Source organism: Palaemon carinicauda, unplaced genomic scaffold (assembly GCF_036898095.1).
Source record: "Palaemon carinicauda isolate YSFRI2023 unplaced genomic scaffold, ASM3689809v2 scaffold350, whole genome shotgun sequence".
Lineage (NCBI taxonomy): Eukaryota > Metazoa > Arthropoda > Malacostraca > Decapoda > Palaemonidae > Palaemon > Palaemon carinicauda.
The window spans coordinates 49,403-121,491 of NW_027171184.1; the positions used below are offsets into that span (position 1 = coordinate 49,403).

The following is a 72,089-nucleotide window of genomic DNA, read 5'->3' on the forward strand; positions in this document are numbered from 1 at the left end:
CTTGCAGGCATAGGTAAGAGGGAGTTTTGAGTGGATCCGCAAAAGAATCCCATAGGGTGACGACTTTATGCTTTCAGTGAATCTGAAAGATCCGTACTTTACCTGTGCTTTAGGTCATTATTAATGCTCCCTTCAGTAATGGTTTCATATGCTGTTTTCATGTCTGGGCTTCAATCTGGGTACTGCTCCTCAGGAGTTCGTTCAGATGATATTCTGGGTAGTAATTTACGGACCCCTTTATGGAATACAGTACGTTAAAATGTGGATGTATTCCTCAAGTCGGTAATCCTGGTCTTCATGTGTCAGTAGTGACATAATTAAGGTTAACTTTGCACTTTCGTCATGATATTGTAATTGTGATAATTGAGGCGAAGTTGAATTTCTTACCCAAGCTGAGGTTAAAACACTTGGCAATGCGGGTAAGTTATATTTGATTACACAAAATAATCTTGGCTACTGTTCTGCACTTGAGGAGCTGGTATGGTACCTCAAAAGCAAGTGTCTTTGCACGAGATCTCTTCAGGTACTTTTTGAAGAATCTGCTTCGTCACCAGGGATTGCCATCCCTCATGCTGATGAGAATAGGTGACATGGGTAGATCTTACCTCTTGGCTTAAAAGGAACCCTTGTATGATAGTCCCACTACTTTGCGTCTTGACATGCAATGGTACGCGGATGTGTCACGGGTTGCCGCACACCTTAACAACAGGGTTGTCATATTTGTGGTCGGACGAAGCATCGATTCTGATGTCCTGGGATTAGCAGCCGTTAATAGCGCCACAAGCCTTCCAATAACGTTGAGACATCCAGTTAGTTGCTGACACACCACCACATGTGTAGCTCTACAAGCTGACAAAGCAAATGCATTTCAGGACAGCATTACATGCCAAGGAGTTGTCTGTTGGGAACATTCCTGGCAAGGAGAATGGGCTGGCAGAATCACTTTAGTTGCCAATGATCATAGTGGTCCCTACATCCAGATGTATCGGATAGTCTTCTGGTTGTGGGGCTCTACGGAAATCGACGCTGGTTCACCTTACGGCTAGATAATAAGTGCCCTAGGTTTCCCCTCCTTATCCATGGTCTGTATCAAAGTTGCCTTCCAACATCCAAGGGATAACTTGAATGGTTACACCCAGTCTCCATTCAATCCTGTTCCTTTTGCTAATCTGTTGTGGGGTATTAGACCAATACTCGTTGATTTGAGTGGCTCCCAGATGGTCATGTGGGAATGGTTTCCTGCTCTGCTTTGTCGAGATCCCAAAGGAACTCTCTTGGGCCTCGAGTTGGATCATTTCTACACCAGATCGCAGAGTTTCTGTTCTTCCTGGCTGGGAGAAGCTGCTCTTGGTTGCATAAGTCAAGGCCTCAGATTTGACCTTGGTACTTCTGATGGTAGGGGATAGAACTCTCCTCAGTCTTGCTGTTTTTTAATGCCTTGTCCGAGCCTTTTTAGAGAAGACCTCGTCAAGATTCTGACTAGTAACCGTCTTTGTTGTCTTATAATCTGTGAAAAGGTTAGGAGAGTGACTGGATATCTCTGCCTTAGTCTCCTATTCTAAGAGGTGTAGGAATTCCTTAGTCTAGTACCAAAGCACATGGAAAAACACTTTCACTGATGGGACATAATTCCAGGTTTGAGTCCTCTATCCCATCTCTGTGTAGAGTTGCAAGTGGTGTGGAGAGAAGAGGCTTTTGTTGCTCTTTTTAAGGTTCTGCAGTGGTGTCTGAAGAAGCCCGGAGTGTCTGTAACTTCTTTAGCACGGGCAGAATAGCGAAAGTTGTCTCTAATACTATCACTTTCAGACTTCGGTGTCTACTAGTAAAGCATATACTGTACCTCGACTGCTGAGATATTCTAGGTAGGACTGGAACTCTCGAGATCTCTTCAGGTACTTTTTGAAGAATCTGCTTCGTCACCAGGGATTGCCATCCCTCATGCTGATGAGAATAGGAGACATGGGTAGATCTTACCTCTTGGCTAAAGAGGAACCCTTGTATGAGAGTCCCACTACTTTGCGTCTTGACATGCAATGGTACGCGGATGTGTCACAGGTTGCCGCACACCTTAACAACAGGGTTGTCATATTTGTGGTCGGATGAAGCAACTACTTTGAAGTCCTGGAATTGGCAGCCGTTGTAGTGCTACAAACCTTCCAATAATGTTAAGGAGACATCCAGTTAGTTGCTGACACCACCACCATATGTGTAGCTCTACAAGCTGAGAAAGCAGATGCAGTTCAGGACATTACATGCCAGGGAGTTGTCAGTCGGGAACATTCCTGGCAAGGAGAATGGGCTGGCAGAATCAGTTTAGTTGCCAATGGTCATAGTGGTCCCTACTTCCAGATGTATCAGATAGGCACCTGGTTGTAGGGCTCCACGGAAATCGACATTGGTTCACCTTACGGCTAGATAATAAGTGCCCTAGGTTTCCCCTCCTTATCAACCCCATGATCAGTATCAAAGTTGCCTTCCAACATCCATGGGATAACTAGAATGGTTACACCCAGTCTCCATTCAATCCTGTTCCTTTTGCTAATCTGTTGTGGGGTATTAGACCAGTACTCATTGATTCGAGTGGCTCCCAGATGGTCTCATGGGGATGGTTTCCTGCTCTGCCATGTCGAGATCCCAAACGAACTCTCATGGCCTTCACTCCCAGGGAAGTGGGGAATTTTCTATGATGGATATCACAAAAGATTCTTCTAGAGTTGGATCATTTCTACACCAGATCGCAGAGTTTCAGTTCTTCCTGGCTGGGAGAAGCTCCTCTCGGTTGCATAAGTCAAGGCTACCCTCAGACTTGAGCTTGGTATTTCTGATGGTAGGGGATAGAACTCTCCTCAGTCTTGCTGTTTCTAGTACCTTGTCCGAGCTTTTTGTAGAGAGGACCTCAGTCAAGATTCTGACCCGCAAGACTGTCTTTGTTGCCTTATAATCGGTGAAAAGGTTAGGAGAGTGACTGGATATCTCTGCCTTAGTCTCCTATTCTAAGAGGTGTAGGAATTCCTTAGTCTAGTACCAAAGCTCAGTCAAGATTCTGACCCGCAAGACTCTTTGTTGCCTTATAATTGGTGAAAAGGTTAGGCGAGTGACTGGATATCTCTGCCTTAGTCTCCTATTCTAAGAGGTGTAGGAATTCCTTAGTCTAGTACCAAAGCTCAGTCAAGATTCTGACCCGCAAGACTGTCTTTGTTGCCTTATAATTGGTGAAAAGGTTAGGCGAGTGACTGGATATCTCTGCCTTAGTCTCCTATTCTAAGAGGTGTAGGAATTCCTTAGTCTAGTACCAAAGCTCAGTCAAGATTCTGACCCGCAAGACTGTCTTTGTTGCCTTATAATCGGTGAAAAGGTTAGGCGAGTGACTGGATATCTCTGCCTTAGTCTCCTATTCTAAGAGGTGTAGGAATTCCTTAGTCTAGTACCAAAGCTCAGTCAAGATTCTGACCCGCAAGACTGTCTTTGTTGCCTTATAATCGGTGAAAAGGTTAGGCGAGTGACTGGATATCTCTGCCTTAGTCTCCTATTCTAAGAGGTGTAGGAATTCCTTAGTCTAGTACCAAAGCTCAGTCAAGATTCTGACCCGCAAGACTGTCTTTGTTGCCTTATAATCGGTGAAAAGGTTAGGCGAGTGACTGGATATCTCTGCCTTAGTCTCCTATTCTAAGAGGTGTAGGAATTCCTTAGTCTAGTACCAAAGCTCAGTCAAGATTCTGACCCGCAAGACTGTCTTTGTTGCCTTATAATCGGTGAAAAGGTTAGGCGAGTGACTGGATATCTCTGCCTTAGTCTCTTATTCTAAGAGGTGTAGGAATTCCTTAGTCTAGTACCAAAGCTCAGTCAAGATTCTGACCCGCAAGACTGTCTTTGTTGCCTTATAATCGGTGAAAAGGTTAGGCGAGTGACTGGATATCTCTGCCTTAGTCTCCTATTCTAAGAGGTGTAGGAATTCCTTAGTCTAGTACCAAAGCTCAGACAGTCTTGACTTTGTTGCCTTATAATCGGTGAAAAGGTTAGGCGAGTGACTGGATATCTCTGCCTTAGTCTCCTATTCTAAGAGGTGTAGGAATTCCTTAGTCTAGTACCAAAGCTCAGTCAAGATTCTGACCCGCAAGACTGTCTTTGTTGCCTTATAATCGGTGAAAAGGTTAGGCGAGTGACTGGATATCTCTGCCTTAGTCTCCTATTCTAAGAGGTGTAGGAATTCCTTAGTCTAGTACCAAAGCACATGGAAAAACACTTTCGCTGATGGGATATATTTCCAAGTTTGAGTCCTCTATCCCATCTCTGTGTAGAGCTGGAATTGGTACGGAGAGAAGAGGCTTTTGTGGCCCTTTTTAAGGTTCTGCAGTGGTGTCTGTAACTTCTTTAGCACGGGCAGAATAGAGTAAAGTGTCTCTAATACTATCTCTTTCAGACTTCAGGAGTCTATTAGTAAAGCATATACTGTACCTCGACTGTCGAGAGATTCTAGGTAGGACTGGAACTCTCGAGGTCATGACTTTAGCCCCAACCTTATCTTCCAGGCAACCTTATCTTCCAGGCATCTTGCTGGGCAATTAGGGATAAGGTGTGTATGCTGTAGACCATATTCACGGTCTTAATTCTGCAAGAGTACTCGCAAGCCTCTTGACGCATTTGTTTGTTCTTGTGGTGGCTGCTCAATTAGTGGTATAGCTAGCCCAGTTCCCTTACAAGACTGTAAGCATCTTGTCTAGTAACATATAGATGTATGAAGGCTGAGTGACTGGCACTTTCCATTCTATCTGCTCCTAACTAAAGGTCAAAGTGTTTCTATCTAGATCTGACTTTGTTAATGAGTTCCATTTCTTAGATCGTGAAGAACTTCTATCCTCCCTAGATGAGGATGAGGATTATGGAATATATACTAAGGTCTTCACATGCCTTCTAAGTAATTTGTATTTTTCCTAGCTATACAAACCAGTCGTATAAATTATACTTCCCTCAGCAACCACACCTCTTGGTCATTTCACTCTAAACTATTGGTTTCCTGTTGTCATTTGTAGTTTCAATAGTTTTTAATGCTATTATGACACCAATAACCTTGGTTGCTTTCCTGGTTTTTCCTAGAGTTCCTGCACATTTCAAAGAAGTCTTTGAAAGTAATTGGCCTGCGTATTGTCCTCTGCATTACATTTGATAAGCAAGAAGTAATGTTCTTTATTGTAACTATTTGGACCTGCTTTGCATTTTCAATATTGCAATTTCTTTCAAGATTTTTTCTTGACATGGTTCTTATCAACCGCCAGATGAATTCTACTGGTTGATGAATTGGTCACTCATTCAAAATAAGGGAAATCTTTGTTAAATATCTTTCAAGGTATGGTTACATCTATACCTTTGTTTTATTTTTCTGCACATTGCTGCTTCCTTACTATGTTCCTAAGGCCTGTAGGAAACTGCTTCTCCAAGTACCGCTAATAATGGTTGCTTTTTCTAATTCTGAAGTTTATTAAAGGTTCCTGGACTTGTAGCCTTTTGCTACTGTGTTCTTTGCCACCTTGCAACTGCACTTTTTGTAGTTGTTCTTCCAGCATGGTTTTCAACTTTTGGACCTTCATTCTCTAGTCAAATTGTACTGTTATTGCCACCTTTCTTACAGCTGGGTTTCCAATCTTTGCTATAGTGCAACTGCACTGTTTTCACTACCTTACAGCTGGGATTCCAACCTCCTGATGTATGGTTCAACTGCGCATATTGCTACTGTACTTCCAGCTAGGGTTCCAATCTGGACCTTCGGCCCCCTAGTGTACTTTTTGCCACCTTTCTAACTCAGGTTTTCCAACCTGTGGACCTTTACTCTAGTGCATTTGTTGTACCAGATGGGTTTCCAATCTCTGGACCTTTGCTCTGTTGCACTTTTTACCACCTTCCAGCATTGTGTTTAACCACTGGAATTGCAACAGCCAATTTATACCCCATAGTTTTAACACTACTAAATTTCCTACTAAATGAACACCATTGGAAGAGACTTATTGTGATAAATCTCTCCTTACATCCTAGCCAGGTTTTGTACCACCCGTGACTCTCTCCCTAATGTTGTATTACTGATATCTTTTATGCTTTAGCCTCAGTGACTAACTGAACAGGTATAATCTTATAATGTACTAAAGCTTTTGTGTGTAAAGTAGAAAATGTTACGGCACTAAAGTCCAATTTCAATTTGAGACTGTGCCAGTTCAAGGTATGAATTAATGAAGATCAAAAATAAAAAACACACGTAAATTGATCTTTGATTAAAGGTACTGCCTTTAGTGCAAGTTGCTTGTTGCTAAAATGAGTATAAATAAGTTCAAACCAAATTTGCATAAAATAGTATAGGCTATATTGAACAAGCTAGCTTTGCAACAAACATCTTGCACTAAAGGCATTTTTTTTCAAGGGAGAGGCTTAAATGTATACTTAACATGTAAAATAATAAAGCAAAATGTATAAGAGGATACAATAAAAATCAAAGAAATAAACATGGTAATTTTATTAACATCTCAAATACCTTACATAAGTTAAAATGCAAAAATCAAAGAAATAAACATGGTAATTTTATTAACATCTCAAATACCTTACATAAGTTAAAATGCCTATAAGCACCTCTTGGGTTGCACGGGACAGGGAGTGCAGTGTGGCCACCCACCTGAAGAGGAGGGAAAAGGAAAGAGGAAGAGTTGATGGAGAGGTGTGGGATCCCAGACACTTCTTTTTCATAACCCCCTTCTCTCTCCCTCCCTCCCTACCCCCTTTTCTTATTGACTTGTGTGTATGATTCTTTCCCTCAGTGTCTCCTCTCTCTCTCTCTCTCTCTTTCTCTCACCCAGGTCTCTGTTTCAACCTGTTTTCTCCAGATGTTCAGTTCTTTAATTTTGGTCTGGAATACAAGGCCTTTAATATTACCATGTTAGGTGGTAGAGTTGGCTTGTTGGAATATGATGTTTTAGAGTGACCCTTAAATAGTTCAAGTCAGTAAGTTTAAGTGTCCATCTAAAAGGGCTTAGTCATGTTCCTCATAAAAAATTTGGGTGAAATAAGTTTTGCATTCAAGAATCATAAACTTTCTCAGAGTGAGGTTACTTTGATCCAATTATTTTTGGTATAGAAGTTTTCTAATGAATAAATACCATGATTTAACCTGTGATATTATTTCTGTAGATTATTCAAATGCAAATCTAGAAATGGTGGTCAACAGAAAACACAAGTATATGATTTGGTATATATTTACATGAGAAAATAACAGACTTTACATGGATAAGGAAATATTTCAAATCCTTCATGTTTCCCAAAGGAACAGGAAAGCACTGTCTCCATAAATTAGCAAGATTGTTTTTTTTTTTATAAAAAGAGAAAATGAAAACCCTACCAAGGCCCACCCCATGTCCCACCTAGTAACAAATTATTAAAGCAGTTTTCATTCTTTAAAAAAAGGTGTTACTAGGTCCTTGAATGTTTTCATTTTCTCTTTTTTTTCTTTTTTTTAGCAATTTATTTTCATACACTGATTCACATAGCATAATTATAAACTGCTTATTTTACTGCTTACAGTCTAACCTTCAATATCACTGGTTGAACAATCTTATAATAAACGCAAACTAAACTTCAAATTACATTTTAAAAATTTATTCTAAATTTGCTGTTTGTCTTAAAATAATAAACTCAAACAAAACTTCAAATTACATTTTAAAAATTTATTTTAAATTTGCTACTTTGTCTCAAAATTTCTTTGGTTGCTAAAAAGGCCACATTACATTCAGAAGAGATAAGATACAAAATTTTTTATCTAAAATATCATCCTCGGTCAAATGCAAGTAAAAGTCACTTTAATAAAATGGTATCAAAAGACCTTAAAGCATTTCTCGCATTAGCAGTAATTGCGGATATATTTCTATTCAATTCCCATTAAAAATTGCCCGAAATCCGTAAACACCAAAATGTACAGACAAAGACAGAATATTTCATGGGTCACACGCATCCATCTCTTGAACCACGAGAATCTTCCAAAGAGAACCATAGCCAATATTTGACCGAATCCTATGCGAACCTCTTACACTCGACTTGTAACAAATCCCGAATAGAAGAACCATGGTATCGCCAAGTGCTTATCAGAGCTATGTGAGGAAAACATCATCAGCTGAATACAGTATGAAACACTTGTGTAGGCTTGCCATTATTAATGGGCATTTCAACTCCCTTTCAGTTTTTTAATATGGAATGCTGATGCCCAGGGTATATGAGTCAACTCTGTTCAACAAACCAACTTAAGAAACACACTTCCAAGTATCATGAAGTAAATGAAATCATGACAAATCAATTAAATTGGTTTTGGTTCAGCATGTAAATACAATAATTTTGTAACTATCTATGTTACAAGGAAGAAAAATACAGTACAGCACTGCAAGGTACAAGAAAGCACAGTAATTACATAAGGGTCCAGACACCTACTGTAACTTCTCAAATGTTTGATCACAAAATTGAAGATCTGCTTCCAATAATTCACTACATAAGTAGTTTCATTTGAAAGTACCAAACTGTATATTAATGCCCTTCAGTTAACTCTACTGAAGTTTGGCCAAACAATCTATATTTCATGGTAGTTAAGTCCAAAATAAAGAACTATACAAAAAAACCTGACTACGAAACACGGTCATCGAGTTACCAAAATCCAGAAAATGCCGATACAAGAATATCTATTAAAAGTAAAGAATCACTTCTTGCATATGTTCTGCAAAGAAAGGGCTATTCATCAAACCTGTCCGAGATATGAACTTGCTGTTAGATTAGATATAATCTTTACATTATTACATTGAAGGAAAGTTGATGAAATCACATGCAAGAGTACAATATCTAACATTGAAGAATTTCTTTGGCATCTCAATGCAATAAAATCTGAAACTATCATAAAGAAAAGAGAACCCAGCTGGAATAAAGGTGGCAAAAACATACTGCATATATGCAGTGTAACATGAAAAAGATGCAATCCTCTAAAATAAGTTAATGTAAGTCATCGCGAACATAGATCAGATCTTTAGGGAAATTCCCAAACCATGGAAAGAATTCTTTAACTGCGAAAGCAATCATGAGATTGACTGGCACACGCCTAGTTCGAAGGATTATGCAACATTTCCCAGATCTAAAACCTATAGGGCTACTACGTAAGAAATGATTAGGGTATGACAACCTTAGAGGATTTTTTCAAGTACGTAAGGCATAACGTGGAGCAACCTCATCTTAGAAATCAAAACTCAGAAGCTTTTAAGAGAGACCTTAGAAGACTTGAGAAGCCAGTACAAGAAACAATCAAAGTAAGGTCACAAGTAGTCTATGTACTTGAGTGCCAAGAATACTTAAAATTTCATTTCCAAAAATGATTTTGGATTACAGACTGCATATATGAAATACCAATGAGGTTTTATGAGTCAATCCCACAAGGATACGAGGCTAAGGATGCACGAGGATAATACCTGTACTAGGAAATCAAGAAATGCTACTTTTCCAGTGCTGTAGTTCCCTCCTAATAGATTAGGAAGATGCAATAAGAGGAAATACAAAGAGAAGCAATTCCATACTCAAAACACCACTGCAAATTAAAAACCTTCACATTGCCAACAGTAAACCAAACTACGAAAAAGACCCAACCTCTCATCACTATACCTGGCAAATGTGGTGTACATGAATAAATATTACAAACGGAAAAATTGATTCTATACGACTCAAGTTACCTTAAAGCATGAAATGACCTTCAACTTTCCACTAATAGGACTCCACCAACGTAAAAGAATAAAAGTCCTGCCTATCGGCTTCTCTCTATGCACTTTTATAATAAAACAGTTCAACTACGGAGCATTTGGCATCCTTAATGTTGCAGATGCAAAACAAAGGATCAAATGACCATAAAAAAATTTCTATAGGATGTGGATCACTTCATCAAGACTGGAGATTTGAGTACAGAACTAAGACAGATGTCAACCAACAATATCTGGTTTCTCATTGCCACTATCAATGTACTTTCATTTTTTATGGAATGAAAATAAGAGGCTAATTCATTAGATTAACTTTGATATAAAAATATCTACAAATACACTTCTACCTTCAATATTTCCTTTTCAAGTATCCGTGTGTATGACCAATCAAAAATGGGAAACCAGACTCAATACTTATTTCCAAAGAAACAAGGAAAAAAATAAATATGGCAATTAACTTATTGTCAGAAGTTCATCAAAAAAGGCTATCTGCCACTAGAATTATTTAAGAAAAGCAACGAGAGGCAATTCCTTCACAGAACACTGAGACAAACAGCATTCAAAGATAATGCCCTCAATAATACAATTCAAACGGGATTTCATTTCCTTTTGCTCTTTCTACACATGGCTATCTGATAACCAGACTTTTCTTGCTACAATTTTCATCTCTCAATAAAGAACAAATGATCCGCTTGTCAAAAGAAAGTAGGAAGTTGTCTTGGTAGTCCGGTGGTAAAACTACTAAAACAATATTTAATCAGAAAACCTTTTTAATCAGCTTCAATGAAACAACAGAAGGCAGAGGATCCCCACCAACCTTCAGAATAAAAGTCAATAAATAAGACTAAAAAGACTGATTCCATTTCAAATTAGCATCAATGTAGGCAGAAAACCACCACTGATATACTATTCATGCAGTTTTAACCTTCCTTTAAAGAATGAACATGACATTGGTTTATACTTGCAGCCATCCTGATTGGAAATGGTAATCAAAGTCACCATGGACATAGATGAGAAGTTCTTTAGGGAAATTCCCAAAGAGAAAAGATCTCTTTAACCAAGAAAGCTCTTGTGAGACTGATAGGGACAAGTCTAGTTCAAAGAACTATACAACATTTCCTAAGCCTAAAACCTATAGGCTTAATATGAAAGAGAAAAATATGATGGTATGACAAATCTAGAGGATTTATTTGAGTACATAAGCCATAGGTGAAGCACCAAGCAGTAAGGTAACGGGTAGACCCTGAACTTGAGTACTGTACCAAGCATGGCGTACCAAGCAGTAAGGTCACAGGTAGACCATGAACTCGAGCACTGTACCAAGCATGCAGTACCCAGCAGTAAGGTCACGGGTAGACCATGAACTTGAGTGCTGTACCAAGCATGGAGTACCAAGCAGTAAGGTCACGGGTAGACCCTGAACTTGAGTGCCGTACCAAGCATGGAGTACCAAGCAGTAAGGTCACGGGTAGACCACGAACTTGAGTGCCGTACCAAGCATGGAGTACCAAGCAGTAAGGTCACGGGTAGACCCTGAACTTGAGTGCCGTACCAAGCATGGAGTACCAAGCAGTAAGGTCACGGGTAGACCACGAACTTGAGTGCCGTACCAAGCATGGAGTACCAAGCAGTAAGGTCACGGGTAGACCCTGAACTTGAGTGCCGTACCAAGCATGGAGTACCAAGCAGTAAGGTCACGGGTAGACCACGAACTTGAGTGCCGTACCAAGCATGGAGTACCAAGCAGTAAGGTTACGGGTAGACCACTGTACCATCTTGAATGTAGAACTAGGTGATAAATTTTGCACATTTAGACATGTTTTTAATATTCAAATAAGCCATATATTATCCTCCTCTTAATATCTGGATTCTCTCTATACCTCAGGATCAGAGACCCAAGGGGGAATCGATTCAAAGATAATAGCTTCTGGTTGGCCCGGGAATCGAGCCCGGGTCCGAGAAACTGAGGTGACAGTGACATACCATCTAGCCGTTAATTCTAAGAGCTTTGCCTTCTCAACACTACACAGTATTCTAGAAATTTTATTCCACCTGTGACCAGATTGTAGAATGACCTTCCCAATCGAGCAGTTGAATTAGTGGAACTTCCGAAGTTTGAACTTTCTACAAATGGTTTTCTGTTGGACTCTGTTGGACAGATTGACTTAAGTCTTAAAATTATTACTGAACCATGCTGGAGCATTTAGGCTTGTAGCATCCTGCTTTTCCTACTAAGATTGTAGCTTGGTAGTAATAACAATATGTCAGGAAAAACAATGAAGAGAATTCCACATCGTGTATCTGGGTCTTGAAATAATAAAAGTCACAGGAACATGAGAAAGATTATCCAGGAAGATTTCAAAGAGTCTATTGGCACCCTGAACAAAAAAGTTAAGGATATTGTCCCTTAACTTGTGACAATTTCAAAAATTGAACCCTCCTAGGAATCAGAGAAGCAGTAATGCTATACTGTACTTTAAGGTGAAGTAACAAATAGCATTTGAAGTTTTACCCGTTTTTATCAACTGGGTATGAGAATATTCCTTTCTTTTTTCAAAATTAGGACATTCTACTCTGCAGAGGACTATCCTTCCATATGGAAAATGAGATAATTATATTCTTTGGTATAAAATTAACTACTTTGTATGCATATAAAAAAAGCACACTACTACCGAGCATATTTCTTTAGAAGACAGACTGGACGTGAACTATAAAAATGAAAGCTCCAAGTCTATGTGAGAAGAAACAAACACATGTTCATCTTTGGTTCAAAATGAACTGCTGCGTAAGCATATAAAAAAAGCACGCTTACCACCAAACATATTCTTTGAGACAACAGTCTGAACATGAAACGGTACAAAAAAGGGATTTTGACGAAGGAAAAATCTATTTCTGGGCGAGGAACCTGTGTCGCCCAGTGAAATGCTCCTTAAAGCACCATTTCAAAGGTATAGATACTGCTAAATATACCAGAGAAAAAAGTTGCATGGAATGCTAGAAATATATCCAGCTCGCTCACCCGTAAAGGGTGTCGGTATTAAAACTGGGGCGAGTGATACCACTACCAGAGATCCCTTTCCAATTAGACTTCTCCCTCCTCAAAATCCCCCGTTACTACGAGGTGTCGTTCAAAAGCTTTAATGTACAGTATATGTGAGCTTATGGAATGTGGAAGATAAAACTAGAGACCTTCACTTATTTTCTCTAATTCTGCTTTCTATCCTGAACCATCAAATTTTCAGGATTCAATTTAATAAAGACTTCAAGAAGTCTCTGTTATAAATATTGCAGTTGTCATTTTAATCAATTTTTGTTTATCCCTTTCTCAGAAGATTTTAAAAACAATGTTTTTTTAAATCCATTAGATCATGACTTGAATGATAAGCAGATGACAAATTGAAACCAGTCATAATTTGATCTTCCAGAAAGGAGAGATGACCCTTAAATGGGTAGCATATAATGTTTGCTCTTTCTTTTCCCACAGCACTGGGTACATTAGGCTCTTTGAGGCGTCCATTTGAACCCTCGGTTTTGAACGGCCGTCTGCTCTCTTAATTCTATCTGGTTGCCTTTGTGTAACTTCAACTCTGTTCCAGCACTCACTTATTTCAAAGGACCAAGCCTATAGAATCCTATGAACCAACTAAGTGTTCTGTTCTACTACAATGGAACACTGTAATAACAATCTCAAATCAATAAAAACAATGGAAGAATGGGGGGAGACCTTAATAAAAGTTATAGACGTCCCCATGTAATGAAATGGATTGTACTGGTATGATAAAATTTAGGCAACAGGCCAGGAACTTGGATGGGTGAAGTCACTCAGCGGTATCACGAATAAAGTCAACGAACTACTCTTGTGGATATCTCTTTTAACACAGTACCTAGTGATAAATACCCATCTCTAAGACAAAACTCAAATCAGTGAGCATGAGTTAACAAGAGCCAAGATTTTACAGCAGTAAACACTGCTTTTTACTTTGTCCATTTGAGTGGATGGATGGAGTGAAGGAAGCTCTGGGTGATAGGAGGATTGATGTGAGAGAGGCAAGAGAGCGTGCTAGAAATAGGAATGAATGGCGAGCAATTGTGACGCAGTTCCGGTAGGCCCTGCTGCTTCCTCTGGTGCCTTGGAAGAACGCAGAGGTAACAGCGGTAGGGGATTCAGCGTTATGAAGCTTCATCTGTGGTGGATAACGGGGGAGGGTGGGCTGTGGCACCCTAGCAGTACCAGCCGAACTCGGTTGAGTCCCTTGTCAGGCTGGGAGGAACGTAGAGAGGAGAGGTCCCCTTTTCTGTTTTATTTGTTTGATGTCGGCTACCCCCAAAATTGGGGGAAGTGCCTTGGTATATGTATGTATGTATTATCTCTCTCCACATTTGTTTAAAACATGGGAAAAGTAAAGTAAAGGAACTTTCCCAATACACTAAATTTGTCTCAAAATTTGAGCCAAATGTGTTCTGCATACAAGATATGTATGTTTATTTATCATTTCCATCAGTAGTTTAACTATAATCTTTTGTCTTTATTTTGTCTCAAGACATAAGGGGTGGAAAGATACAGGACTTTGAGCCAGTTTCTTTGAGAATAATAATAACAACTATCTCCCAAAGACATGGGAACAGTACCAAGCGTTCTTCAAATACAACAAATAAACCGGGAATAAGAATGTCAGCACAGCAACTAGATGAGACTGAAGGCCAAACATCCAGAGCTTTGAATGTTCCTGGAACAAAAACAAGAAACAAAGGACACAAGCCTTTTCTGGGATACATGGAACAAATACAGTGATCCTTATGATTCCTCCAAAGGTCCATAATATTCAACCAACAATGTTTCCTTAGATTCCCAGACATCTGAAAACCCACCAGTTCAGCGACATAGCTAAGACAAGAACGAGACGACAACATGACACCCCTATTCAGAATTTCCTACAGGGCCGCCAAAGGTCTAAACGGCAATACTAACTATGGCCCGCAGTGTCCGACGCCCTGTGGACCAAGAGATCTCAACGCACCCGCAATATCGGCGAGTCTGTATGTACAATTGGTGAAAACAGTTGACGAGTATTCCTAATGACAATTTAACAGTTTTCAATTCAATTACTGCAGCTAAAGAATACGATACACTCTTTTAAAACCATTATACAAAAGTGGGTTTTACATTTCATGTGACTCGTTTAAATGATTATTTACAATTCATTTTACATCTCAGTTCAACTGAAAATAAGCGACATTTATATCAACCAAAGAAATGAAAAAACTCTCAATACTAATTACACCAAAGATGCCATTATCCTTTCTTACTTTAAACACTAAGACTTAAAAATATTGTCAACCAGATTACATTGGTTAAATTGTAAGTAGTAATTACAATCTTGCTAACCATTTATATGAGACAGTACATTTCTGTGTTCCTTAATGAGAACAAGAAGTATTTAAAATAAAACCTAGAAAGTGTTAAGCACTGTATGTAAAGTCATATTTTCTCATGCAATACACATCAAATAATGTACATAATCATTTCTAAATTTGCTTAAAGAACAGAAATAGCACACAGGATAAAAATTACATATACATTCATTAGAAAAATTTCAGTACTAAAATAATTGGATCAAAATAGCTGCACACAATGAAAGTAATAAGCAAATGATTTTGACAAATGCAATACTGACTTCAGTAAACAATTTTTTATGAAGAACATCATAGGTCCTTTTACTAAAGAACAAACTTACTGACAACAACATTTAAGAATCACATACAATATTCCATCAAGTCAATTTAACTAACAAGGCAATTAAAGACGTATTTCAGACCAAAATTAAAAAACTGAACATCTGGAGAAAACAGGTTGGAAAGAGACCTGGGTGAGAGAAAGAGTGAGAGAGAGGAGAGACACTGAGGGAAAGAATCATACACATAAGTCAATAAGAAATGGGGGTAGGGAGGGAGAGAGAGAGAAGGGGGTTATGAAAAAGAAGTGTCTGGGATCCCATACCTCTCCATCAACTCTCCCTCTTCTTTCCTTTTCCCTCCTCTTCAGGTGGGTGGCCACACTGCACTCCCTGCCCCGTGCAACCCAAGAGGTGCCAGTTTTTTTTTTTTTTTAATATTTCGGAAAGCTGTTGGGAAAAAATGGTCACAGTTAAGATTCTAAAATCTATCAGAGATTTATGTACTTCAGCTATCACAACATAACTAAAATCCTAAATTTCTTAAGTAATTTGTATTTTTCCTAGCTATACAAACCCAAGTCCTCTAGGTAGGGAGTGTGTTTTCAGCTTAAAGCTGGACGGCCGCTGAATCACTGAACAAGCAGTTAAGCAAAAGGTGGGAGCAAGGGCGAGAGCCCAACCCCTTACCTGTCATAGTGTCTTCAATAATGACCTTTTGGCTCAAAACTGAGAGGAGTGGTTGACGGGATAAGTATAATCTAAAGAACGCATGTTCGTATTGCTAGGAAAAATACAAATTACTTTAAAAATTTGTGATTTGTTCCTACTCAAATACAAAACATCGTCTTTTAGGTAGGGAGACTCACTGCTTGGAGTGTCGGAAGTGGTACGTAAGTGGTACGTTCTTTTTCTTCCCTGGAGATGTTCAAGAACATTTGTACTTGGTCAAAGGCGGGATCCCCTTCCCGCCAAAGGGGTTTGCAGTCAGGAATAATATACCTGGCTTATGATGACCAAGTGCTGGTATATATTCTACCATCCTCATCCTTGTCTATGGAGGATGGATGAGAACTTCCATAGGTTTTAAAGATGGAGCTCAGAAGTGTAGTTCACATCATCAAGCCAGAATAAGCGAGAAACACTTTGACCACTTTGTCCCTAAGATAGAGGCAGAAAGAATGGAGGAGGGGTCAGGCATTCTTCCTCCTTTACAGAGTTAAATTTACATATTACCAGAGAGGAGATGCTTACTGTCTCCTAAGGGATCTGGGCTAGCAACCATTACAAGACCAAGCGCAAATGTGTCAAAAGCTTGAGTACTCCTCTGGAATAAAGGCCATGAAAATGCTCTGGTACATAAACTACAACAACCCAACCTTCACACTAAGCTAACTGCAAGACTCCTCTTGAAGACAAGGGTGGAGCCTAGTCCCGGACTTTGCAAGTTCCGGTCCAACCTGGAACCTAGACTCTCTCAGCAATTCAAGCGTTCCCATTACGGCTAGACTTCCGAAGTCCAAAAGCGATCACATTCTACACACCTCTTTCTTGGTTCAGTCCGTGTCAAGGAAGAGTCTGCCGTCACTCAGGTTCTGAGCAGTCAGGCCTTCTTCAGACAGCACTGCAGAGCCCTCAGGGTGCACAAAAGCCTCTTCTCTCCGTGCCACTCCACACTTCATACAGAGATGGCATGGAGACGGGGTCGTATCCTGGAAGGGTCCAAGTTTGGCCATGATCCTAGCACTATTAAATTAATAGTTTGCAAATAAATAATACCAGTTTGTATGAAAATAAAATCAAGTTATACATTTTCATACTGATCATTTCATAATTCTAACACTTTTACTATAGTTTAGCAATCAGCCATCTTATCTCATGACTCCTTTCTTTAATTTCGGGTAAGAAAAACGCCCAACTCGCAATACACCAGGCAAGATGTACCAAAACTACAAGACCTGAAATAAACCAGATTTTATTTGTGATGAAATCTGTGAAGTAACTTGCCTGAGTTGGCAATATACCTTACGCAGAGGATACTGTATATCATTTCATTGTAATCATGTAAAGCCACAAGTCACATTGAAAACTGTGGAACAAGAATTCAGTCAGTCCAGCTCTGAGAAAGCTGCCGAGCGACATTTCTCGTGTCGTCAATCCGGAGCAAGACCATCCTGGTATGCTCTGCTGTGGTCAAAATTAAATTTCTTGACAGGTGATGTTGGTTGTAAAGGTTAGATGTGATATTTCAATCTGGTTTAATGGTCAGTATGATACAAGCCTTACTGAGGTACTAAATTTGAAACAATACAGACCATTTCATGATGAGCACATTATTATCATTAGTCATAGAATGACTGCAAATTTTGTATAAACTATTTACAACGCTGCGTTGGCTTATTGCAAGTGTCCCTGCCTCGTGATCTGCCGGACTGGGGTTCGAGCCCCTCTCAAGCCCGATAGTGTCTTGTAATGTCTGCAACCTCACCATACTCTTGAGCTAAAGATGGGAGGTTTGAGGAAGTCTATAGGCCTACCTGCTGTGTCATCAGCAGCCATTGCTTGGCCCTCCCTGGTCCTAGCTTGGGTGGAGAGGGGGCTTGGGTGATGATTATATGTATATATGGTCAGTCTCTAGGCCATTGCAACTGTTCCTTGCCGCTGTCATTCATGATTGACCTTTAAACCTGTTTATTTTTTTTATATATTTGCAGTTGGTGATACTTAACCCTTTGACCCCCATCTATTTGGAACTTTCCAACCCTTAACCCCCAGGCGTTTTTTATCAAGCACATTTTGCAATATATATTTTTTTTAAATTGCTCTAACAGCCTTAATTTTTGTCATAGAGAGGTCAGGTTGGTCTCATTCTTTTGGAAAATGCCTGAAGTTTCTCATAAAGTTATCAAAAATATGCAAAAAAATGTATAACAGTTTTTTGCAAGGACGTACCGGTACGTCCATGGGGGTAAAGGGACGAGTTTTATGAAACGTACCAGTACGTCCTTTGGGGGTTAAAGGGTCAAAGAGGCTCCAATGAGGCTTTAACTTATGGAAAGTGCTTTATCCAGACTGTGATGGGTATTCTGGAAATCATGTTCATGAAATCATTCTTGTATTGTAAAAAATATTTCTTCCTCAATGAACAAAGATTGTCATATTTGTATAGATGCATTTTTCCCCCATGCATAATATACTAAGAATATGGTTTTGGTGATAAAAACATACCACTATAAGTAGTAAAGTTCATAACTTTTTCTTAGTGTTAATTTTCCATTTTAGGCATTGCCTTTTAATTTCTTTTTTTCCCATTATAGCACATTAGTTTTATCCTTTAAGAAAATAAATATTTTTTTTTATATCTTAAGATTAATCTTTTCCGACGATTGTGTTACCAATTCCTATCCATCTAGATAGCAGAGCAAATTTAAATTACTAAAATATTTCATATGCTTGTCTAAAACTAGAATCTACCTAAAGATCTCAATTGCTTGTTAGGTCCACTTGCCCAGATCTAAATCTAGGGGGCTGGTGCCTAGTGCTCATACTATATAGTACTGACTTTTCTGGGGACAATTCCCTCAAGTATAGTTTCAGTGAGAGTTGGTTCGGCATCTAGAACAGTCAATCTGTGCTACATCCGACCGCAACCCACTAACCACTACAGCACTACACTAAGTAGTTCCTACGCACCTCTTAAGATTGGGAGACTAAGACAGAGAGACCATGTCACCAACATAACCTCATTGCTGATTATAAGGTAGCAGAAACAGTCTTGAGAGTCTGAACCTAAACCAAGACCTTCTCAAAGGCTCGGATGAGGTAGAGAAAAACCATCCCCTTCCATCAAAAGACAATGTTCAAGTCTGAGTGGTAGCCTTGATGGCCACTACTGAGAGGAGCTTCTCCCAGCCAAGAAGTGGAACTCCGATATCTTGTCTACAGATGATCTGACTTGAGAAGAATCCCTTATTTGATATCCACCATAGAGAATGTCCTACTTTACCATGAGAGTGAAGGACAAGGGGGTTCCTCCATATCTCGACAAGGGAAAACAGGAAACCATTTGGGATGAGGCCATCTGGGAGCCACCTAAATCATCCTGAGTCCCGGTGTAATCTCATAAGTTAGACTAGTTGACAAACCAGGTTTCATTGGAGACAGGGTGTAACCATCCAAGTGATCCCATGGGTGTTGGAAGGTGACTTCGAACATAGATCATGGAGTTAGAAAGGGGTGAAAACCTGGGCTTCTTCTTGTCTAGCTGTATGGCAAACACGTCATTTCCTGGAGAACCTTCCAACCAGGATCCACTTCGTTACGCATAGTAGGAACCATCTGACCCTACAAACTTCCCTTGGTTACTGTGTCAGCTAGCCCATTCCTCTTGCCCAGAATGTGATTGGCTGACAACTCACCAGCATGAAATGCCTCCCCGAAAAGCATCTGCTTTGTCGGGTTATGGAACTACACGTAAGCCAATAAGGTGGTGTTATCGCATCTACCAACCGGATTCCTCCTCAACGCTCTTGGAAGACTTGCAGCACTATAGGATTGCTAAACCCAAGCCATTAAAGTAGATGCTTCTGCTGATCCCACTGCTGAAACAACTCGGTTGTTCAGGCATGCCCGCCTTCCTTCTTTTAATGCACCTGAGTATAGTTGCATGTAAGGAGTCAAAGATTTAAGAGGGATTCCTTATTAGTCAAACGGTAAGATCAACCCAAGTCTTCCATCCCAACAGCACAAGAAGGGATGGTAATCCCTAAACGCTAACCAGCGATTCTTCCAACAGTGTTTGATGAGATCTTTACCAAAGGAGCTCTTAGAAGGATGAGCTTCTCCAGTTTAGAAAGGCGGCTGAGAAGATTCTGTCAGAACTGGGGTAGTTCTGTATGACAGAATATACCCACTACCTCCTTAGGCTTGCTGATGTGATTACCTAATTAGTTGAATCCAATGCTACCAACATGCCCAAGTGTTTCAGCCTTGGCTTGGGTAAGCAATTCAACTTTGCCTTGATTATCACAATCCCCAGATCATGATGAAAGTGGAAAGTCGAACTCAATCTTGTCGCCACGGCCACAGAGGCAAGGATCACCCACCCGAGACATGCATCTACAGTCGTACATATCGCTTGTAGTGGCCCCACGTTACTATCCATGTGAACATTTGAATGAACGCCTGAGGAGCAGTAACCCGTTTAGCACCCTGAGGACTGAACTGGTACATAAAACTGAATTATCATTATCCTTAGCTAACTAGAGTGCGGGGAGCAGACACTCTCCCTCCAGCTGCACCTCTTTGATGAATGCAAGAGTTGATGGGAGAAGTACAAGAGGAAGGCCAAGGTATGGGTGGATGGATGGAGTGAAGGGTTTTAGGAAAATTCGCCGTAAACAAGTTTGCCGTAAACAAGTTTGCCGTAGGAAAACTCGCCTCGAGAAATTTTGCCTAATAGGAAAAATCGCCGCAGGACAATTTTGACGTAAAACAAGAAAACAGAAAAAATGCAATGATTTAAAGAGTGCAGATTCCACGCAATACTACGCAAATAGTCTCTTTTCTGTGCAGAAATGTACCCAATTACTTGTCGATGGAGTCTTGTGTTGACATCACTAAATACCTTTTTCATTCCTTCAGCGTTTCCTCGGTCTAAGTCACACTTTTTCTTTCTTGCTAAAATCTCTTCCTTTTTTAAAGATACGAAATAAGCTTCCATAGATTTGGATGCATATTTGTCATGGAGCTTTGCAGTGCATTATGGTAGCCTTCTATGCTGTTGTTCGTTCTGCTTCTATTATGCTCGAACTCGTTCAAAAACATTCCATAATGCAATAGGAAAAGTAGGCTCCACTCTTCGTCTTCGCTCTCCTCTACCCCGTTCTCCTCCTCTAAAGTGCGTTTCGAAATAAGATACTAATTCTTGGGGTAAATCGTCATCATATGATAGCTCGATAAATCCATCAATAACATCTTGCACAGGAAGGAAAGCTAAGGCGGTGAAACATTTGATTTTGTTGTTGAATTCTGCGTCTGTTTGATAACGCGACTTTAAACCGAGATCCACATCTGCGTCTGTTTGATAACGCGACTTTAAACCGAGATCCACATCTGCGTCTGTTTGATAACGCGACTTTAAACCGAGATCCACAATGTGCCTATAAATATTCTTACCCATATGAAATAAACCACCTGTTACTTTTATTGTTGGAAATACAGCAGAAAAGGCGTTAATACTTGCTTTTTCAAAATCGACCATCAAGGTTTCGGGTTGTAATGATGGGCGTAAGTCCTTCAAGGCACTGAAAAGTCTGCTGTCAGGTAGCAAGACAAAAATACGTGGTATACTAATATTCTTTATAACAATATGTAAAATGAACAATTGGTAATATATCTCTGGGCTGCACTTATACGTGCCGTCACACGCCCAGTCCTTGCTTTTCTCAAGGTCGTCTAGCCCAGCTTTTGTGCCAAAAACTAAAATTCTGTCCGGACAATCTTCCCCACTATCGTATAATAACAACTGATCACCATTTTTAAGAAATTCATATTCTTCTGGTATAATGTGTTGAAGTGGTTTGGCCATGTTGAGAGAATGGAAAATGGCTGTCTGCTAAAGAAGGTGATGAATGCAAGAGTTGATGGGAGAAGTACAAGAGGAAGGCCAAGGTTTGGGTGGATGGATGGAGTGAAAGAAGCTCTGGGTGATAGGAGGATAGATGTGAGAGAGGCAAGAGAGCGTGCTAGAAATAGGAATGAATGGCGACCGATTGTGACGCAGTTCCGGTAGGCCTTGCTGCTGCCTCCGATGCCTTAGATGACCGCGGAGGTAGCAGCAGTAGGGGATTCAGCATTATGAAGCTTCATCTGTGGTGAATAATGTGGGAGGGTGGACTGTGACACCCTAGCAGTACCAGCTGAACCCGCTTGAGTCCCTTGTTAGGCTGGGAGGAACGTAGAGTAGAGGTCCCCATTTGTTTTTGTTTCTTTGTTGATGTCGGCTACCCCCCAAAATTGGGGGAAGTGCCTTGGTATATGTATGTATGTATAATATACCCACTTCTTCCGGTTGGGATCTTGATTTTCCTTTTGCCTCCAGCCTCTAATACTGCGCGACAAATGTGCTTGAGTGGGCAGCAACGCCAATGCATTTGAATCTAAACTAGATGCAACCTCTGCAATTACGGACCATGCAGAGGCTTGTGAATTGGTGGCTATTGATATCATTTTTGTTTTTGCTTCGTAAACTTTAGGCTTAGATGGATGACAAGGATGGCAATGCTCGCCGACTGTTTTGCCTATAGATACACTATCATCTTCCAACTCTCTGACGTACATCTGCTTCCACTCCACCATTTGCTGCAACAACAGACCGCAAGTACTTAAACTGATCCACCTCTTCAAGTAACTCTCCATTCAATTGCACTCTTGCTTTACACTCGATATAATCACATTACCAATATGTTTTCTCACCGTATTTTCGATCTAATCGGTAAATATAGTTAACCCTTTTACCCCCAAGCTCTTTGGAAATTTCCAACCCTTAACCCCCAAGGGGTTATTTTTTTCCCAGCACATTTTGCAGTATATTTTTTTTTAAATTGCTTTAACAGCCTTAATTTTTGTCATAGAGAGGTCAGGTTGGTCTCATTCTCTTGGAAAATGCCTGAATTTTCTCAAAAAATTATCAAAAATATGAAAAAAAAACATTTATAGCATTTTTTTGCAAGGACGTACCGGTACGTCCATGGGGGTAAATGGATGGCTTTTGTGAAACGTACCAGTACGTCCTTTGGGGGTAAAAGGGATAAGATCATCAACTAATTTCAGTCCTCCTCTACTAGTTTCCATTTGATACACCATCGTCTTGGGTTGGCTGCCTACAAAAAACTAGTCAAATGTATAAAAAACTTTTAGAAAGATAAAATTAAAGATAAAAAAAATTACTTGATTTCCTTATTGGTTGTTTACTTATCGAAACTTCGAAAGCCGAACTTGGTTGTTTGAAAGAGATAAAATGGTACTTCAGAAACCAAAGTGTTTTTATCACAAATACTTGTTTTACGGCAAAATTATCTTGCGTTGATTTTTCCTATTGGGCGAAATTTCCCGAGGCGAAAACTCCTGAGGCGAGTTTTCCTACGGCAAACTTGTTTACGGCGACTTTTTTGGACACGGGAGTGAAGAAAGATCTGGGTGATAGGATAGATGTGAGAGAGGCAAGAGAGCATGCTAGAAATAGGAATGGATGGCGAGCGATTGTGACGCAGTCTGGTAGGCCCTGCTGCTTCCTCCGGTGCCTTGGATGACCGTGGAGGTAGCAGCAGTAGGGGATTCAGCGTTATGAAGCTTCCTCTGTGGTGGATAACAGGGGAGGGTGGGCTGTGGCACCCCAGCAGTACCAGCCAAACTCGGTTGAGTCCCTTGTCAGGCTGGGAGGAATGTAGAGAGGAGAGGTCCCCTTTTTTGTTTCATTTGTTTGATGTCGGCTACCCCCCAAAATTGGGGGAAGTGCCTTGGTATATGTATGTGATGTACTAGCTAACACCAAGGGCTTAAATGGAAAAATAGCCCAGTGAGAAAGGAAATAAGGAAAAAGATATACTATAAGAGAAGTAACGAACAATTAAAACAAAACATTTTAAAAACAGTAACATCATTAAAATAGATCTTTCATATATAAACTATAAAAATAGACATGTCAGCCTATTTATCATAAAAACATTTACTGCAAGTTTAATATTTTGAAGTAGTGGGAGAAGAGTCACTAAGAGGGGAGTAATACTTAGATAATAAAAGTACACATCCTTCAGATCTACTGAAAGCAAGAAGCCTTCCTCTGATGGAATTCTTTAAGCGTGATCCACTCCAACATTCCTCCTCCCTTTATCTGAAAGGCCAGGGTCCTCGATGTTTAAAAAATGGATAAGTACTCTATACCCAAGATGGAGGGGGGGGAGCAAAGGCCTGAAAATGTTAGTAAGAAACCATCCTAAAGGAATCACACAACCCAATGCTTCTGCTGGATTGCCCAAGGCATGACAAGGAATTCCCCTACTCTTGGATGTAAGATGGGGGAGAATGCTGCAAAGTGTAACCCTCTTCTTCACTTCTTCAGCTGCCCCACTGCCTGGAAGAAACAGGTAGGGTAACACAAAGAGCTGCATGCCCCAGTTCCTTCCAAGAAGTTGCGGGTGGTCCCACCAGTCTGGTACCTAGGCCCCCGGGGAGGGGCAATCAATGCAGACAACATCGGGAGGACACTAACTATGTCCTTCAATGAAAGACCTAAGGACGCCAATACTTTTCTTCATTCACACTTGTCATCAGCAGTAGCACAAATGGAGAAGAGCCTCCAACCTCCAATTGAGTGTGACAAAAACAGGAGGAACCCAACATGCCACCGGGAAAGATCGCCGACTTAGGACAGGGGGCGACTTGCTCCTGACACATACTCCCAGGGGATTGAGCAAGAAAAGTAAGCACAGGAGCAGCGATAGCAATTGCACCCAACGATCGAAAGGAAGAAGCAAAGCTCTCTTTCTCCCCCTTAAAGCATACGCCTGACACCACAAAGGAGGCCACGACCTATAGTCGGCAACCAGAGACGATTGCAAACAATCCTCCCCCTAGCAAGGGCAGTGAGAATGTTTATATAAAGCCGGTTAAGTTCATCCTCTCATGATTGAGTGCCTTGCTTGACCTTCTAAGGATCAACAGCCAGAATGCACTTTCTGAAAATGAAAAGTTCTCTTACAGGTACATTGGTATTACTGCACTTGATGTAGCCAAAAACATAAGTGAAGAAACTTTGATAGGTAAGGAGGCAGGGCTCCTCACCCTCGCTTTCACCCTTGGCTTAACTGCTTGTTAAATGATTCAGCGGCCGTCAAGCTTTGCGCTGAAAACATACTCCCTACCTGTAGGACACAAGTCTGTATTCGCATAGGAACAAACACTCCCGATCAGTAGCTATGATCCAAGATTAAAACTTGCGAATTCCTAACTAAAGAATTTTACAATGGTTGCAAAGGAGTTTGGAAATAGCAAGGGAATTTGAGAGACTTTGACTTCTTAAACTTAATAACTATCAAAATGACATTGTAATTTCAACAAATGTTCGACTAACTTTTTTGTTCATACATGAAATTATGCTACGGTATTTCCCTGGTCGAAATTTGCTAAAGGAAACTCCCACCCATAAATACTTGAGTTAATTCTTTAAAATTCTACAAAATTAAGCATAAAGTAAAAATGAAATGTATACCCAAGTTCTCTATAGATGTATCTCAAAAAATGCTTAATGTTCGCAACATCATATCTTTTTTAGCATCTTTTTGAAAGATAGATAATGTTACACAAACTAAAATTAAAATACGTTCATCTTAGTTAATAGAAAAAACAATATCTATGCAGGAGCAATGCTAAGAATGTACAAGAACTCTAGTTACTGCAAGGAACATAAAAAACTACCTAAATTTCAAGCATCGAGCAGAAACACAAAAAACATTTAGTCAATGAAATATGAAATGATTCACAAAAATAAGAGGAGTTAGATCTAGGGGACAAATCTAACTGCAGCTGAACTAAGAATATTTAAGCATTGTAAACCTTAAAGATTCAATTACCAAAGTTACAACTAACCAACTCAGAGATCTCGCTACATATCAAACAGCACTTTGGCAACCATACCAAAAACTAACTTATCCCAAGAGATTAAATATATTTGGCATTATCATTAAGATTATGTTACAATAATCTATTTTTGTACCCTAAACTATTAGCCCTTTTACCCCCAGGCTATTTGGAAATTTCCAACCCTTAACCCCCAAAGGGTTATTTTTTTCCCAGCACATTTTGCAGTATATTTTTTTTAAATTGCTCTAACAGCCTTAATTTTTGTCATAGAGAGGTCAGGTTGGTCTCATTCTCTTGGAAAATGCCCAAATTTTCTCAAAAAATTATCAAAAATATAAAAAAAAAATTTTATAGCATTTTTTTTGCAAGGACATACCGGTACGTCCATGGGGGTAAAGGGATGGCTTTTGTGAAACGTACCAGTACGTCCTTTGGGGGTAAAAGGGTTATTGACCGACAATTGATTTAAATCTAAGTGATTCTATCCTCACTGAAGCAGTAATAAAAAGAAATACAAAACGTATTATAGATTTTACAAATGTGATTCCTTTGACCGTGAAAATCTGTTTGGAAACCTGAAGGAATTCAACTACCCACAGTGAAGGAGGAAGCCTCCATGTTAATAATCCTTGCATTGATAACCATAAAAGGAAGCCTTTCTGACTTACAGGGCCAGGGCGATACCTGTACCTACACGGAAACTATTATGATTAAACGTATTATCTATCGCAATCATGAATTCTTAAAAATTGTATCATCTATAACTGTCATGAATTCTTAAACTATTCAATCTCCATCAAATAATGAGGGGCAGTATTGTCTTCTACCTATTTTCTCCATGAACTAAAACTATTCAATTCTCCATTAAATAATAAGGGGCCGTGTTGTCTTCTACCTGTTTTCTCCATAAACTAAAACTATTCAACTCTCCATCAAATAATAAGGGGCAGTATTGTCTTCTACCTGTTTTCTCCATAAACTAAACAAGAAGAAACAGCCATAACATAAACATCAAGAGCTGACATAAAGAATACTGTGCAGTAAAAGCCACAACGCATGATTTATCTTAATCCTGTTTAAAATAAAATTAAAGGACTCAGCCCATAACTATTTCCTAGAATTGTTTACAGAAATAACCTGTCAAATACGATAATGGAAACAGACAGCAATTCTAATATCAAAATCATTGAATACTGCCGGGCAAAAATAGGACCTACTTTTCTTTAAACCCTTTTACCCCCAAAGGACGTACTGGTGCGTTTCACTAAACTCATCCCTTTACCCCCACGGACGTACCGGTACGTCCTTGCAAAAAACTGCTATATACATTTTTCTTTTCATATTTTTGATAATATTTTGAGAAACTTCAGGCATTTTCCAAGAGAATGAGACCAACCTGATCTCTCTATGACCAAAATTAAGGCTGTTAGAGCAATTTAAAAGAAATGTACTGCAAAATGTGCTTGAAAAAAATAACCCGTGGGGGTTAAGGGTTGGAAAGTTCCAAATAGCCTGGGGATAAAATGGTTAAATAACAAAGTGATGATGATATGTGTCATATGAAACTAATTCTACTTGTTTTACATTAAGGAACATCCTGTACTGTACATCATATCATTAACCTTGCACTGATATCTAAAATTAGAATTTTAATGATAAAATCTCTTATTTCTATACTTATCTGATGTTCATATTACATCTTCTACAGAAGCCAGGGTTTATCAACACTTAACTGTAAAATTTTAAAATATTAAAATTCCTTTTTTTCCAAACAATACATGACCCTAACAAAGGAATAGAGCCCTCCAATGTAAGTGGTAGGATGCACAAGTTGTCACCTCAGGATAGGGTAGGATTATAGAATTTTAGCCTCAAGCCAAGCACTGGGGTATCAAAGGCAATTCAGCGCTATACGAGACGAATTAATCAACCGTATCCGTACACTCACACTATTTGGTATTATTTCAAACTATAAAGCTTTTGTATAACATCTAAAAATGAAATAAGAAGAGATTAAGAAGATTAAATAAATTAATTAATAAAATAAATTAAAGTTTGCGATAAAACCCAATACTCTGTTCAGGATATTACTATTTTCCACCAATATATTTCTTAAAGGTTTGTCCCCCTCTCAGGATTAAAAACAGGAAAATCGACTAAAATATTTTTAAAATCAATATTCACCTGAGAGCTATTACAAAGGGGGGCCTGTCTCCTTTCCTCTTCATTACATAACTGAGGGTTCATGCGTACGGCCAATACGCAGCCTGCTTAAAATCATGTTATCCCTCCTACTTTTAGAATTACAAGATGACCATTAATCCACTGAAGGGTGGATTTTAAAAACTAGCTTTTCATTACCTTACTAGATAAGGTATTTTTACCTTCTACTGTAAAACTTAAAACAGGTGGATTACACCAATGGGGACACTTAGGACATCTTTCCTCTCCTATCTGTGCTGTTAACAAACCTACTCCTCAAGCATCATTTTTCAGTTGTACCTCCAAAAGCTTGGACACACTAGATCTGTTAGGAGCTTGATTTAAAGGAGGCTTAACATACTGTTAGGATTGTTTTCATACTGAGAGACCTAGATAAAAACCTCAAACTCAATTCCTCTCTTTAGATAGAAAGGGGAGGCATTCCAGAATCTCTTAACAAGAGAATGCCTTGATGAAGTCATTGGGCTTCAGCATGGCATATCATTCCAATGCTGAAGCCTTGTGGCGGGTAAGAGGGCTCTCGACCTGGGGAATTTCTTTTCCTCAGTTTGACTAAATTTCTTTCACTCTATTACTATCACTTATTATTGCTTCATCCACCTTCATATTTATCAACTCTCTCCAACCTTGTTGCCAAAACTCTTGCCCATTTCACAGTCCAGATTCTTTTGAGGGGACATCATATCCAGGATTGGATTTTACTTTTTCAAAATCAATTATGGGAGCTGTTTTCTTGCAAACTACCCGATAATGTTCGGACACCTAGGCGTGTCAGTATTCCCATAATGGCATGCAGAACTATTCTCATGCTGACAACTGGCACTTGGATATAAATGTACAAAATAGATTTGGACTACTGGAAGAAGAGGCTATAAATGTACAAAATACATTTGGACTACTGGAAGAAGAGGCTATAAATGTACAAAATAGATTTGGACTACTGGAAGAAGAGGCTATAAAAGTACAAAATACATTTGGACTACTGGAAGAAGAGATTATAAATGTACAAAATAGATTTGGACTACTGGAAGAAGAGGCTATAAAAGTACAAAATACATTTGGACTACTGGAAGAAGAGATTATAAATGTACAAAATAGATTTGGACTACTGGAAGAAGAGGAAATAACATATCGGACTGTGAGACAATAAGGTCAGTAGTGACTGAAGCTGCTATGGAATCTCTAGGAGCATGTATCAAGGCACGTAGAAGGAATAACTGGTTTGAGGAAGAGTGTAGCAGTGCTGCTGAAAGAAGAAAACACTGTAGGATGAAATGGATAGAAGACAGGGATAACATTGATAAGAGAGAAGATTTAAGTGTCTATAAATTTAGCAACAAGCACAAACAGAAGAAAGAGAAGAGAGAAGGTAGGAGAGGAACTGAGAGAAATTGAAGAAAATAGAGTGCATGGAAAAACGAGAAAGCAATTTCAGGGAATTAATAGGATGAGGAATGGATTCCAGCCAAGAATGAACTTAATCAGAAGTAAAGAAGGTAGCATAATTATTGGAATAGAAGAAATACAAAGAAGGTGGATAGAACACTTTAAGGAACTTTTCAATCGGCCACCACCTCATAACCCAATGAATGAAATGGAGATGGAGGGAAATATCGATGATGTGGAAGCACCAACCCGAGAGGAAATTACAGATGCTATGAGAACACTTAAAAATAATAAAGCAGCTGGAATTGATAATATAGCTGCAGAACTAATCAAGTATGGGGGCCAGGCTCATCATGATAAGATTATTAGCTTAATGTATAGCATATACATACATACATATACCAAAGGCACTTCCCCCAATTTTGGGGGGTAGCCGACATCAACAAGAAACAAAACAAAAAAGGGGACCTCTACTCTCTACGTTCCTCCAGCCTAACCAGGGACTCAGCCGAGTTCAGCTGGTACTGCTAGGGTGCCACAGCCCAACCTCCCACATATCCACCACAGATGAAGCTTCATACTGCTGAGTCCCCTACTGCTATAGCATATGGGAGAATGAAATAATGCCATCAGACTAGGAGGAAGGGATTCTGGCAGTACTACATAAAAAAGAAGATCGCACTATATGTGGAAACTACAGAGGCATTTGCATATACTCCCAGCTGGTTACAAAATCCTTGCAAATATTTTGTACAAACAATTACGAGTTTATTGCGAAGATATAATTGGTGACTATCAGGCAGGTTTTAGACCAAACCGAGCTACAGCTGACCAAATTTTCACCATAAGGCAAGCTCTAGAGAAATATGACAAATTCGAAGATAATTTGTATTTTTCCTAACCATACAAACCTTAGCTATTTACAAAGGGTTATTACTTTTAGCGTAGCTGAAATGGCGAGCCATTAGAATTTAACGAGGGTGTATTACCCCCGCGCTAGTTAGCGGGGGGTAGGGGAGTGGTAGCTAGCTACCCCTCCTCCCCCTCACACACAGGTGAATACTCACTTTCACTTAGAGGTAGGACTTGTCTTGGGGGACAGGGCTGGCGGGCAAATATGTGTAAATAGCTAAGGTTTGTATGGTTAGGAAAAATACAAATTATCTTCGAATTTGTCATTTGTTCCGTAACCGAAATACAAACCACGCTATTTACAAAGGGTGACTTATCCCTTAGGAAGGGTGGAAAGTCCCCAGCCATACTGGCTTTGGCTTTACCCGGGGACTCAGAATCCGAGTGAGTCGCACTCGAGAAAAGGAGTCCCTGCACCTCACAAGTTCCTTGCTCCGCAAGGAACCATGTGGCCTACGTAAGCTTGTGTGTGAAGGAAGAAGTGTGACCCGTCTTAGGCAGTTGACCTGGAGTTCCAGAAGGAACTCTGGGTTAGGACGTTCCCAATACCACCTCGTCAGGGTATGGGGGACGCGACAGTATTGACTCAATACTCGGAACACAAGGAAGCATGGTTTACCTGCAGAGGTTCGAGGTCAGCTATGCAGAGACCAGGATGCTGCTTCCCCGTAGAGGGGATGATGAAGAAAGAAGTAAGGGCCAGACATACTTCTTTCGTTCATGCAGACTAAAACCTGATAACAATGCCCTCAACCTTCTGCTACCTGTCCAAAAGGAGCCTGAGGTTAGACCAGCTGTTGTGTAGCCACCACAGAGCGATAGAAAACGTATCGAGACTCCTGTGGGTCACGCCCTGCAGGAAGCGGGCTGCAAAGGTCATCAGACGCTTCCAGACTCCAGCTTGTAGCACCTGCGTCACAGAGTAGTATTACTCGAAGGCGAGGGACGTTGCGATGTATCCAACATCGTGCTGTAGGGCGACGTGACGGGGGAGGGTCTGAAGACAGGTCGAGATGAATGTCCTTGAGTCCGGGCTGAAGAGGTATACTGGTGACTCTCCCCCCATGTCCTCCTTGTGTTCCCAAATCGGCTGCAACTGAGGCCAAACTGCAGCTGGTCCCAGCGCTAACCTCTCGATTCCTTACTGGCAAGAAAGAGAAGGTCTTGGGACATCAGACACAGAATGGAGACTCGAAATCTTGAATGAATCGGACCGAAGGGTCGGGACCCTCAGATTCTGAGTCTAGCCAACAACTCAGGAGCGAGCCTGAATGTTGCCTTCCCCTCTTCCTTAGAAAGGGGGGAGTAGTAAGAGACCAAGAAGATTGCTTACACACTGGCCGTGGCCAGAGTGAGCAGAAGACCCAAGGCGGAATACAATCCGAGGCCTGTCGTAAAAGGGTCTTGAGAAGATCTCTTAAAGGACTAAAAGTCCGAGCCATGCTCCAAGTTGGAGGTCTTCCTCCGACTAGGGCAGGGACGATCGTAGCTTCGCATGAGCGAGGATAGATCCAGCGGGCAGGAAAAAGTTATTCCTTTAAGCCTGAAGGTCAGGGAAAGGCTGAGCGACAGGCTTCATTGCCAAGAGCGGAAAGGAGTTTTCTCCCGCCGAAAGGCAATAAGACCGTTATTGCTGGAGAAGAGGCCTCACGGGAAGAGGTATATCTCCCACGGCACCAACCACCTTAGACTCTTCACTTTGCCTGGGAGACCCCTGTGGATGACTATCGCAGATGACGCGACCTCCGTACCGCGACTGTAGCGGGTTGTCTCTTCTAGAGGAGGAAGCGTAGTGTCTCCAGGCATGAAGCCGAAGCGACGCCCCGGTTCGGGAGAGATGTCGCAGTGTGGTTGCTTGAGTAGTCTGCGCCGTGGGAGAAGCTCTCCCGGGAGTTCCGTCAGGGGAAGCAGAGGGTCCAGAAACCGTTCTGCGCATAGTCCCAGTGGAGCTCTCCCATTGAAAGGTTGACAGACAACCTGGTTTTGTTGAGACCCATTGTCCGCAGACAAAAAGGAGGGAAGACGCAGGCGTCGAAGTTGTCCCACCATCACCGGAATGCATCTTGCCAGAGTCTCGGGGTCTGAGACTGGGGGAAGACTAGCGGAAGCTTGAGGTTCCAAGCTGTCGCGATCAGGTCCCCCAGACCAGCACTTGCTGGTTACCCAAGGTCAAAGACCCCTAGGTACACTCTCTCTATGAGGCTCTGCTCGGATAGTCTGAGAGAAACATTCCCCTGCCTGGAATGAGAGAGCCGATGGTGGAATTGAGAGAATCTCAATCATCCCGGTATCTCTACTGCAAGATGTGAAGGTGTGAAAATGCGTCCCCTGCTGGTTAGCATGAAGTCGACACGCAACGGGGCGACTTGGCAGGAGCGGTAGGATCTGAAGAGGGGCCAGACTAAGGCCCTTAAGCCTGCCTGAATGATGGAGAGGTATCCTTCAGGTCTTGACCATAGGCCTGGACCGGAACATGCCCCCCCCCCCCCCTTTCCTTTGACGAGTCCGAGAACCGCATCAAGAATGTGGGGAAAGGACGAGAATATCCACTACCATCAAGAGGCTCCATAGGTCAACACCCATTGCAGGTTTAATAGTTCCGCTGGTCCCATAGGGCCAGGGAGTCCGGTTAAACATTGCCTGAAGCCACCGGAACTTGGATCGCCCCACATGGAACTTATCCTGAGGCGACCGTTCGGACTATAAACGGGTCAATGAGGAAAGAAGAACTAGGAAACGTTCCAAGGTAGGGCTGAAAACTCTGCTTGACTGAGAACAGGTACTGCGACTCTCCTCAATCTTGCCACAGTCAACCGAAAGGAAGGCTCGGAGGATGTGGTAACAGAATCTGGCGTCCCCAGGTGGTCACCCATCCAAGTACCGACGTTGCTTAACCTCGCTGGACGGACGAGAAGCGGGGTTTCCAACGTGGTAAGGCCGTTGACTCAATATCATGGCCAGATACTCCAGATGTTGAGGCAGAGGAAGAGAAGGCTCCAAGCAAAATACCATGAGCCCACACTCATGGTCAGCATCCGGAAGCTTTTCCCGGCGCTGAAGAAGGTCGAAACCCGAGCCTACCGGAGTTGACCAGCCCTCCAAACAGCAGAGGAGGCGGAAGTCTGCACCTGAGCGGCCAAGAGGAAGGCAGGGAGAGTTCTCTGGGGAAACAAACCTGCTATGCCACGGCGGGATAGCCACAATGCATCATAAGCAGGAATACTTGCAGTTTAGGCTGAATTCGACGAGCACCCTGGAAGATGGATGGAATGGAAACTGAAAGTACCCGTCCTTCCGATCCAGGGTTAAAGGAGTCCTGTCGCCTCGTTACCAGTCTGATCGATTCTGCTGGTCTACGCTGGCCGAAGTTTGTTCGACAAACTTGATCAGGGCTGAGAGGTCGACTATGGACATCCCCTCTCAGATCCTTCCTTACAAGAAAGGATCGACTGAGGGGGCCGGGGGTGAAGCCGTCGATGATCCTAAGGAAGACCTTCGCCTAAGGTATGGATCATTCTGCCCAACCGGGCAACTCTGCTGATGCTATGGCATAGAGGTTCAGAGACACTGAATTCGCTGACAGAGACGGCAGGCGCGATATCCTTGGCTACTCACAGAGATTGTGCGGGAATGGGCATCGGGAAGCTGTCATTCGGATGAGTAACCTTAAGCATCCTCCCAGCGAAAAAACCTGCAATCCTAGAGTTCGTGAACTCCTTTTAGGACTATGCCCCCCCGGGGGAGTCTCCCGTGCCATCTGTTCCTGACAGGAGGAAACTGCAATTGGACACCTTGTCCCAGTTGTCGTAGCCGATAACTTAGGCCGACGTGGTTGAAAGAAAAGGGAGCTGGAGCCCTGCAGAGTCTGGAAGAAAGCGCCTTGGAGGAGTGAAACCGGAAGTCGATTTACTCCGCACAGCAGCTGTCTAAGTCTCTGTCCTTGGGCAAAGACAAAACTCTTCTCAAGGATGGAAGGGTGTCTGAGGTCGTTGACCTCCACAGATGAGACACCCGAAGGAAGCCTTCAGTCAGCGCGTCCAGATGGTACAACATCGAGCTTGTCCGAAAGTAGATACTTAACGACGAAAGGCCAAGGTGCCTGAGCTCGAGAGGAGGAAAGTACCCTTGATCTTCCTGTAGCTTCCTTGAACCAAACCTCGGGCCGTAACCGAGGAGGGAAAGAACCTGGTAAGCTCCCAGAGGAAGAGGTAAGCAGTCACCCCTTGTCCGATGGAGACCACGAAGTCCACTCCTCTCTTTCTCTTCAGCGTAGGAGAGACAGCCGCTGGTTTGTTACCCTGGCCGGCGAGTGCTGGTTTCATAACCCTCATTAACGCCCGTACCAGCGGATCAAACCATGTCTGCTGCTCCAAGGACACAGAGTCCGAAATCCTCGCTAAGGTGAAAGGAATCGGGCGATCCTTTGGAGTGGACACGACGGTTCCTGCCTGAAAAGAAGGTGGGGAAGAATGCTGTACTGACCTGTCTTCGTCCTGCACTACCAACCTGTGCTTGGATGGAGGTTATCCCGAGTGCCGCCTAGGAGCACGCGTCCCTGCTGCTACCACCGGCTGTGGAATTCGCCGCGAACTATGGTCGCGCGAGGGTGAACGGTCGCGCAAAGGCGAATGGTCGCGCGGGCGCACAGGCGCGCAGGCGAGCGGTCGCGCGGGCGCGCAGGCGAGCGGGCGCGCAGGCGAGCGGTCGCGCGCAGGCGAGCGGTCGCGCGGGCGCGCAGGCGCGCAGGCGAGCGGTCGCGCGGGCGCGCAGGCGAGCGATCGCACGGGAGCGCAGGCGAGCGATCGCACGGGAGCGCAGGCGAGCGATCGCACGGGAGCGCAGGCGAGCGATGGCGAGCGATCGCGCGGGCGAACGATCGCGCGGGCGAACGATCGCGCGGACGCGCAGGCGAATGGGCGTGAGGGTGGGCAGGTAAATGAACACGTGTTCGAGGCGACGAACGCAAGCGATGGCGTGACGGCGAGGGATCGTGCTGCCGCGTAGGTGAAGAAGATCGCTGGCGGTAAGCGATGGCGAGCAGCATGTGTAGGTGAATGATCGCGTGATAGGGTGCGATGGTGATCAGCATCCGCAAGAGGGCGAGCGTTCAGGGTTGTGCGATGAGGAGCAGCATGCGTAAGCGGGCAATCGTACAGGGTTGTGCGATGGCGAGCAGCATGCGCAGGTGAATGATCGCGTGAAACGGTGCGATGGTGATCAGCATCCGCATGAGGGCGATCGTTCAGGGTTGTGCGATGAGGAGCAGCATGCGTAAGCGGGCAATCGTGCAGGGTTGTGCGATGGCGAGCAGCATGCGCAGGTGAATGATCGCGTGAAAGGGTGCGATGGTGATCAGCATCCGCAGGAGGGCGATCGTTCAGGGTGGTGCGATGAGGAGCAGCATGCGTAAGCGGGCGATCGTGCAGGGTTGTGCGATGGCGAGCAGCATGCGCAGGTGAATGATCGCGTGAAAGGGTGCGATGGTGATCAGCATCCGCAGGAGGGCGATCGTTCAGGGTGGTGCGATGAGGAGCAGCATGCGTAAGCGGGCGATCGTGCAGGGTTGTGCGATGGCGAGCAGCATGCGCAGGTGAATGATCGCGTGAAAGGGTGCGATGGTGATCAGCATCCGCAGGAGGGCGATCGTTCAGGGTGGTGCGATGAGGAGCAGCATGCGTAAGCGGGCAATCGTGCAGGGTTGTGCGATGGCGAGCAGCATGCGCAGGTGAATGATCGCGTGAAAGGGTGCGATGGTGATCAGCATCCGCAGGAGGGCGATCGTTCAGGGTGGTGCGATGAGGAGCAGCATGCGTAAGCGGGCGATCGTGCAGGGTTGTGCGATGGCGAGCAGCATGCGCAGGTGAATGATCGCGTGAAAGGGTGCGATGGTGATCAGCATCCGCAGGAGGGCGATCGTTCAGGGTTGAGCGATGAGGAGCAGCATGCGTAAGCGGGCGATCATGCAGGGTCGTGCGATCAGCATCCGCAGTTGAGGGTTGCGCGATGGCGATCAGCATCCGCAGTTGAGGGTCGCGCGATGGCGATCAGCATCCGCAGTTGAGGGTCGCGCGATGGCGATCAGCATCCGCAGTTGAGGGTCGCGCGATGGCGATCAGCATCCGCAGTTGAGGGTCGCGCGATGGCGATCAGCATCCGCAGGTGAGCTAGTAGCTGGCGAACCATGTTCCTTCAGAAGTGTTGGAGAACGTTGGCGTGCCAGCTGTAACACACGTGGGCGATCCGGAGATCGCTGGCGAGCTGATGATCGCTGACGAGCTGACGATCGCTGGCGAGCTGATGATCGCTGACGAGCTGATGATCGCTGACGAGCTGATGATCGCTGACGAGCAGAAGGCTACGCGTGGAAGCCTGCGCAAGATGAAAAGTCCTTGACCCCGACCTGAACCGAAGTTCTAGATCGCGAGGGCGAACGTGGGCGCACAGGGCGCGTAACAGGAACCGCAGGGAAGATCATCTTGAAAGCGCTGACGAACAGGAGAGCGCTGATGAGCAGAAGGGCGCGCAGGGAAACCCTGACACGCAAGGGAAGAACCCCCGTGGGGGCAACCCTTTGCCCCGAAGGGATCGTTGTCCGCCGGGAGACTGATGTCCGTCGGAAGACCGCTGTCTGTCGGGAAGACCGCTGTCCGTCGGGAAGACCGTTGTCCGTCGGGAAGACCGTTGCCCGTCGGAAGACGAGATCAGACTGCTGTCCATCTGCACCAAGGCGGAAGATCGAGAAAAAGGAGTTGTAGGCTGCAAACGGAGATTCAAAAAGGCGCCTCAAGCACCCTTATAGGGAGATGAGAGGCCCTTACGACGAGGCGGACGGTGGGCCTTACGGCGAGGGAGGACAACAGCAACAGCAACAGAAGAAACCTCCGAAGAGGAGTCTCTATGAGTGTACTCTCTCGCGAACGAAAGAGAAACACTTCGTGGAAGAGACTGGTCAGCCAGTGACCTAAAAGGAGCAATCCTCCGAAGAGGAGCTCCTGCAGTTGCCCAGCCCCTTGAGCGAAACTGCAGGTGCGACCGCTCAGCACCAAGAGCATAGTCGCACGAAGAAAAGGCAAGAGAAGAACCCCCAAAAGAGGAAAAGCTCAAGCCTGGACAGGAAAAACTTCCCTCGGAAGGAAAGTTATCCGCCCAAGGAGGCAAGCCTCCTGACTGTTCTAAAATGAACTGGAGAGCTGTCCGTCGACACGGGAGTACTACCAGTAGAAGGAGACACGCCCCTGACGACAATACAAGGGGGGAGGCAGCAACAGCCGAATCCCCAGGACTCAACCAGACAGCTCACACCGTTGCTATATTACAGAAACGAACTAGATCGGTAACTGTAAAAAAATAAAACAAATAATATTAGTACACATTCATTCCCCCGGGAAGGCTCCGAAGAGGAATCCCGAGGAAAAGGAACAAGAATTACACAACAGGCACGTGCCCTCACAACCACTTACACTCGCGGAAGGAGAGCTGTAACCAAAACAGAATTATAACAATTATAATTATGTAACTATGTAATTATGTAATTAAAAAATGAATGAACACTAAAGAAACAACGAAAACCCCGAAAGGAATCGTTCTACGAGGTGAAAAACAAAAAACAACTACAATTAGATTCATAACTAATTGATACAACGTACGGCGTAGCAACCCCCCACACGGAAAGGAAGCTAGGCTACAAGGGCGTAGTAACACATAGTAAAAGGGTGAACGACCTCAAGAGAGAGAGAGAGAGAAAGACATAAGTCAAACTCGATCGCCACCCATAAAATACGTCGTGGTGGCCTAACTGCCGAGGCCTCCACGTAGATATCGTACACTACACACACACATCTGAAAAGGAAACTTACTTATTTCTATACTCAAATATATATACAAACATGAAAACATGTTTACATATATATTGAGTAAAAGAAAAGTAAGCGATTAAGTAAAGACAAAACAGACAATGGCTGCCAAGCGAGGACCAAGACAGAGACGTCTGTCACAGTCCGAGCCAAAAGTGAAAGTGAGTATTCACCTGTGTGTGAGGGGGAGGAGGGGTAGCTAGCTACCACTCCCCTACCCCCCGCTAACTAGCGCGGGGGTAATACACCCTCGTTAAATTCTAATGGCTCGCCATTTCAGCTACGCTAAAAGTAATAACCCTTTGTAAATAGCGTGGTTTGTATTTCGGTTACGGAACAAATTGGGAGTTCAACAAAAGCTCTTACCATCTATTCATAGATTTCAAGCAAGCCTATGACAGTGGGCATCGACCATCATTACAGAACATACTGAAGTTCTTCCACATACCAGTGCAATTGATACATCTGGTCCAAATGTGGTAGCGAAAAACGACATGCAGGATCAAGGTCGGGGAAATACTGACAGAGCCCTTTAACATCCATGGAGGACTAAAGTAAGGATGCACTCTATCAACACTTTTATTTAACTAAGTACTGGAATGGATAATGTGACATACACCTACCAGATTACCCATCCAGCTGGAAAATACCATTATAGACAGACTTGGATATGCCGATGATGTGGACCTTTGTGGAGAACATCTACCTAGCATCGAAGCAACATACGTACAGTTTAAAAACAATGCAGAACATAAAGGCCTGAAAATAAACAATGCAAAAACTAAGATAATAGAGATCTCAAGAACACCAAATCTAGTTGGAGATATGGATTTTGGAGGACACAACTGGAAGCAGTATCCACATTCAAATATCTTGGCTCCACCATAACGTCACACGACATGATCCAGGACGAAGTTAGACTAAGGATTGCAGCAGGGACAAGATGTTCATGGGCACTCGATAACACCTTCAGATCAAGAATTTTATCTAGGCCCATAAAAACACAAATATATACCGCCATTATCCATCCCAGTGGTCCTATAAGGGTGTGAAACATGGGCCCTCACTAGGCAGTTGGAAAATAAACTTGAAGTTTTTCAACGCAGTATATTGCTAGAACGGAGGAGAGAAGGCTGACTAGAAGAGTTATGTTAGGTAAACCCATAGGTACCAGACCAAGAGGAAGGCCTAGAAAGAGATGGATGGATAACCTAGCTGACGATTTGGACATCCTCGAAATAGACCCCAATGAGTGGATGGAGCTTGTAAAGGATAGGGCTCTCTGGAGACGAACGGTCAAAGCTGCAATGGATCAGCCTGGTCCGAGGCCCCCGGATTAAGAAAGTAAGAGTAAGTTTAGTACCTTAAGAAATAGATATGTGCGAGGCTCAAGGTGAGGATGGCAGGTTCGTCCTTGCCGAGATTCTTGGACACGATGTGTCGTACCATGCTAGCGATATTCTTAGATTTATTTCAGAAGCAGATCTCCTGAAAGCTATTTCACCTTTATAAGGATAACTTTACTTTAATTGTTTTAAATTGAATTTCCTTTTATTATTTGTTCATAACAAATGATATCGGCGTCAATGACCTTAGATGTCAGGAGGCCAGAAAACTATCAATCAAACAATCCGGAATCCACATACAGACTACTAATGATGTTCGGAATGTACCAGTGAAGATTCGGAGCCTCGCATTGTGAACAGCATCAAGTTTCCCAAGCAAAATCTTAGTAGCCAACCCATAAATTGGACAGCCATACTCTAACTTGCTCAGACACAGAGATATATAAATTCTAAGCAAAGCTGTTCTATCAGCAACCCAATCAAAATGTGATATGACTTTCAAGATGTTCAGCGATTTTTTAACCCTGATGGATAGGTCATTTATATGGGGACCAATAGTTAATTTCTTGTCAAAATATTACCCCTCAAAGAAACTTGACATTATTCTCATATGGCAAAATACAATCATTTAAGAAATGTTTGGAGATCTCTTCTCTTTTTTCTTACGAGTATAAGTAAAACGAATGGCTTTGGTCTTCTGAGGAGAGAATACAAATACCCTAGAATTATTATTATTATTATTATTTGCTAAGCTACAACCCTAGTTGGAAAAGCAGGATGCTATAAGCCCAGGGGCTCCAACAAGGAAAATAGCTCAGTGAGGAAAGGAACCGAAGAAAAATAAAATATTTTAAGAGCAACAGCGTTAAAATAAATATCTCCTATATATACTATAAAAGCTTTAACAAAACAAGAGGAGGAGAATTAAGATAGAATAGTGTGCCCGAGTGCACCCTGAAGCAAGAGAACTCTAATCCCAGAACATTAGCCAATGCAGAAGCAGCATTCATAGAAATTTGAAGCTTTTGGCTTGCTTGTAGTGCCAATGACCCACTAAAATAAATTGGAAAATCAACAACAAATAGTGATCCTTGTATGCCAGGATGTAGGTAACTCGTAAGACTATTCAATGGTGGCAAAGCAAATAAAGTCACACTCACTGCCTTGGGGGACACCTTCTTGAAAGTAAGAAGATAGTTCTGACTCCTCGTACTTTAATAGAACGGTTTGATAAAAATTCTTCAATAGATTTCAGTCTTGAAACCAACATCACCCCTCCTCTGAATACTATCAGTCAGTGAGGAGAGTGGGCATGTATATGAACATCAAGTGATTATAGAAATAAGAAATTATATTACCGAAATTCTAATTACTTCTATGAATCTCCCATGATGTTCATATTGCTGACTCTCAAAACATTATCTTAAAAAGCCAATCTACAGTACAGCACTGTATTTTCAATTACATAAGAGAAAGCATTTGATAGTATTTCCTGTAGTATATTATAAAAAGATTCCGAGGCACTATTGGATACCAGAAAAGATTGTAAACATTATAATGGAAACGCATAGTCAAGACTGGAGTACTTTAAGGTGGAATACTATCCCCGATACTGTTTATTTTGGTGATTGATTATATGAAAAAGTAATGCAAGGAATGAATGGTGTCATTCAATGGAAAGGGGACCAGAGATCATGTGATCTTGAATATGCAAACAATATAGTTCTAATTGCCTCTACAATGGCTGAAATGTAAAAAATGATTGATAGTTTAGTACTGGAGGGGAGAAAGGTTGGATTGGCAATCAACCAGAGATAGATAGGTCATGCAGATTCAAAGTGGTGATCAAACGAATTGCCTTATTTGAACCTCTTCCAAATATTTAGGAACCACCATTACCAGCAATGGATCCCAAGTTGAAGAATTCAAGGAGAGAACAGGGAGGGCAGAACAAGCAAATACGCATTGAGAAGGATTGTTTTCATGAAATGGCAGCAATATAAAACATGTGCCAGAATTAGCAAGATGACAGGGGTGCCAAACGTGAATGATACATTATCAAGATGGAGATGGATGGGGCATATTTTGAAAAGGGAGGATGTACCTGAATGGAAGCTGGTGGGCAGGAGAGGACATGGTCGACCAAGAGAAACATGGCTGATGACAATGCAAAGGGAGGTCGGATCTGAGAATTGGGTTGAGTTCAGAGAGATGGCACAGGAAAGAGACATACGAGGTCCTATGCATACCGTGGGTGCCAGAGGATTAAGATAAGAAAAGATAAAAAATCTGGAATCCAGTATTTCAAACCGCAATTTAAATGGTTTATCAAAATAAGCTAGACACGTAATCTAGGCCAGGTATGTAACCTTAATCTCGTTGCATTGCTTGTACTAAAATCTATCCCTTTCTTTCCTTCAATTGTGCTCAGCTCCAAGGGAAATTCATAGGGAAGCTTTGAATTTAAATCTATATGCTAGTGGTACAGAGTAAGCAATCTTTCTTGACTGAAGTGGATTCATTCAATTTAGTAGAATGAGTGGCCAAGATCAAAATAAAAGAATATATAGGACTAGAATTCAGGTTACTATCATTAGTTTGTCAAGGCAGTGTTCTCTCCCCATCACTATAACTCTAGGCTTTTGGGAACATTGTACATGTTGTAGAGGCTGTTTGAGGTAACAACTGCCTGTGATTTGAGCCATCTGGAAGCATTGTATTGGAACTTTAATAACAGAATTTCTTAATTCTATACTCGCCTGTTGTTCACATACAGGCCCATCCTCCTCTCCGCTGACTCAAGAGTAGGAAGAGGATGGATAACGTCGACTTCAAAAATGAAATCTGTATTGCCGGAGGTGGCCACCTGGGCTTCCTACCACTTACAGCCGAGGGCTTTGTTCCTTTGCCAAGGGAATGTATTGTTTGAAATAAAAGAAAACGGGAATATTCTATTTTTAAAATTCTACGGATAAGTGTTGATTACACCGGGCTTCTGGAGAAGCAATATGAATATCAGGGAAGATTCGGAGAAATAATATTGAATTCTCTAGGAATTCTAGTTTTTCAATCATACACTTTGAATCATACACACCTTATGCAAAGATGAATTATCTAACTTAGAAATATTAAAAAAGCATACCATAATTATTAATTTTTTTATACTCTACTATTCCTAAATCAGTTTACCTTTAGTGAAGGTATGCCTAATATGAAGTTTTTCTCAAAAGATATACTGTACATTTCTCATCTAAACAAGCCACAATTTTAAACAAGACATTTTTGACAGAATTGGTTAATGCTAAGCCAAAGCAGTAAGATGATAAAGGAAAACCAATCCAAGTACTTAGATTTACGGGCAGTCATTAATCAATAATATTGTTATTATCTATCAATTGCCAAGCTACAACCTTAGTTGGAAAAGCAGGGGCCCCAACAGAAAAAATAGCCCAGTGAGGAAAGCAAACATGGAAAAATGTTATTTTCATTAGTAAAATAAATTTTTGAATATACTTACCCGATAATCATGTAGCTGTCAACTCCGTTGCCCGACAGAATTCTACGGGAGGGATACGCCAGCTATCACTATACTAGAAGGGGGTGTACTCACCAGCGCCACCTGTGGCCAGGTACTGCAGTACTTCTTGTTGACACCACCTCAATTTTTCCTCGGTCCACTGGTTCTCTATGGGGAGGAAGGGTGGGTCAATTAAATCATGATTATCGGGTAAGTATATTCAAAAATTTATTTTACTAATGAAAATGACATTTTTCAATATTAAATTTACCCGATAATCATGTAGCTGATTCACACCCAGGGGGGTGGGTGAAAACCAGTGTACATGACTAAAGGATAGCTAAGTATCCCGTATTTCATATAATCAGTTATTCAGAATAACAATGAAATAATAAGTACCTGGTAAGGAAGTCGACTTGAACCGTTACTCTGCCTTTAATAAGTTCGTCTTCCTTACTGAGCGCAGCGTTCCTCTTAGGAGGCTGAATCAACTCTAAGGTGCTAAAGTATACAGGGCTGCAACCCATACTAAAGGACCTCTACACAACCTCTAACCCAGGCGCTTCTCAAGAATGAATTGACCACCCGCCAAATCAAAAAAGGATGCGGAAGGCTTCTTAGCCTACCGTAACAACCCAAAAAAACAACAATAAAAGCATTCAAGAGAAAGGTTAAAAAAGGTTATGGGATTAAGGGAATGTAGTGGCTGAGCCCTCACCTACTACTGCACTCGCTGCTACGAATGGTCCCAGGGTGTAGCAGTTCTCGTAAAGAGACTGGACATCTTTAAGACAAAATGATGCAAACACTGACTTGCTCCTCCAATAAGTTGCATCCATAATGCTCTGCAGAGAACGGTTCTTATTAAAGGCCATCGAAGTGGCTACGGCTCTCACTTCGTGGGTCCTTACCTTCAGCAAAGCAAGGTCTTCATCCTTCATGTGAGAATGGGCTTCTCTAATCAGAAGCCTTATATAATACGAAACTCCGTTTTTGGACATGGGCATCGAAGGTTTCTTGATTGCACACCATAAGGCTTCTGACTGTCCTCGTATAGGTTTTGACCTATTAAGATAGTATTTCAGAGCTCTGACAGGGCAAAGAACTCTTTCTAGCTCGTTACCCACCATGTTGGAAAGGCTAGGAATTTCAAACGATCTAGGCCAAGGACGTGAAGGACGTTCATTCTTAGCTAAAAATCCGAGCTGTAAAGAACATGTTGCAGATTCGGATGTGAACCCAATGTTCTTGCTGAAGGCGTGAACCTCATTAACTCTCTTAGCTGTTGCAAGGCAGACGAGGAAAAGTCTTGAGGGTAAGGTCCTTGAAGGAAGCTGACTGGAGAGGTTCGAACCTAGGAGACATAAGGAACCTTAAGACTACGTCTAGATTCCAGCCTGGAGTGGATAAACGACGTTCTTTAGAAGTCTCGAAAGATTTAAGGATGTCTTGAAGGTCCTTGTTGGAAGAAAGGTCCAAACCTCTGTGGCGGAGAACTGAAGCCAACATACTTCTGTACCCTTTAATCGTAGGAGCCGAAAGGGATCTCTCATTCCTTAGATGTAATAGGAAGTCAGCTATTTGGGTTACAGAGGTATTGGTAGAGGAAACTGCATTGGCTCTACACCAGCTTCGGAAGACCTCCCACTTGGATTGGTAGACTCTACGAGTGGATACCCTCCTTGCTCTGGCAATCGCTCTGGCTGCCTCCTTCGAAAAGCCTCTAGCTCTAGCGAATCTTTCGACAGTCTGAAGGCAGTCAGACGAAGAGCGTGGAGGTTTGGGTGTACCTTGTCTACGTGAGGTTGACGTAGAAGGTCCACTCTTAGAGGGAGAGTCCTGGGAACGTCGACCAGCCATTGTAGTACCTCTGTGAACCATTCTCTTGCAGGCCAAAGGGGAGCAACCAGCGTCAGCCGTGTCCCTTCGTGCGAGACGAACTTCTGAATGACTCTGTTGATGATCTTGAACGGTGGGAATGCGTAAAGGTCGAGATGGGACCAATTCAGCAGAAAAGCATCTACATGAACTGCTGCTGGGTCTGGAACTGGGGAACAGTACAACGGAAGCCTCTTGGTCATGGAGGTGGCAAACAGATCTATCGTAGGTTGACCCCACAAGGTCCAAAGTCTGTTGCACACGCTCTTGTGAAGGGTCCATTCCGTAGGGATGACTTGATCTTTTCTGCTTAGGCGATCTGCTGAGACGTTCATGTTGCCCTGAATGAACCTCGTTACTAGAGTGAGGTTTAGACTTCTTGACCAAATGAGGAGGTCCCTTGCTATCTTGTACAGGTTCCTCGAATGGGTCCCTCCCTGCTTGGAGATGTAAGCCAAGGCTGTGGTGTTGTCGGAGTTCACCTCCACCACCTTGCCTAGCAGGAGGGACTTGAAGTTCATAAGGGCCATATGAACTGCCAGCAGTTCCTTGCAGTTGATGTGGAGCGTTTCCTGTTCCCTGTTCCATGTTCCCGAGCATTCCTGTCCGTTCAAGGTCGCGCCCCAGCCCGAGTCTGATGCATCCGAGAAGAGATGAAGATTGGGGGTCTGAATCGCTAACGATAGGCCCTCCTTGAGAAGGAGGTTGGTCTTCCACCACAAGAGAGTGGTCTTCATCTCTTTGGTGACAGGAATAGAGACTGCTTCTAGCGTCAAATCCTTGTCCCAATGAGCTGCTAGATGGAATTGGAGAGGGCGGAGGTGGAGTCTCCCTAACTCGACGAACAGGGCTAATGATGACAGGGTCCCTGTTAGACTCATCCACTGTCTCACCGAGCAACTGTTCCTCTTCAGCATGCTCAGGATGCATTCTAGGGCTTGGCTTATCCTTGGGGCCGATGGAAAAGCCCGAAAATCCTGACTCCGAATCTCCATTCCCAGGTAAACTATGGATTGGGAGGGAATGAGCTGGGACTTTTCTAAGTTGACTAATAGACCCAGTTCCTTGATCAAGTCCAAAGTCCAGTTGAGACTCTCCAGACAGCGACGACTCGTGGAGGCTCTCAACAGCCAGTCGTCTAAATAAAGGGAGGCTCTGATGTCCGATAAGTGGAGGAATTTTGCAATATTCCTCATCAGATGCGTAAACACCATAGGAGCTGTGCTTAGGCCAAAACACAGGGCTTGGAATTGGTACACAACCTTTCCAAAAACGAATCTCAGGAAAGGTTGGGAGTCTGGATGAATAGGAACGTGAAAGTAAGCGTCTTTCAGATCCAACGAGACCATCCAGTCCTCCTGCCTGACCGCTGCTAGGACCGACTTCGTCGTCTCCATAGTGAACGTCTGCTTGGTGACATAAGCATTGAGCGCGCTGACGTCCAGCACCGGTCTCCAACCTCCTGTCTTCTTGGCCACCAGAAAGAGACGGTTGTAGAAGCCCGGGGATTGATGGTCCCGGACTATAACCACTGCCTTCTTCTGTAACAGGAGCGACACCTCCTGGTGCAACGCTAGCCTCTTGTCCTTTTCCTTGTAGTTGGGAGAGAGGTTGATGGGAGAAGTGGTCAGAGGGGGATTGCGGCAGAATGGTATCCTGTAACCCTCCCTTAGCCACCTGACAGACTGGGCGTCTGCACCTCTCCTTTCCCAAGCTTGCCAGAAGGTCTTGAGTCTGGCTCCTACTGCTGTCTGGAGAGGAGGAGAGTCAGTGTTTGCCTTTTGAAGTCTTGGGACCTTTCCTAGACCTGCTCCTGGAAGAGTCTGGACGGGAGCTTCCTCGGCTGGGGGCTCTGCCACGAAAGGGCGGAATAAACCTTGTAGCAGGAGTATCAGCCACTGGGGTGCGGTAAGTCCTGGGAACTGAGGGAGCAACCTTAGTTTTACGAGCTGAAGAGGCCACAAGATCATGAGTGTCCTTCTGAATCAGGGCCGCAGACAAATCCTTGATAAGCTCTTCGGGGAACAAGAACTTAGAAAGCGGAGCAAAAAGGAGTTGAGACCTTTGACAAGGTGTGATGCTGGAAGAAAGAAAAGTGCAAAGTTGCTCCCTTTTCTTAAGAACTCCTGAAACAAACATTGAAGCAAGCTCGCCGGACCCATCCCGAATTGCTTTATCCATGCAGGACATTATAAGCATGGCTGAGTCCTTGTCCGCAGGGGAGGTATTCTTGCTCAGGGCCCCCAGGCACCAGTCGAGAAAATTGAAAATCTCAAAGGCACGAAATACACCCTTTAAGAAGTGGTCTAAGTCGGAAAAGGTCCAGCAGACCTTAGAGCGCCTCATCGCTGATCTACGAGGAGAGTCGACCAAACTTGAGAAATCAGCCTGGGCAGAGGCAGGGACTCCCAAGCCTGGTTCCTCTCCTGTGGCATACCATACGCCCGCCTTAGAAGTGAGCTTAGTAGGTGGGAACATAAAGGAAGTCTTCCCTAGTTGCTGTTTGGACTGCAACCAATCCCCTAAAATTCTTAAAGCTCTCTTAGAGGATCTAGCAAAGACGAGCTTAGTATAGGCTGACTTAACCGGTTGCATGCCCAGCGAAAACTCAGATGGAGGAGAGCGGGGGGTAGCAGAAACAAAATGGTCCGGGTATACCTCTCTGAAAAGAGCCAGGACCTTACGAAAGTCAATGGGTAGAGGAGAAGACTTGGGTTCCTCCACGTCCGAAGAGGGATCTAGGTGCGCAGCTTCCTCCTCAGAAACCTCATCACCAGAGTGTAGCGAAGTGAGAGGTAAAGTAACAGCGGTATGCTGAACAGCAGAATCTGAACAAGCGGGTGCATAAACACTTGTGGTTTCATCCTCAAGTCTCTGTTGCTGAGTGAAAACCTGAGGTTCAGGCTGCAAAGACTGGTCAAGAAGAGTGGAGGAAGGTAGGCGCATGGGTTGAGGTGGCTGACTCCTAGCATGAGCTTCCTGTCTCAAGAGTTGCGCTTGCTGCAAGGGTTGCGGATGCGCAGTAGCAGGTTCCTGAGGAACGAGTTGAGGTTCCTGAGGTGTGAGCTGCGAGAGTTGAGGTAGCGGCTGCGCAGAACGCAGTTCCTGTCTCGCGAGTTGAGGTTCCTGAGGTGCTAGCCTTAAGAGTTGAGGCTCTCGTCTTGAGGAGAGTTGAGGTCGCTGCAGCGAGAGCTGAGGTGGCTGCCTCATGGATGGAAGAGGTTGTCGTACCTCAAGAGGTTGTTGCCTCGATGGTCTAACCGCAAGAGGAAGAGGAGGAAGTAAAGCATAAGACTCCTGCTCCCATTGTTGAGGTTGCCTTAAGGAAGGCTGAGGTTGCTGCACACCGCTGGTAACTGGCAACTCAGAACGCGGTAAGGTGGCCTGAGGAACCTCAACTTTGTACGCCTGGCAGACTGGACTGCGGTGAGGCGGAGCGCTCGCAGGAGGAGGTGCAACCTTCTCAGCCTGAAACTCACGCATTAAGACCGCAAGCTGCGACTGCATGGACTGCAGCAAAGTCATCTTGGGATCAGCAGACGCTAAGGTCTGCTGAGGCAAAGCCTTAACAGAAGATGAGGTCTGTTGAGGTATCGCCTTACCTCTCTTAGGAGGTGTACAGTCACCTGATGACAGCGGAGAGTCAGAGCTAATCCAATGACTGCATCCGGGTTGTTGAACTCTTGAGGTCTGGACTTTACGTTTAAGAGGTCTTGAGACCTGAGTCCAGCGTTTCCTCCCCGATATTTCTTCTGCAGACGAGTAAAAGACGGGCTCAATCGTCTGCGGGTGGGAGTGACGGTCTCTGTAAGACACGCCCGCAACCACCGAGGATACTTCTGTGCGCCGATCAAGGCCTGCCGAACCCTTTTGCCCTTCGACATTGCTTCTCCCCTGGGCTTGGGAGCTTGCAAGAGGTCCCGGACTGGGAGGACGACTGGCACGCACAGAAGTACCCTCACGCACAACACTGACACTGACACTAGCACTCGGCACCGCACTGACACTAGCACTTGGCACAGCACTGGCACTATCACCTCCCACTGCACTTTTGACCTTAAGTTCTTTGACGTCTGCCAAAAGAGACTTATGGTCACTAACCACCGATTCCACTTTGTCACCTAAAGCCTGAATGGCACGCAAAACAACTGACATATCAGGCTGAGCACAAATAGTAGGTTCGGGGGTAGCCACTACAGGGGGAGGAAAAGGTTGAGGATCATGAGGTGAGGAAAAAAGCGAAGAGCGAGAAGAACTCCTCCTAACTCTCTCTCTCTCTAACTTGGTTGAATATTTAAGGAATCGAACAAATTCAAGTTCCGAAAGTCCGGCGCATTCCTCACATCGATCTTCCAACTGACAGGGTCTTTCCCTACAGTCAGAACAAGCGGTGTGAGGATCAACCGAGGCCTTCGGAATACGCCTATTACAAGACCTACATCGTCTATGGGGAGGGGCTTGTGAAAGGTCAGACATCTTGAATCAAAGAGCAAGTCAAGGGGGATTCCAAATCAAGCAAAAGATCGTTAACCATTAATCAAAACCAAATAAAAGCTATCTAAGCTAATTAGAAAAGTTTCCAGTATAGCGAAAGCTGAAATCTTAGAGAAATACTTCACCAAAAACCGTGAACAATACTCCAAAATCATAAGCGTATCCAAGAACGTCTTGCCGGAAGCACGACAGAGGAAAAATTGAGGTGGTGTCAACAAGAAGTACTGCAGTACCTGGCCACAGGTGGCGCTGGTGAGTACACCCCCTTCTAGTATAGTGATAGCTGGCGTATCCCTCCCGTAGAATTCTGTCGGGCAACGGAGTTGACAGCTACATGATTATCGGGTAAGTTTAATATTGAAAAATAAAACATTTTAAGAAAGGTACCATTAAAATAAATATCTCCTATATAAACTATAAAAACTTCAACAAAACAAGAGGAAGAGAAATAAAATAGAATAGGGTGCCCAAGTGTACCCTCAAGCATGAGAAAGAAAAGAAAAGCCTAACTACTAGATTCAAGTGGAAGGCTTAAATGTATTAACAAAGCAATTTGGCGGTCAGAAATTTCTGTCGCTGAGCAGTTTGTTCTTCCTCAACAATTAATCTCTAGGCTGCTCAAGGCACACTGTAAAAAGAAAAAAGAGGCAAGTAAAAAGAATATAATATAATTATTAAACAAACAAAAGAAGGTAAATGAAAAAAAAGCATGTCAATGATGCTATCTTCCAGCAAATACTTCATGCATCACAAAAGTATTGCAGTTCAACCTAGCTTAATTAGGCGAGTATCTTGAAGATTAATTCTCTATTCCAGACTCAATTTCAAATAGCACTTTAATTAAAAAATTTAAAACTGCAGTTTCCAATACATGTAATGTACATTTAAATTTGAAAGATCATAAATTCTTAAAGATATAATTCTCTGTTCCAGATTCAATTTTAATTAGAACTGGAAATTAAAAGTACTTAAAACTGCAGTTTGTGAATACAGTACCAGTAGTACACTATACCTTTAAATATCAATTAGCATTAGAAATTAATACATTTAAAACTGCAATTTCCAGTCCTGTACGTTTACAATTTTGAAAAAATGCAAATTTTAAAAGATGTAATTCTGTTCCAGATAAAATTTTATTTAGCATTAGAAATTTTAAAATATTTAAAACTTCAATTTCCAGTAGAACACATTTAAATTTTGAAAAATTACAAATTTTTAAAGATGTAATTCTGTTCCAGATAAAATTCTAATCAGCATTGGAAATTCTAAAATACTTAAAACTGCGATTTGTGCACTACTGTACTGTACGTTTCTATAAAAAAAATTACAAATTTGTAAAGCAATTAATATTTTACCTTACTATACAAACCTGAGACCTTCAATAGGAGTATAATATCAGCAAAGATAGATGCGGCTATTAAATCTTAACGAGGTGGCGGTAGTTAGCCGGAGGGTGAAGGGTAGGCCCCGCCCACCTCATAGTTTAATTAGTTCCCACTTTGACCTTCAACCTAGGTGGTTAAAGGATCCAAGTTTGTATACTTGGGAACAAGTAAAAAGAGCAACCAGAGATTTCAGACTTCGCCAATGAAGATTGTCAAAATTTTACTCAAATTTACAACCAGAGCTCTTCCTCTTCCATATGGTGACTGTGAATTAATCTACTGTATAATAGCAATCATGAATCCGGATGCAAAAATCTAATCAATTCTAAGCTAGGCCATTTCTGACATAAACAATTTTCATCAAAATTCATTTGAAACTTCTTGGGTTAAGCTGGCAACAAACAAACAGACATAGGTAAAATCACAAATTACTTTAAACTTTGTGATTTGTTTCTACACAAATACAAACCTTCCTTTAATAGGAGACTTATCCTTAGGAGGGAAGAGCTCCCTATAAACAAATTAACTGATTTACTTTCCTTGGAAATATCAAAGTATTTCAATCATGTACGAGAGCAAAAGTCATGACTCCTGTTCCATGAAGTCATGAAGAAATAGTATGCTTTCTGTAGGGAAGAGATGAAGATGCACTTGAACTCACGGACGGCTGGGTTCTAGGTACTGACCCCGGACTCATGAACCAAGGCGATGGAGATATATCCTCAAGAATGACTTATGACACAGGCCAAAATATGCAATCTCCTACCTACTTAGTCAAGGCTAGGATAGTCACGAGGCAAGAAGCCCTATCTACCGCTCGTCACCTGGGTTCGAGCAAGGTAGATTGAGGGACCTGGAAACTCATGAAATATTCCTGCAGCTTGAGCTCCCTATAAGCTCCTAATGAGTGTAGACCATTCTGGGAGGAGTCTTAACCCAATTCCCAGTTGAAAAACTGGTATTGAGGGGCGAGCAGAATCTTTTACCATGAAGATTGAGGAGCTTCCCTGATGGAGGATGAAAGAAAAAAGCTGATCTGGATGACATCGGTAAGTGGCCGGTCGGAAAAGATCAGTCATGCTAAGCTTCAATGTTGTTTACCAAATACTGAGTAATCAGCAAATCAGGAAAATGGGCACAAAGGAGTAAACGTCTAGAATTCCAATGGGTGTTGGATGGCATCCTTAAATGCTGCCGACAAACGGAGACTGGGGAATACGGGAAATTTCTTTTTCAGCTGAATGGCAAGCCGAACGATCGATGGTGAAGACCTAACGTAAGAAGCCTCTCTGCCACGCAGTGAAGTAGGAATCACAATTGACCCTTACATCGAATCCCTGTCAACTGAGAGAGTTTGGTAGAACAGTCTCTTGTCTGGGTTGATCTTTGCAAACATTCTTAACCTGTTGACGACTTCCCAAGAGACCACCTGCTTGATAAAGGTCTGTGAAACAAGCTCCTTGTAGATGTTAGCCACAAATGGAAGCAATACTGAGTTCTTTACCAAACTCCTTTGGATAACTTGCATGCGTTACTTGAGGGAAGAGGACATAATCGGAACGAAACACGAATGCACGACCCCAACAAAAACTTCAATGCTCGTGAAAGGCAGATCTAGTATCCCTTGCAAGAGACGAGAATGATTATATCTTCCTTTTTCACCAGTATTGTAGACAGGGAACGCTAAAATGAAGCAGATGGCAGAAGTTCTAACACGAAAGTCACTAAAGAAAAGGTGCGAGAGATCCAGTTACGAATGTGTTTTATTGTGTGATGTCTAACAATTGCATAGAAGACATATCTCGTAGTGACTAGTCATACCAAGACTGTTCAATTGGTGATGGAGCGGGTGGAAACTGGTGGTGATATGGAAGGCCAGAATCTTGGATACATTGTGCAATGTGATCGTCTCCTTGGTGATTACGTTGTGGTAGAATCAATCAGCTAACACTACTACGTTGGGGCTGCTCACTGATCAAACGCTCCTTCTGTTGGGTTGCTGTCACTGGAACTCTCCAAAGAGGGAAGGGAAGAATGGCAGTGCCTATATCATCCTGTACGAAGGTGCGACTGTCCAGTTTGGTATGAGATCAAATAGTGATGACAGACATGTAAACCTCTATATCATGTACCAAAAAATACGAGGCAACAACATACTAGGATCTGCAGCTGTGGTTGTCTCAATGTTCTTTGAAGTCTCTGTGTCACTAGGGTGTCCTGGAAATGTTGTGTTGCAAGAGGTACAAGGGCAGCTGCCAATGTCTTGACATAGCACTGGCAGCATTAGCGTATTACGTATACACCGACACGTACCTGCTAGTAGGTTAAGGCTCGGCAGCAGGAGAGGAAGATACAGGAACAGTCAAAGATGATCGTCCAGGAAGTGGGAAATATGGTGGTGCCCTACATACGAGATAAGAGCCCTCAAGCCCTCCTGGTAGGAGTCACACGTACTTGACCCTTATCAATCAGTCTTCCTGGAATTCTAAAGAGATGAACAGCAGCGAAAACCCTCTCACAAAGATGAGGCTGAAGAGAGGGAAGAACTCTTAAGTACGCCTTCTACAGGGTCATGCAGGCCAAAGACAACACATACAGAGAGAATAGACCTATGAAGAAGAGTACAACCAGGTGATAAGTCCTGAGTGCCTTGACAGTGAAGGAAAGAACAAGGGCGATGCCCTTACCCTTCAAATTTGGCAGCAACAAAACCTCCTTCATCCAACAGAAAAAAATAATCGGGATTACGTTGTTATCGTCGTCACAAGGCCACATAAACAAGGGAATAAACTGCAAACAGGACTACAGTCTAATAAGGAAAAGAATATGGATATCTCCAGGTTGCACAGACAACTGTATACAGTTAACGGGGAAACAACTGCAAATTTTCTCCTCCTAAATCTCCCTCCAACACGATAGTCTACTGATAAATTACTTAAATATAAAAGCAAAATATAAAAACAGCCAGTTGAGGGCAACTGCAGTATTTTTGTACTATCCAGCAGTTAAAAAGAAAAATGGGAGCTCATTGGACTTTCGGGTGGGGAGGTCTTACCAGCAACCCTCCAGCTAACTAACGCCATCTCACTGTTTCAACGGCAGTATCCAGCTTTGCTGATAGCTTAATGGAAAAGGGTTTGTATTTCTGTAGGAACAAGCAAATGTAGTTTTCTGAGACTAAATAAGGGCAAAAGATGAAATTCCATATAGAAATACCATTCCTGTTCATGTGGAAACTTCTCAGACCATGGAAATTGTGGCGATAGATTTTTGTTCCGTGGAAAGATCAACCTCTGGAAAGGAGCATATTTTAGTTTTAAGTGACCTGTTTAGCAAATACATATGGGCATATCCAACGAAGGATCAGAAAGCGACAGCAGTGGCTAAAATATTGGTCGAAGAGCTCTTTTATAAATATGGAATTCCTCAGCAGCTCCATACTGACCAGGGGAGAAATTTCGAAAGCGCTCTAATTAAGGAAATCTGTAAAAGGTTCAATGTAAAGAAATCACGCAATTCCCCATATCACCCTGAAGGAAATGGTCAAGTGAAAAGAATGAATAGAACTCTGTACGGTCTACTTAGAAGTTTGGAGGAGGAGAAGAGGAACAAATGGTCATTGTATTTGCAGAGTTTAGTATTTGCGTATAACATAACACCTCACTCTGTGACAGAGTTTTCTCCGTACTTCTTGTTATTCGGGAGGGAACCTTGTATTTCGATCGAGAGCTGGGAGTGTCTGGAAAACATTTACAAATTTCAAGACGGAGACTGGTTACGTCAGCCATGCAAAATGCAAAAAGAAGTTTGGGATTTGGTTAGAAAGAACACACAAAAGAACTGGGTATCAAAAGCAAAGCCTATGTTAGCAAAATCCAGAGAAAGTGTTTTGGAGGTAGGACAAAAGGTTTTATTACGAGAAAATAAAATAATTGGAAGAGCGAAACTAGGAGACAAATTCGGTAAAAGAAAGTGGGTAATTGAAGAAGTACTTAACAGGGACTGTGGTTTGTATAGAATTAGGCCTGAAGGAAGTGATGCTAAGGTTATCCATCGAAGGAATATTAAACCGTTTGCTAGGATAGAAAGGAATGAGGGCGGAGAAAATATTGATGACTTAGATACGGAAAATAATGATAATTTCGAAACCGCTGATATGGATGACAGTAGCTTAGAAATGCCTGATATAGAAGAAGTTTTAACCAGGTTCGGGTTTGATTTTAGCAACCATAGTAATAGTGAACCTAAAGAAGGTGTTGATAAAGAGGTTGAACAAGAACAGGGAGTAACAATTAAGGCACCAGTACTGAGAAGATCACAGAGGATACGAAACAGGCAGCGATCAGAGTTGTAAATTTGTCTTTCTTTGTCGGAAACAGGTAATGGTAGCATAGTGTGAGAGGATGGAAGTGTGTAGTGTGTGTACGATGAGGGCATCGATAAACTGTAGGGGGGTTGTGTGTAGCACTGTATGTTCTCCGCCAGGTGTCTTTTATCTTTCACAGCACTAGTTACCAATAACAACCGTTAACGAGACAGCAATTGAGGACGAACGGCCAAATAAATCGGCATGAACGGATCTGTCTTCATGGACCTGTTAACCGGAGGAACTACCCATTCACTGTTTAATATATACTATCTTTAGAAAATGTAAATTAGATGACAGACCTGAAATTTGCCGGACTTTGAGTAGGCTCATTCTATAGCTACTGTACAACGTGGGCTTACATATACGCTGAGCATACTCTGTAACATAACTGGTATGTTGTTATTTGTCCTTTAATTGTTAGTTACTGTAACGTAACTAATCTTGTTTATTTGCCGTTAATTGTTTGTTACTGTAACGTAACTAATGTTATTTGTTTGTTAATTGTGTTTCGAATATGTTGGTTATTGGTAATGTCTGATTGAGCATTTGTTTCTGTTTGTAGGGTTGAAGGTTTTGTCTACATATACAATAAAATGAAGAAGAAATGTTGCTGTGAGTTGTATCTTCCTTTGGATTGCTATATATACATATACATATGATCAGCACCCAAGACCCCTCTCCACGAAAGTTAGGACCAGGGAGGGCCAGGCAATGGCAGCTGATGACTCAGTAGGTAGACCTATAATCTCACCTAACAAGAATGGTGAGAGTGAGGGTGCAGACACTACAAGAAACTATTGTTAGAGCGGGACTCAATCTCCCGTCCAGTAGATCGCTAGTCAGCGACATTTCCTATAAGCTACCACAACCTGTGACTGGGTTTTAAAAAGAACATGATTCTCTGGTTGTTTTAAAATGGGGTTAACTATCTGTCCTGGAGCCTTGCTTCCAATATTCCTCCAACACGAGTGCAAGACCAATATTCAAAAGGAAAGAAAAACCAAAGAATTGAAACGGCCAGATACCGACGCCAAATAGTACATCAGTACTCATTAGCAGCCGAAGTCAAAGTGAAGGTTATGCTACATGGCAGGTAGACAGGGCCTACCCACCACCTTCAAGCTATTACTATTAACTACCACTACCTCGATTGTATTTCTAACACTGCTGCTGGACAAGAGTCAGGACATGTAAAATAGGTTTGTAATTTCCATAGCCTATGTACTGTGCAATGAATCAAACTAATCTAAGAACTATTCAATCGTGGTGAAGATGGATCGATCTAGTGGGAAAGTTTTCTTGAGTGCTAGAAGTAATTTCGTCCACTTGCAGTAAAAAATAATTGCGATGACGATCCTAGAACACAACTTCCTGTAAGAAAATATCATACATAAATACATAATTCTTTGTGGTTAGTTACAATTATTAATGGCACAGAGTACTGTAGTTAAAAAAGACTTAAGGATATTAGTCATAACCAGCTTTTCAATAGGTACTGATCAATGACTGTACTGTGCTGAGAATGTACTGTACCTTTCTATATCCTCAAGGAAAGGAGTTGAGAGAGTATTTAATGGAAAATAGTCTAGCTTATATATGAGAAAAAAAAAGGCTAAAATTCTTTTAATTCACGTTCAATTGCTTCAACAGTGTTACTATCATTAAATAACAGCCAAGCTACAGCCCTAGTTGGAAAAACATAATATTACAGGGAAAGCAGCCCAATGCGGAAAGGATATAGAGTAGCATCAAAAACACTATAAATGAGAAAGGAGATAAAAATACATTAAGATCATTGGAAACATTAATTTATCACAAATTTCTTAATCAATTTGTATTTTTCATAACTGTACAAACCCGAGACCTTCATAGGAAATGGTTGCTAAACTTCTGACAAGGTAAACAAAGCTGACTGGCACGTGGCGAGAAAGCTCCACCCACCCACCTACGACTTTTGGGATGGTTGAGGGGAGCAATGTAACTTCAAAATCTCTAGAGTTAGGAATAATACAAATATAACATATTTGGAAATAATTTGTATTGTTCCTAACATACAAACGTGGAGCTATTTATAGGGTATTTTTCTAAAGCATTGAGTAAAGTCTCCATAATCTTACGTCGTTAGATAATTTTGTTGTTTTTGACGTTACTGGGTTTGCATATAAAATGTGCAGTTAACGAAATATGCTAGATAAATATGAGAATAAAACTATGCTTATGATGTCTACATTCTTGAATTGGTATTCTCATATATTATCGTATCTTATTAAAAGACATGACCAACCAAGTGTTTTATAATCTGCAATTCGCCTATCGTAAAAAACAAAATAAAGATTTGTAGAAGCAAGTCAGCAATTTTTTTATTTCACTTGCGTTATTAATGTAGTAACCACACGATCAAGCCTTTGTGTTGTAGTTCCCCCCGTCCAGTTGGGTAGATACCCGAGTCTGGTGGGCTAGGCCTACTTTCCTCATTCATTTTGTTCTGATGTTCTCCAGCGTCCCTCTCTTACTGCGTTATTTAAGCTTTATTTAGCTTTATTCTGCATGCCACATAACCTAGTTATATAATTTTTGTTTCGATTATTTTACCAGTTAGTTATGATCATTCAGAAATAAATTTTTCCTTCGTCAAAATCCCTTTATTAACTGTTAATTACTTCTCATATCGTTTATCTATTTCCTTTCCTTACTGGTCTATTTTTCCTTGTTGGATCCCTTGGGCTTATAGCATCTTGCTTCTCCAAATAAGGTTGTAGCTTAGCTAATAATAATAATAATAATAATAATAATAATAATAATAATATTAACAAATTTCAAAATCTAATAAGACTTGGAGGATGACCGTGGTGGTTTTAAATTCAGGTCAATATTTATTTTCACAATTCCAGTACAGTGATGCCTCAGCATACGAAAGTAATCCGTTCAGGATACGGTTACGTATGCTGATTTTTTCGTATCCTGAGTCGCGTTTTACATGTAAATAGCCTAATCCGTTCCAAGCCTTACGAAAAAACCCCTTTTCTTTCATAAACACGCTAAACTGTAGTAATAAACATGCAATGCAGCCATTTCTATCATTCAATAATTAACCCAACCGTTAAAAACAGCCTAATCCATTCCAGAAACCACCATGAGATTATTCAATAATGTAGTTATAGCCTAATTATCCCCTCCAAGCCCTAAGAAAACGGTCCGTTTTCTTTACTACTGTATTAGAGTTACGGTGCTGTATGTAGAGCATTTGGATCAGTGAAGGTGTATTGTTACCTGTACACCTAAATTAGGGGTTGATACCCTGAAAAAAAAGCTACTGTACTCTCGGCGACGAGTTGGGATCTCATAAGCTTTTCGTATCCTGAAAATTTTTTCGTATACTGGGGCATAAAAATCTTTGCGTCGCTTTTCGTATCCTGAATTTTTCGTAAGCTTAAAACTTTTGTATCCAGAGGTATCACTGTACTGTACTTAATACGCAAAAATTTACCTTTCGGCGTCTTTGGTTGTATTACTCTCGACATACATACTATCTACAAGAGCGACCTTAATCTAAAACAATTATTCCAGTCTCACAGAGACTTTAGTGTACTATATGCCATTGTAAAAAAAAAAAAAAAAAAAACAATAAGGATGGAATATGCAGTACAATAATGTTAGTAAAAAGTCTGAATCACACACTCTACTCAAGGGACTGATGAAAAGAACTACTACAGTACTGTATTTTATAATAGATGTATTTTTCTTGACTACTGTATACAAACCAGAGTCCTTTAATGGGGAAAGGAATATATCTTGGCATTCCCTTTAATAAAAAGCTTCCCGGATTTTGAAGCCTGCTTTGAAAGCAAATCCAACACCTCAAAAGGGATTAGAGGTCAGAATATCTCACAAAGTTCTACTACAATTGCATGTTACTGTTCTTAAAATCTTATATTTTTCCTTGTTTCCTTTCCTCGCTGGGATATTTTCCCAGTTGGAGCCCCCGGGCTTATAGCATCCTGCTTTTCCAACTAGGGTTGTAGCTTAGCGAAGTAATAATAATAATAATAATACTCAAAACACAGGTTTGAGGAGACTATATAAATTACTTTACTTTAAGGGCTGCTTAACTGGTCCCGTACAGCAGGGGAACCCCACTCTCTACAGGACCTCCACAGTCGTTTTATGATTATTCGCGAGCATTAACATTTCACAATGCGTATTGCTCCCTTTTAAATTCAATATTTTAAATTCAATTGTCACTTTAATCGGCAGCCAATGTAGATCAATTGGTATAGGGGTGATCCTTTCTATAGTATAGAAGGTCCAACTTACAAACACTCAGATACAAATATAAATCCAAATGAAAATAAAGATAAAAAAATAAATACTGAATTAAAACAATATCATATAATTTAATGCAGAAAAGAAAACAACATTTGTAATATGAAAGCTATTTGTTGACTTTAGTAATTGGAAATCACAGACATTTAATTCAGGTTAAACTTACCCTAGGCAAAAATTGGACTTACAAATAGATTATTGGAACCAATTAAGTTTGAGAGTTGAGGGCCTTCTGTACTAGTAATCTATTTATTATTATTATTATTATTAAATGCTAAGCTACAACCCTAGTTGGAAAAGCAGAATGCTATAAGCCCAGGGGCCACAACAGGGAAAATAGCTCAGTGAGGAAAGGAAATAAGGAAAAATAAAATATTTTAAGAATAGTAACAACTTTAAAATGAATATTTCCTAAATAAACGATAAAAACTTCAACAAAACAAGAGAAAGAGAAACTAGATAGAACAGTGTGCCTGAGTGTACCCTCAAGCAAGAGAACTCTAACCCAAGACAGTGGAAGACCATGGTACAGAGGCTATGGCACTACCCAAGACAAGAGAACAATTTTCCTCTGATTGGCTGTCAAGAGTACTTTCAGTACAAGCATTAAATGCTAAAGATGACTATGAAGCCAAAATTCCAATTCCTTTTGAAACTCGAGGAGGCTTAATCTCCCGGTTAGCTCACAAGGATTCTCCCCATTCCTGACATTTGTAGTGCACCATTAACCCATACTTTTCACGAAGTTTCCGTTAATACAGAAAAATATCCTGTATGCAATTACAAGCAGAGATACTTTGTTGCTATGACAGCAGTATGAAAACATCGTAAAACAGTCTGCAAGCCCATTGCACAGATAATTTAATTATAATGGAGAGGTTTGAACGAATTAAGAACTAAGAGCCAGATATTCTAAGGTATATTATGAGACGTATCCTCAACACATCGTTTCCTCCTAGCACGTGTTTTCACGGGTAGAAGTCTACACCTGATGAATAAAAAGCCAATACGTACATAGGAGCTCATCTGTTTTATCTTTCGCACGCCATGCGCTCGTTTCGCTAGCAAAAAAAGATAAACACACAGCTCCTATGTACTGGCAACCGGTAATGGCTGGGTGGGGACTCTACCGAAATATTACAACCAAGAATACGGTAGTGTAAGGATAAGTAGGTAAGGACACGGCTTTTAGGGTAGGTTAGGTTAGGTGGGCTGGCGTTCTTGTGTAGAGGTTTTGCATAACAGACATGGTGTTTGCAGTGCCCCGGCCATGTCTTACAAAAGTAGAAAATGGGAAGAAATTATCATTTCCTATGCACGAGGGAGGAACTGGCCGCTAATATACAAAGGACCCAAAATTAAAGTAGCATATTTATCTATTAATTTTACAAGGTTGTGTAAACAATACTTACAATAAAATATACACAATTCACCTGAGATTTAACAAACATATTAATATAGTAATATACTCATATTTATCTTAAGGCGACCCACATTTACCGTTAACACAAAGGACATTTACGGCACATAAGCCGATTATTATTATTATCATTATTATTAATTGCTAAGCTACAACCTTAGTTGGAATAGCATGATGCTATAAGCCCAGGGGCCCCATTAGGGAAAATAGCCCAGTGAGCAAAGGAAACGAGGAAAAATATATTATTTTTAGAACATTAAAATAAGTATCTCCTATATAAATTATAAAAACTTTAACAAAACAAGATAGAATAGTGTGACCGTGTGTGTACCCTCAAGCAAGAGAACTCTAATCCGAGACAGTGGAAGACCATGGTACAGAGGCTATGTATTCTATAAGCTTAAACTAGTCTAATTTATGATATATACAAAGCCAGTCTACTCAATATGGAAAAATAATGGTTTTCCATTATATTATGTGATAAAATATAGATTAATTTACGTGAAATTACCGAAATCAGTGCACAGACAGCTCGAAGAAATTTGATCACCAATTGTAAATAAACCAATGGCTCCCAAATGTATAATCAAAGTTACTTACTCTTTCGTTGGGTAAAATGATATTGAGGGCATTAAAGCTCAAATAATAAGCATTTTGATACAAAATAATACAAGATTAAGATATATAACCACTAAATATAAAAAAATATATCAAGTTTCTTCGTATTTCGAAAAATAACGGTTTGAACAAATGGCTCCCCGACAACATAAAGTCAGCGTTGCCACGTGGGCGTCTAAAATTCCCCAAAACTCATGATAAAAATTCCCCAAAATTCCCCATGTCCACAGATATATTTCCCATCTGACCCTGTAGCCCATACTTAATCAGCATAGAAATGACTCACTTTACTGCATGTAAGTGCAAGCAAACTAATTGCAACAATATAAAGGTTTAATCATCTCTCTGTCTCATGGAAATTTGTACTGAATATCCCCGATCAGACAACAAAAAACCCAAAATCTAGGGATAAATTCCCATAGCTGGCAATACTGTATGAAGATTTTATTAAAATTGAGACAAATCGTCAGAAAACGTAGAAAAAAAGTGTCAAAATACTTTTTCGTAATTTAGGAATTTAAATTCCGATAGAAATGTATCTAATTAAAGTTAAAAATCAATTATTATCGTAGTGAATAGAGCGGCTTTGTCTCTTTCCAATATGTGGATGCCATATTGGAAAGAGACAAAGCTGAACTGATATGTGTCTGGGAATTAATCGAATCAAACTCATCTTTTTACGCAATCATTATTATTTTAATCATATTTAATTACGCTAATTATCCGTCTTTTATTGAAACTCTTGGCAAAATCACCTTATTATGCGCAAATGATCTGCGTATAATCAGATGATTTTGCCGATAAGTTTCAATGAAAGGCGGATAATTGGCATGATTAAATAGAAAATTATTATATAAAAAGATGTTTGGTTCGGTTAATTCCCAGACACATATCTTCTTCAGAATTCTTCAAGTAGGCCTCCTCTGTGTATGACAAACAGATATTTCAGGTCCTGTAGGGGGTCACTATGTTTCCATGTGATAGGACCAGGAAAACAGCTAAAAAATCAGTCATTTATTAATAGAGCATAGATAAAATACTTAATCTGAAGAGTATTCTAGTTTTAAAACCTTAAAATCTCACAGTTACGACAAACTGTTTAAGAGGCAATTGACAGTAGACTGCAAGAGGGAGACTTCTTAGTATTATTATACACATGTTAATATTTTAAATGGTTCAGGAAAATTATTATTGGCAGATAAGTCATGCGTAAAAAGTTACCAACTATGTCACTGAGAAACACAAGAATAATTCTCTCTCATATATATATATATATATATATATATATATATATATATATATATATATATATATATATATATATGGGCTCTCGTGGCATGGTTGGTTTCGACCTGGCCTTTCATTAGAAGGGGCTAGCGTTCGATCCCAAGTATGAGGTAGAAATTTATTTCTATTTGAACACGATGTTGTGTTGATATTTATCCATATATATATATATATATATATATATATATATATATATATATATATATATATATATATATATATATATATATATATATATATATATATATATATGTGTATATATATATATATATATATATATATATATATATATATATATATATATATATATATATATAATAAATATTACTTGGGATACTAGGAAAAGGAGACAAAGACAGAAATTGATAGTTGAAAGTTTTTGAGAATGTAATGGAAATAACAAGATAGAGAACTCTAACCCAAGACAGTAGAAGACCATGGTACAGAGGCTATGGCACTACCCAAGACTAGAGAACAATGGTTTGATTTTGGAGTGTCCTTCTAGAAGAGCTGCTTACCAAAACTAAAGAGTCATAGATAATTATATTATACGTTATGATGAAAATACATGAAACGGTTTAGTCTAAATATGGCTAGACCTAAAGCAATAAGACTATATAACCAAGATTTATAGACGTGGCCTTCTGCACAGGAGGCGGGGGAAGGATATAGTAAAGGTAATAGGTTGGCCAGGGCACCAGCCATTCGTTGAGATATAATCACTAGAGAGTTATGGGGTCTTTTGACTAGTCAGCTGGTATTACACTGGATCCTTCTCTCTTCTTTTCAATGATTATTCATGTATAAACCTCGTTTAATTCTACCCTAATTCATGTCAAGTTTTGAAATTCAATTATTCATAATACTTTCCAAATCTACCTTTGATTTGTAGACAGATTACTTCATTCTGTAAAGACAATGTTTAGAGACAAAGATATGCTTTCCCACCTACTCTAGAGCATTGAGAACTCATTTTGCCTTCAAGCATGAATATCAATATAAAAAATATCCTACAGCCTTAAGGGAGGCACCATATTTGGAACAAATTATGTGCTTTTTATATTCCCAATGATAAACCAGTTTAAAGAATACTCATGAAGGGTAGAGGTAAGGCACAGTGACAATGGCCTAAAAGGACAATGCCCTAAAAACTGACCATATATACTTATTAGTGCCATAGCCCTACACTCAAAGCAAGAACCAGGGAGAGTCAGACACTGGCTGCTAATGACTCATTGACTTCAAATACCACATGCCTATATCAAAAGAACAGCGAGGTATTGGACACTATAAGAAACTATAGAGTTTTAGCAGGTCTCGACCACCTTTCAGAAGATCGGCAGGGGCTATTATAGTATGGTATCTACCGCCGATTTTGCTATCTGCCACCCTTCTCTGACTATAGTATGATACCCACCATCAGTCCCTAAGGATACGGTCTACTTGCTAATCCACCTCTAATAAGGAGGATCAATACCGACTTGATAACCTAACCTAATCTTACCTAACTCAACCCATGTTGACCTAACCCAACCTAACCTAACTTACAAACTGCTTATAATTATGCACCCATGTCCTAATCTAACCTAACCTAACCCAACCTACAAACTGTTTATAATTAAGCAACCATGTTGTCCTTCCAATAAATATTATTAAACAATCATTACAGTCCAATGAAGATAACATACAGGTGATAAGTAATCTGTTTGATAATCCTCATCAAACAGGAGGATTAACATTGACGGTAGATAACATAGTTTGTGGTAGATACCATACTATAGTAGAAATTAGACGGTAGATAGCATAATATAATAGCACCGATCGGCAGGGAGAGACTTTTCTAAATGGCTACCAAAACCAGCTGTTAAGGGTAAGAACATAGCCCTTTCCCCAAAAATAGAACCAGGGAGAGTCAGACAATGGCTGCTGATGACTCGGCAGGTAGACTTACTGAACTTCAAATACCACATGCCTACCTCAAAAGGACAGCGAGGTATCGGACACTGTAAGAAACTATCGAGTTTGTGCAGGTCTCGACCATCTTTTCGGAAGATCGGCAGGCAGCGAATTTTCTAAATGGCTAGCAAAACCAGCTGTTAAGGGAAAGAACTTTTGAGACAACCAGTAATTCCAACCCCCTTATAAAAGGTTGATTTCCAACCTACTTTTTATGATTTCAATGAATTTGCTTCGAACAAAAGCAATTCATATTTTGTAGCTTGTAATTCAACAAATGGAGTCATATGACTTATTAAAAAGACAAATTCTAAAGTAATTTTGGTTTGTCTTAACAATATAAGCCTTAACTATTTATTAGGGGTATTACTTTTCGGCGAAGCTGAAAGATCGAGCCATTAGAATTTAGCGAGGGTAACTACCCGTCCTGCTAGTTAGGAGGAGGTAGGGGGGTTAGCTAGCTACATCCCTCCCTTACACACCTGTGACTGAGCTTCACTTTGCTTGGAGGTAAGACTTCAACAGGGGACAATGTTGGCAGGCAAGAATGTATAAATAGCTATGGTCTGCATCGTTAGGAAAAATACAAATTACTGTTCCGTAACTGAGATATAAACCAATGCTATAGTTTATGGGTGATTCCCCTCATGGGGAAATCACCCAATCTGGCTTTTTTGCCTTAACCAGGGTACTCCCTGTTGTGCAGGTTAGTGAGCAAATAAGGAGACCCTTTCACTTCGCTAAACCTACTATGCATGGTCTGCGGCCCACGCAAGCTGTGTGTGAATAAGTACTAGCAATGCGACTGTCAAGGTAAAAGTTATTCGGAGTCTTGTCGGAAATAACCGAGGAAACCGTGACATTCCCAATACTACCCTACCAGGGTATGGGGGAGGCAACAGTATTGGGACAATACTAGGTTACACAAGGGAGCAATAGTTTACCTGCAGAGGTTTGAGGTCAGTTATGCAGAGGACCCAGGATGTTGATTTTCCAAAGGGAGGGGAAGATGAAGAAAGTAAAAGAGCCAGATATCCATTTTCATTCATTCAGACTAAGACCCAGGTAACCAATGTCCTCAACCTTCTGCTACTTGTCCAATAAGGAGCTTGTGGTATAAAACCAGCTGTTGTGCAGCCACCACAGGAGCGATAGTGAACGCATCGAGGTTCCCGAGTGTCCCGTCTAGCAGGAAGTGGGCGGTGAAAGTAGTTTGGCATTTCCAGAAGCCCACTTGCAATACCTGCATCACAGTGGAGATCTCTTCCATGGGGAAGGTCTCACTTCTGACTGAGGATAGGGAAGCTCATAAATCTGTATGAGGAGGAAATGTCCTAGCGATGAGGAAATGTCCATTCTTTTCAGGTTAAATGCAAAATTCAAAGGCTGAGCGATAGCCTTTAACTGCTGAAACCGAAAGGTGAATTTCTTCCCACAAATACACGAACTCAGCTATTGCTGGAATAGGGGGATTGAGTGGATAGACGCCCCTTCCATAACACCAACACCAGATGTTTCACTTCGCCTGGTAGACTGAAGCTGATAACTTTCAGATATCCATTCATCCTCTTTGCAACTTGTTGTGAAAATCCTCTCTGAGTAAGGAGATGCAGGATAGTCTCCAGGCGTGAAGACGTAGCGGAGCTACGGTCTTGTGGTAGATGTTGGCGAGTAGTTCTCCGAGCAGATTGTGACGTGGAGGAAGTTCTCTTGGCAGCTCCGTCAAGAGCAGCAGAAGGTCTGGGAACCACTCTGCTTGATGCCATAGTGGAGCTATGAGGGTCATTGAAAGATTGACCAATGTTCTGGTCTTGTTGAATACTCATCAGACAGAACGGTGGGAATGCGTAAACATCGATGTTATCCCACCGTTGTTGGAACGTGCCTTGCCAGAGAACCTTGGGGTCTAGGACTGGGGGCCAGTACAATGGGAGCCTGAAGTTCAGGGCCGTTGCGAATTGATCAACAACTGGAGAACCCAACAAAGACAGGACTTTGTTAGCTACTAGATGATCCAAAGACCAGATTGTCGGCAAGCACATTCCTCTTGCTGGGAATGAAGCGAGCTGAAAGTGAGACCGAGTGGACTTCCACCCATCTCAACATTTCTACTGCTAGATGGGATAGGGGCTGCGAAAAAGTACCTCCTTGCATTTTTATGTAAGCCACTACCGTGGTGTTGAGGCTCATCAGGCCTTCATCTTTAAGAGATTTATGTGAAGGTATTTTTCGGACTCTGACTAAAGGCCTGAGGCAGTGTGGTGTAGCACGTGGGGCCCAAATCATTCTTTTGATATGTCCAAAAACAGCATCAAATTGGCAGGAAGGACTAAAAGATCGACACCCTTCAGCAAATTCTCATCTGCCAGCCACCATCCGAGGTCCGTCCTTTCCTCTGGTCCCATGGGGATCAGCGTCTCCGGGAAATTGAAGCCATGATTCCAATTGGAGAGGAGAGATTGAATCCTGAGGAAGCCGTTGGGTACTGGACGGCCCAAGGGTGATAGGTGTCCGAGGAGACATGCATCTTCTGGGCTGGGAGTTCTTCTCGTCTGAGAAAAGGCCTTGTGACCTTCCTCAGCCTCGTTATTCTGTCGTCTGATGGGAAGGCTTTGTGTAATTTGGTGTAATATCATGCCCAGGTATAGCAGTCTTTGTGTGGGAAGCAGGGATAACTTTGACGTTTACCATGATTCCCAAATCTTGGCAAAGCCTCAGAAGTTTGTCTCAGTGTTGAAGAAGGATTGTCACTGAGTCTGCTAGGATCAGCCAGTCATCCAGGTAATGAAGGAGATGAATGCTGAGCCTGTGTGCCCAGGATGACACTAAGACAAATACTCTTGTGAAGACCTGAGATGCTGTGGAAAGGCCAAACACAGCACCTTGAACAGGTATATTTTGTCGTCGATGTTTAATCTTAGATACTTCCCTGAAGTCGGATAGACTGGGATCTGGAAGTATGCGTCCTTTAGATCCAGTGTTCACATGAAGTCCTGTGGCCTTATCGCTAGTCTGACCGTGTCTGCCATCTCCATGCTGAACGAAATCTGTTCGACTAACTTGTTCCGAGCCGAGGTCAATTACTGGTCTCCAGCCCCCAGATGCCTTTTTCACAAGAAAGTCAACTGAAGAAGCCTGGGGACCCGTTGAGGACCTCTTGGAAAGCTCCCTACTCCAATATGGTCTGGACTTCAGTTCAAAGGGCATGCCCCTTTGCTGATCCCATAGCAAAGGAGCTCACAAGCACTGGATTCTTGGTCAGTGGAGGGAGAAATGACATAATTGTACGCGATAGCCTAAACAAATCACGGAGACCATCCAAGGTTTGGCAACGAGCTGCATCCACCTGGTCGAGCAGCTTTGTAGGCCTCCCCTACTGTGGACAAGCAGGGGGATTGCCTATCCTAGCGTTTGCGGCTCCTGCCGTCACCACTCTAGTGTTTTCCCCCCACAGTTGGACTTTGTGCCTTCCCAGTTTTTGTCAGGAAAGGGTTACACCTTTATGTTTGCTGCAGTTTTACTCGAGGGTTACAACTGGCTGGTTTTTGGAGGGGTTGGAGGTCTGTAGGGCTGCGATGTAAGGGCCCTATGAAGGAGGGAGTTCCTGTTGGACTTCCTCCACCTCTCCGCAACCTGCTCGACATCCTTAGGCTCAAAGAGGAAGTAACCCTCCAGGGAAGAGTTTCTGAGCCTAGCGATCTTGGCAATTGGGACCTGGCGGTGGAATCTCTCGGCCACCGTATCCCTTTGCTTTAAGATGGTATTGGCCCACAGGTTCACTACCTTGAGAGCCAGAAACTCTTATGGTGCGGGTGCTGGAGAGAAGGATGGTCCCCATAGCCTTCCTGGCACTTTCCTTAGAAAAATCTTCGGTCCGTACCAAGATTCCTGCAGATCCCAACCAACGATTCAGCCAGGAGGTCGCCTGCATGGCGTACTCCGTGACCCCCTCTTGGGTCACGATCTCTGATTCCGAGAATGTGACCTGTCGCAAAAAGAGCCTCTCTAGAGAGATTTCCTTGCTCAGTTCAAGTGAGTGATGGAGAGAGATAGTAGAGCAAGACTCGTACAGGATCTCATAATACCTACTGTGGTCAACACCAGAAGGTGGGAGGAGTTTGGTGAACGAGTTTGAATGGTAAGATGCAGAGTAATCAGAAAGCTGTGAGGCAGTCTTACGCTGACCACCCTTCATACCCCGTGAACAGAGCAGGGCTGCACTGGACTTTGGAGGCTTCTGGATGCCTAAGACACGGTCCAGTCCAGGACTGTGTCTTTTCCTTCTTGAGGGGCTGACTCAGGATCTGGTAACCCATTGAGGATCCTCATGGCACTCAGAGCCTGCCAAAAGGCATGTTCCGACGCCCTCTGGTCTCCATCTGAAGCTGGCCTGCCAACGATATCATTCACGGCCGAGGTCTCGCGGCGGGGTGGGTCGCGATTGTCAACAGGAAGGGTGACTTGGCTCCTGACCCCCTCAGTGGGTCTCCAAGTCCATGCTGAGGACTTTGGTGCTGTCTTGGAATTCTTAGATTCCCTTTTTAGGGGAAACAGGGTTTCCAAGACCGAAGGTCTGGATGTAACGACCTTCTTAGCCTGAAGAGAACTGGGACCCTCTACAAGGTCCACGGGAGACACCAAGTTCCCTTCGTTCGGTTTTTCTGTCTGACAGAAGGGGAGAGTCTGAAACGGACTTTTCCCTCTGAGCGCCTCTCAGGTCAGTGGGTGAGGCACTGGTAGTTGAAGACGTGGCTGGGATTACCGGGGGGTAACCTCTAATCTTGGAGCCCTGAGCGGAGTCAGCTTGACCCTTAATAATGGAAGTGTCAGGAGTTCTTCTCTTCCTCTTCAGGGGAGAAGCCGTCATGGTCTGTTGAAACCGAAGACATCCCAAGTCATTATCAAAGACGCAAAAGATACAAGCACAAGAACTATAAGGGTGCGGCGAGGGCGATGCGGATTTCTGATCGCAGAGAGAAAATAAATTCATCCGACCTACTTCACGACCAGAAGTGTTAGAGGGAAGCGCTTCAGACAAGCGTTATGCGTCATGCACAGCAGTGACCTGGCAATGAAGCATCTATCTATATACCAAGGCACTTCCATCAATTTTAGGGAGTAGCCGACAACAAACAAATAAAAAAAAAGGGGGGGGGGACCTTTCCTCTCTACGCTCCTCCCAGCCTGACGAGGGACTCAACTGAGTTTGGCTGGTACTGCTAACGAAGCATGATGTAATCACACCAATTTTCTTTTGATTGTCTGATCCTATAAAAAGAAACTAAGAGTAACCTATATAAATGACTCAGAAGGTTTACATCTACGTAGGAATAAATCCTTCAATAATTTAAAGTCATAAACTTAAAAAAGCCAACTTGCATTTCCAGATACTAGTATAGCTCCCACAAAAGATGCTCTTATCTGGAATGTGTAAAAAGCAGCAAAAAGAAAAGATGGTTAGTTAGGTATAAAGTGCCCGGAGTGGTCGAAGTCGTCAACTGTATAGACTGGGGATAGGGAGACTACCTGGGGGTGCTCGCTTCCGACTGCCTGGGAGGCAGTGAGGAAGGAAGCCTGGCCAAGGATTTGGGGATGTTGAACAAATTCTTCAGTTCCCTCCCACGAGGCCGGAGGTCCTCTGTCTCCAAGGGCCTAGAGGACTCCGTCGGCTTACGGGATGTAAGTCCATTGCCGTACGGGGTGAATCCCGTCTGGTCGCAGGTCGTGCCTCCTTAGACACTATCTCGACCCATAAAGAACGGAAGGAGTCTCCATAGGAAGCAACCCTATCCTCCTTGGGGGGCGAAGGACGAATCCTTTTCCTTTCCCCTTTGGCCTGGCCTGTGGCATCTTGAACTGCAGGGGGCTACCCTGAGGTTCATGCCTAATCTCCTCCAGAGGTCTTTTGCGAAGGGATGATCATCTCCCCTTGCCTGAAGGACCCACCTGTGCGGGAACTTCCGACCTCCTCCTAGGATCGGAGGGAGGAGAGGACCCTGGGAAGAGAGGAGGCGACAAGGGAATCCTAGGTGTATCACCTAAGGACTGGGAGCGGGGAACGACTCCCTTCATGGCTTGGCGCATTACATTCAATAAGGTGCTAAGCCACGGGGGGTCACGGGAATCTTGAGGAACTAAGGGGAAGGTCTTTATGAAAGAACTGCTCCCTGGGTTTAGGAACCTGGGCAGGTTTCCTAACCCTCTTGTCTGATGGAGGCTTCCCTACAGGAAAGATCGGCACAGGCTTACCCTTAGGGATAGGGTCTGGGCTCGGTCGCACAGGTGACTGTTATCTCTGTTGAGGCCTAAGGGGCTCGAGAGACTGATTGTGAGCGCCAAGACGGTCGTGCGCTCTCGCGCCGAACTGTTAGTAGGCGGAAGGGAGCTCGTGCGCGCGCCTTTCCCAATTGTGCGCACCTTTTTGGCGCTCCTGGAGCGCTTGAGGTCGTTCGCGCACCTGGTGCGCATAAGGTTGTTCGCGCGCATGGCACGCAGTGTGTTGTTTGCACGCATGGCGAGCAACAGGATGTTCGCGCATATGGCGCGCCATAGGATGAACCAGCACGCCATGATCGCCATTTTGTTTGCGCGCGCCAAGACGGTCGTACGCGCCAAGTTGGTCATGCACACCAATTTGGCCGTGGGCGCCAACTTGGTAGTGCGCGCGAGAGCTCTTAGGTTGGTGAGAGAACTCACTGCTACGCTCACACGAAGGTTCACAATAGCTTGTGTTGTGTGAGCGCAAACGATCAACACAACGAGAGTTTGAAAACTCTCTGTCATAAAAAGAATGACTCTGGTCACGAGAACCCGAAAGTTCAACGTGAACTGTGTTTCGCGAACCCGAAGGATCAACACAACGAGAAACCGAAGTTTCTCTGTCATGATACACCGAAGTGTTAGCGCGACTAGAGTTACAAGAGCCCAATGGTTCAGCGTAACTCAGGTTACGAGACCCCGAAGGGACAGCGCAACGAGGAATCGAGGTTCCTCAGTCACGAGATCCCAAAGGATCAACGTGACTGACAGTACGAGAACCCGGCGTGTACCGTCGTTA

The 72,089-nt window shown here is 42.4% G+C and overlaps 1 long non-coding RNA gene across 2 annotated transcripts; it reads right to left on the bottom strand.

Annotated features, from left to right (window-relative positions):
* Positions 1-9,181: 9,181 nt before the first annotated feature.
* On the bottom strand, positions 9,182-43,205 carry LOC137636672 (uncharacterized). Of its 2 annotated transcripts, XR_011043186.1 has the most exons (3): positions 40,961-43,205; positions 26,992-28,888; positions 9,182-26,856 (listed from the first exon to the last, which is right to left on the bottom strand). It is a non-coding gene; the product is annotated as an uncharacterized lncRNA (long non-coding RNA). The 2 variants fall into 2 exon arrangements; XR_011043185.1 differs by lacking the exon at positions 40,961-43,205 and having other exon boundaries at positions 26,992-30,692.
* Between the last annotated feature and the right edge of the window lie 28,884 nt (positions 43,206-72,089).